Raw genomic sequence first — 71,356 nt, 5'->3', positions numbered from 1 at the left:
ACAGAATGCGGTTGGATCATCACGTAATTGGCATATACAGTGCCTTGCGAAAGTATTCGACCCCTTTGAACTTTGCGACCTTTTGCCACATTTCAGGTTTCAAACATAAAGATATAAAACTGTATTTTTTTGTGAAGAATCAACAACAAGTGGGACACAATCATGAAGTGGAACGACATTTATTGGATATTTCAAACTTTTTTAACAAATCAAAAACTGAAAAATTGGGCGTGCAAAATTATGATTCACCGAATGATATTTTGAAAGAGGTAGTAAATTACTTTAAGAAGATGTTTTCATTTCAGTCTCCTCCATCTCCACTAACTGAAATTAATTGTATGGATTTTTTTCCTAATAATAATGTAAAATTAACATCTGTACGGAAAGACTCATGTGAAGACAAAATTACAGAGGAGGGACTTCTTGATGCAATTGGGGCCTTTAAGGATGGGACAACTCCAGGGCTGGATGGCATACCAGTGGAAGTATACAAAACCTTTTTTATATACTCAGAGGACTATTATTAGCATGTTTTAACCACTCCTATATAAATGGTAGATTATCAGACACGCAACAAGGTCTGATATCATTATTACTGAAACAGGACCCAAATGAAATATATAAAGATCCAGTCCATTTAAAAAATTGGAGACCTCTTACACTTCAGTGTTGTGATGCAAAAATCCTAGCAAAATGCTTGGCGCATAGAATTAAAAAAGTATTGTCAGATATTATTAATCCTAATCAGACAGGTTTTTTACATGGACGATACATTGGAGATAATATAAGACAAGTACTGGAAACAATAGAATACTATGAAATATCGGGGACACCAGGCCTGGGGTACATAGCTGATTTTGAAAAGGCTTTTGATAAAGTATGACTGGAGTTTATATATAAATGCCTAGAATATTTTAATTATGGGGAATTGCTTATAAAATGGGTTAAAATTATGTATAGCAAACCTAGGTGTAAAACTGTAAATAATGGCTACATCTCAAGTTTTAAACTATCTAGAGGAGTATAACAAGGTTGTCCACTGTCGGCATATCTATTTATTATTGCCATCGAAATGTTAGCTGTTAAAATTAGATTCAAACTCAGTGCCTCTTTGCTTGATATCATGGGAAAATCAAAAGAAATCAGCCATGACCTCAGAAAAGAAACGTCGACCTCCGCAAGTCTGGTTCATCCTTGGGAGCAATTTCCAAACGCCTGAAGGTACCATGTTCATCTGTACAAACAATGGTACGCAAGTATAAACACCATGGACCACGCAGCCGTCATACCGCTCAGGAAGGAGACACATTCTGTCTCCTAGAGATGAACATACTTTTGTGCGAAAAGTGCAAATCAATCCCAGAACAACAGCAAAGGACCGGGTGAAGATGCTGGAGGAAACAGGTACAAAAGTATCTATATCCACAGTGAAACGAGTCCTATATCGACATAACCTGAAAGGCCGCTCAGCAAGGAAGAAGCCACTGCTCCAAAACCGCCATATAACAGCCAGACTACGGTTTGCAACTGCACATGGGGACAAAGATCATACTTTTTTGAGAAATGTCCTCTGGTCTGATCAAAGAAAAATGGAACCGTTTGGCCATAATGGCCATTGTTATGTTTGGAGGAAAAAGGGGGAGGCTTGCAAGCCGAAGAACACCATCCCATCCGTGAAGCACGGGGGTGGTAGCATCATGTTGTTGGGGTGCTTTGCTGCAGGATGGACTGGTGCACTTCACAAAATAGATGGCTTCATGAGGAAGGAAAAGGTTGTGGATATATTGAAGTAACATCTCAAGTCATCAGTCAGGAAGTTAAAGCTTGGTCGCAAATAGGTCTTCCAAATGGACAATGACCCCAAGCATACTTCCAAAGTTATAGCAAAATGGCTTAAGGACAACAAAGTCAGGGCATTGGAGTGGCCATTTTGGGAGAAATTAGGTACATATATGGATAAGCATAAATATACTGTAGCGCTATAAATGTATGTGCCATTTTGGTAAAATACATTGTCTATTGTATAGGAGAGGAGAACAGAGGAGGACATAGATGTATAGTCTCCTGATCCCAGATAACACACATACAAAGGAACACATTAAGCTAAGTGCAGGGACAAAGCAAGAGTCTTGTCATCATTATAATCTGACGGAAAGCAGATATGGGCGTTATTGGGCTGAACAAGCAGGATGCACGAATTGGGATGTAACTTCATTTGCATATGGGAGGGACTTATGTGGTATGTGTATAACTCAGAGCGAGTGCTCTGAAAAAGGGTGTGTGTTCCCGCGGACCACTCCGGCTTGAGATACCTTTTTATTAAAAGCCTATTGATTTTCACAAAGTTCTTGATCGCGTCATATTTGAACCGATTTTCCACGACACCATCAAAGCCCTGACCTCAATCCTATAGAACATTTGTGGGCAGAACTGAAAAAGCGTGCGAGAGGAAAGGAGGCCTACAACCTGACTCAATAATAATTAATAATTTCCATTAAAAACATAGTCGAAATGAGTTGCAAAATGAAAAGGAAATATAGTCAAGATGTTGACAAGGTTATAAATAATGATTTTCATTGAAATAATAATTGTGTCCTTAACTTTGCTTTCGTCAAAGAATCCTCCATTTGCAGCAATTACAGCCCTGCAGACCTTTGGCATTCTAGTTGTCAATTTGTTGAGGTAATCTAAAGAGATTTCACCCCATGCTTCCTGAAGCACCTCCCACAAATTGGATTGGCTTGATGGGCACTTCTTACGTAGCATACGGTCAAGCTGCTCCCACAACAGCTCAATAGGGTTGAGATCCGATGATTGTGCTGGCCACTCCATTATAGACAGAATACCAGCTGACTGCTTCTTCCCTAAATAGTTATTGCATAGTTTGGAGCTGTTCTTTGGGTCATTGTCCTGTTGTAGGAGTAAATTGGCTCCAATTAAGCGCCGTCCACAGGGTATGGCATTGCGTTGCAAAATGGAATGATAACCTTCCTTCCTCAAGATCCATTTTACCCTGTACAAATATCCCACCACCTTAGCACCCCCAGACCATCACATAGCCTCCACCATGCTTGACAGAATGTGTCAAGCACTCCTCCGGCATATTTTCATTTTTTCTGCGTCTCAAGAATGTTCTTCTTTGCGATCCGATCACCTCAAACTTAGATTTGTTTGTCCATAACACCTTTTTCCAATCTTTTTGTCATGTTGGCATGTTTTGTCATTTGGCACGTTTCCTTCCTTGGGAAGTGTTTGCCCAGAACTCTACGTCACTCCTCACTGAGTTGACCCCCTTCCAGTGTGTTTTGGGCCAGGCCGGGGTCCACAAAATAAAAATACCTTGTCTATTCAGAAATCCAATCAGTTTTGTACATTGATCTAACATCATCACATGGATTTGTTTTGTTGAAAATACGTGGACATTTTTTTATTTAACCAGTGGGAGGCTTGGTCCCCAGAAAAGTCGAAGAGGAACTCTTCATTGAGACAATGATGAAAAAGCAATCCGTGGGCGAGTTGTAGTGGATATTATAAAATAAGTATCTGCTGGAGTCCAAGTCAAAGTGGGAGGGGGGTGTACTGTCACATCTGCTCCTGCTCCTCCCCCCCGTGTACAACGTCGCCAAAGTACTAACCACCGGTCCTTGGATAAATCAGTACACACACCTGTTAATCATTATGATTCACACCTGGACTCCATTTCCTCCCCTTTTTTGTCACTCTCCCATGTTCACTCACCAGTTGGTATTGTTCTTGTGTATTGGCATTCTGCCTTATGTTAGTGTCGTGTTCTTAGTTATGTTTAATCAAAATGTTTCACCTGCACGTGCTTCCGACTCACCGCCCGCCCCATCATTACACTTCCTCTGTCCAGTGTCTGTTCTTTTGCCCATCTTAATAGTTTATTTTTATTGGCCAGTCTGAGATAGCTTTTTCTTTGCTACTCTGCCTAAAAGGCCAGCATCCCGGAGTCGCCTCTTCACTATTGAGACTGGTGTTTTGGGGGTACTATTTAATGAAGCTGCCAGTTAAGGACTTGTGAGGCATTCTCAAACTAGACATTCTAATGTACTTGTCCTCTTGCTCAGTTGTGCACCGGGGCCTCCCATTCTTTCTATTATTGTTAGAGCAAGTTTGCACTGTTCTGTGTAGTACACGGCTTTGTACGAGGTCTTCAATTTCTTGGCAATTTCTCGCATGGAATAGCCTTCATTTCTCAGAACAAGAATAGACTGATGAGTTTCAGAAGAAAGTTCTTTGCTTCTGGCTATTTTGAGCCTGTAATCGAACCTACAAATGCTGATGCTCCAGTTACTCAAGAAGGCGAGTTTAATTGCTTTAATCAGGCCAACAATTTAACTGTGCTAACATAATTGCAAAAGGGTATTCTAATGATAAATGTGCATTTTAAAATGATGAACTTGGATTAGCTAACAACGTACTATTGGAACACAGGAGTGATGGTTGCTGATGCCTCTGTACACCTATGTAGATATTCCATAAAAAATCTGCCATTTCCAGCTACAATATCCATTTACAACATACCAGTTCCCTTCCCCCTCCCACCTGCCTCCATTTTTGGGGTTGGTTGTAATCTTGGATTGAGCAGAGCTTCCCATACAATTCCAATAACTCCATGAAAGACAACTCTTCCATTCCAATATAATTTAAAAACAAAATATCATTTTCAAACATTTATCAACCAGCACATTTGAGTTCAACCATAGAACAAATATTATATTTTATTGTGGATGAAAATGTAACCAGCTCTGCAATGCTTGTTTGAAAAAGAGAGATACTTTGAACAAGGTTTAATTTTCAATGAATCAAAACTGAGACATGACAATCTGCACAAAAGGCAAAAAGGCCATATTGAGACAATGGATGAGCTTTTCTGCAGAACAATTTTGGGTTCAAGTAAAACTTTTGTATAAGTGAAGCTTTTAGAGAGGTTTAGTGCTTTTATATTTAATAATCTCAACCCACCCAGTTCATATTCATTATATAAATAGGCACACTTATCACAATTAGGTTTTGGTCTTGAGGCCAGAAACAAATTCTAGATCTTCAATGAGACATTGCAGGGATCTAGCTTGTGGACTTAATATAAAACTTCAGTCAACGGCATACATGGACACCTTAGTTTTTAAGCCTTGGATTTCTAATCCTCTAATGTTGTTATTTGATCTGATTTTAATACCAAGCATTTCGATGGCCATAACAAATAGATATGATTACAGCGGACACCCTTGTTTTACTCCTCTTCAGAGTTCAACTAAGAAGTAGCCGCTATTTACTATTTTTCACCTGGGGTTGCTATACATTACTTTTACCCATTGAAGAGACTCACTGAAATGTAAAATATCCAGGAATTTATACATGAGCTGCTATCATTTCATCCTCTTCCATTGTTGTTAGCTACCTACCTACAAATGCATTTGGAGTTTGTTTTTTACAATGATGAATACATCAAGATAGGTAGCTAATATGAAGTTAGGTAGCTGGTCATATTTAATTCACTTAGCTAGCTAGAGTGAGGGTGGGGCCCAATTGGCCCAGCGTCGTCTGGTAGGGGAAGGTTTGGCCTGGGTATGCCATCATTGTAAAATAAGAATTTGTTCTAAACTGACTTGACTAGTTAAATAAAGGTTAAATAAAAAATACAATAAAATATATACTGTATGTCAAATTGGCTGGATAGCTATGTTAGTCACTCGTTTGAGTTAGCCTGCACTGTAGCTAGTTAGCTAATAATACAGCGTTATTATTATAATTTTTAAAATTTTAAATACTTGAACAGGATCTCCCAGTGATGTGGACGATTGGAAAAGAGCAGCAAAATTGTCACCAGAGCAGTTTAGAGCATATTCTTATTTACCTGTGAATAAATTCCCGAAATAGAGAATGGATTAAACTATTTACCAATTTAACTTCACTAGGGTATGTGGGACGCTAGCGTCCCACCTCAACAACAGCCAGTGAAACTGCAGGGCGCCAAATTAAAAACAACAGAAATCCCATAATTAAAAATCAAACGTAACAAGTATTTTACACCATTTTAAAGATACACTTGTTGTAAATCCAGCCACAGTGTCCGATTTCAAAAAGGCTTTATGACGAAAGCACACCAAACGATTGTTAGATCAGAGCCAAGTCACAGAAAAACACAGCCATTTTTCCAGCCAAAGAGAGGAGCCACAAAAAGCAGAAATAGAGATAAAATGAATCACTAACCTTTGATGATCTTCATCAGATGACACTCATAAGACTTCATATTACACAATACATGTATGTTTTGTTCGGTAAAGTTCATATTTATATCCAAAAATCTGAGTTTACATTGGCGCGTTATGTTCAGTAGTTCCAAAACATCCGGTGATTTTGCAGAAATCAATTTACAGAAATACTCATAATAAACATTGCTAAAAGATACAAGTGTTATGCATGGAATTTTAGATCCACTTCTCCTTAATGCAACCGTTGTGTCAGATTTCAAAAAACTTTACGGAAAAAGCACACCATGCAATAGTCTGAGTACAGCGCTCAGAGACCAAAACAACTCAAACAGATATCCGCCATGTTGTGTAGTCAACAGAAGTCATAAATAGCATTATAAATATTCACTTACCTTTGATGATCTTCATCATAATGCACTCCCAGGAATCCCAGTTCCACAATAAATGTTTGATTTGTTCGACAAAGTCCACCTCCTTTTTGTTCGCGCGTTTAGCCCAGTAATCAAAATTTATGAGGCACGATCACTAGGTGCAGACGAAAAGTCAAAAAGTTCCGTTACAGTCCGTAGAAACATGTCATACCATGTATAGAATCAATCTTTAGGATGTTTTTAACATAAATCTTCAATAATGTTCCAACCGGAGAGCTCCGTTGTCTGTGGAACTGCAATGGAACGCAAGCTAACTATCACGTGAACGCACATGGTCAGCTCATGCCTCTCTAGCAGACCTCTGACTCCTTCCCCTCTCATTCGCCCCCACTTCACAGTAGAAGCCTCAAACAAGGTTCTAAAGACTGTTGACATCTAGTGGAAGCCTTAGGAAGTGTACTATGACCCCATAGACACCGTGGGGTCTATAGGAATAGGAAAAGAGTTGAAAAACTACAAACCTCAGATTTCCCACTTCCTGGTTGGATTTTTTGCCTGCCATATGAGTTCTGTTATACTCACAGACATCACTCAAACAGTTTTAGAAACTTCCGAGTATTTTCCATCCAAATATACTAATTATATGTATATTCTGGCTTTTATGGCTGAGTAGCAGGCAGTTTAATTTGGGCACGCTTTTCCTCCAAAATTCCCAATGCTGCCCCCTACCCTAGAGAAGTTAATAAAAATACCTTCATACAAACTTGCCATGCTGAATTCTTGATGCTTAATCGAACTGCTTCTATATGCTGGACATATTTTGCCAGCACGCTGGGTGGCCAAAGCGGCACATGGCAATTTACTGTGTGCTAGTGTACATAAGCCATAAGGTCCATTTCCACCCCCGTGAAAATCGAATTAGCATTAAAAAAATCCCCGTAAAAACCTGTCAGTTTAATCTTTTTTTTTTTTGCGTTAGATGCGTCTCAATCCACCGCATCTGCCAATGTCGCACTTGTTGCGTCCCCCTATGTCATATCAGCGGTGAAAGGTGACAGAGCTGGAGGAGTGTTTGTCAGACAATGAGATATCCCAATAATTGGTCTTCTGACAAAATCTGTAGCGTCCTAACAGTTTGGCTAACACACTATTATGACCTCTTTATGGAAAGATGAGACTCCATGAACACGATGTTGTTCTGTTTTGTTCTGCGACCCCTACAAGTGTCTTGATACAGACGATCTGCCAACATCTATCTGTAGCGTCCGAAGAGTTTTGGCTACACAATAATATAATGCCCACAGGCCTCGCAAGAATCGTCTGAATGTCCGCAGGTACCAGTTGAAAACTTTAAATGGCCATGTTGTATATATGGAGACTGTTTGATGACAAAACTAATGGGTTAAGTACTTTAAAAAAAACATGTTTCCTGATCTTTCTTATATCTCTAAGATATAGAACATACACTTCAGAACAAACAAACTTTTTTTTGGGGGGGGGGGGACTATTTGTTGTTCCATGAAGTGAATCTGTTATTCAATGTGTTTGTATGGGATAATAGCAATAAGGCCAAATACATTTTATCAAATTTTGTTTAGATAATTCTTTGGATACTTCAATGAGTCTTAAAATTAAAAATCAAATAGAAAAATGATCCTTGGTATGAAGTTCTTAAAACAATTCCATATAGCTTAGTAGAACCTCCCCCAAATATATATTTGTTTTATTTGATGACTTTATTATTTAATTCGAAGTCATCATCTCATCTCTATAGAGCTGCTGCCTATGCTGTGTAGCAAAAATCACAATTTTAGTAGTTCAAGGAATACTTTTATGACTGCTGAACCCCAATTATCAATCACTTAAGCCTTGTTCAAATTGAAGGTCGTAATGCTCAAATCCGTTTTTCATATCCATTTTGGACTACTGATTGTCCAAACAGTTACAAGTGACCAAATCTGATGTGTGTGTTCAGACAGCAGTCATTTGCTGACAAGGCTACACTAGTTGTCATAGTAACGCAGTGTGTGTGCGCAGTGGTGTAGGCTGATTGGTGGTGGCATAGCAACGGGAAGAAGGGGTGCTGCTGCATCCCCTGAAATATACATTTTTCCAGCATCCCTATGAAGGTGATTTGAATTATGTCTTGGAATATCCGGTTCCATGTGCTTTTTGGCTGTTCAGACTGCAGGAAAAATAACAGATTCTAATTGGATATGCAAATAAATAGGATGAGTCACTTCAAACTACCAATGTGAACACGGCATTACATCATGTATTTTTAGGTTTGTTAAGCAACATTGCGCCAAACAGACTAGACAGTACGACTAGACAGACGAGATCAGTGCGCCACACAGACTAGACAAGTTTAAACAGACACACAATGGATTATGTTCATTGTAGTCAATTTCCACATTTTCTGCGTTAAACTATGTTGTATTTTGGCATGTTGGAAACTAACTCCTATATTGCATAGTTCAGGCTTGATCTGATTTACAGTACCAGTCAAAAGTTTGGACACACCCAGTCATTCAAGGGGTTCTGTATTTGTACTATTTTCTACATAAGTAGTGAAGACATCAAAACTATGAAATAACACATATGGAATTATGTAGTAACCCCCAAAAAGTGTTAAACAAATCAAAATATATTTTATATTTGAGATTCTTCAAAGTAGCCACCCTTTGTCTTAACAGCTTTGCACACTCTTGGCAATCTCTCAACCAGCTTCACCTGGAATGGTTTTCCAACAGTCTTGAAGGAGTTCTCACATGTGAACCGATTCAGGAAACTAGCCGTATGTCGCAAGTCAAGACTTCACATTTATTTTTTGAGCTGCTTGTACTGCAGTTTTTTTCCCTAAAGGTTATTATAGCCATGGAGAAATGCAGCCACGTTGCTACTGCTCTCAATGGCATTGCTGCCCTGAATTTATCAGGCACTATCGACAAAGGACAGTGGGAAAAAGTTGTGATAGACTACATTCTGGACGACGACCGTGCTATGCAATGCTGAATCTCATTGCATAACACGTTTTGAAATCAGTGGAACAAGTCAGCTGGAGTTTGATCGCTGGCTTGCTAACTAACAATGAACCTAACATTATTTGGTTAACTTTAGCTAGCTATGACAATCGGTTTGTATTGCTAGTAACATTACTCTATGGATTGGGATTATAGTTCCTTTAGCTACCTAGCTAACGTTAACGTGACCTGTCTAAACAAAAGACCCCAAGTTAAAGCTTGCTGTTGGCTAGTTAACGTTAGCTGAGGTTAGATGGCTGGCTTGTGTGTAACGTTAGTGATGTTCTCTCAGAATGCCATTTTGCATTGCTAGTTATAGCCTAATGTTAGCTAGCTAACATTGAACCTATTTGGTTAACTTTAGCTAGCTATGACGATCGGTTTGTACTGCTAGTTAAAGCTTGCTGTTAGCTAGCCAGCTGACGTTAGATGGCTGGCTAGCTACAGTAGCTAACATTACCTGTATGAACTGTGTGTGGTGATATCTCAGAATGCCATTTCGCATCTATTGTATAATAATGCTAAAATATTTCTATCTGGAATTTGTCTTTCAGCATGAATCAGTAAAACAAGCCTGACTCTAATCCACCATCAAAAAGAGATCTGCCACAGATCAAGCACTTCAGGTGAAAAACATTTATTGCATTGCATGAGGTTCTTTTTTTAATCTAAACTTGGGAGATGAATTGATGTTATGCAGGTTTGTAATGTCTTCTGACTTTGTGTTGTTGTTCCCTGTTTTACAGCGTCGATGCTCTGGAGCCTGGTGTTGTCGCCAAGAAGCATTCGGTCTGTCGGGACCAGGTTTCAGCTGCTGCACAACGCTGACATCCTTCCTCTCTGCCTGTAAAAGCAGCACCTGGACTGGACACAGTTTGTCTAGCTATCTTTTTGTCCAAGATCAGGGAGTTTTGCGATGAAGAAGCTATGGATATCACATGCCCTGCACCAAAGTCAAGGGCAGGACAGAAACAGGCTCTCCGAATATAGATTTATTGTTCATGCGTGGCTATACGGACCAGTCATCAGCACTATCTGCAGTGCCCCGATTCACGACTCTCTCCTAACACACCATTTATTTTGTCCTGCTGCTCAGCCACTTTACCCCTGATTGTATGCATCTCACTACCTTGTCTATCACGGATATCATTATTGTACATACTGTATATTTTATTCATATTGACATTATCGGATATTGCTACTATCCAAGTAACCGTTTGGCTGGACCGTTTACACCTTATGTAGAGACCATCCACTTAGCAAGACATAGCAAAATATTGATTTATAAAATTAATATAGATATGTGTGGTCGTAACATGATATTGTGACATACCACAACAATATCATGTGACCGTGTCCACCACTTAAATATATGGCGCATGCATCTGTTTATGTACTGTACATGTGCACCTCACTTATGGAATACTATGTGATAAGTGCATGTGTAACAGTATATAAAGCATGGTAATGTACTGGTGTGAAGGCATTTGGGCAGTGATATAAAGTACTTAAGTAAAAATACTTTAAATGTACTACTTAAGTAGTATCTGTACATTACTATCTGTGGCAACCTTCACTTCACTCGTAAGAAAATAATGTACTTTTAACTCCATACATTTTCCTTGACACCCAAAAGTACTTGTTACAGTTTGACAGGAAAATTGTCCAATTCAAACACTTATCAAGAGAACATCCCTGGTCATCCATACTGCCTTTGATCTGGCAGACTCACTAAACACAATTGCTTCCTTTGTAAATTATGTCTGAGTGTTGGAGTGTGCACCTGGCTATCAATCAATAAAAATGAAAAATACAATTATGCTGTCTGGTTTGCTTAATATTAAAGGAAGTTGAAGTGGTTTATATTTTTACTTTTGATACTTAAGTACATTGTACCCCTGGCTATTTAAAAAAAAAAATACAATTGTGCCATCTGGTTTAATATAAGGAATTTGATATTATTTATACATAAACTCAAGTATTACATATATGAGTAATTGTTCCACCACTGATGTGGGTTAAAGCATTTATTGCACATGACCCATCAATTTAGACAAGTGTATCTGGGTAAGTGCCATTTATTTTAGAAATATTTTTATCTGGACACTTTCTGTTTACCTGGAATGTTTCCCTATTGTAGGCAACTACCACTTTAGTCTTAATCTTTACTACACTACTCACTGCTTAGCACATGACCTCACATGTGAATCCTTAAAGAGATGGGTGGGGCTGGCTTAAGAGGGTGTGAACAATGCTGAATGGGTGTAGACAAAGTAGAGCTCTCTAGTAGGTACCAAAACAATTAAAGGCCCTTTTCTGAAAAGTGCGTTTACAATTATCAACTTTTAAAGTAAAATCACTTTCCCACTGTTCCTCAAAAATGCAGTGTATGCTATACCATTTTGTAGCTATGAGTCTCCACTTTTCTCCAATGTAAAAAAAAATGATAATTCAAATGTTTCTACATAAGACCAAAGCCAGGTGGTGAGTCACATTTTCTGAGCACTTGTCTGCTTTTCCTTCACTCTGAGGCCCAACTCATCCCAAACCATCTCAATTGGGTTGAGGTCGGGTGATTGTGGAGCCCAGGTAATCTGATGCAGCACTCCATCACTCTCCTTCCTCGTCAAATAGCCCTTACACAGCCTGGTGGTGTGTTGGGTCATTGTCCCATTAAAAAACAAATGATAGTGGGACTAAGCGCAAACCAGATGGGATGACGTATTGCTGCAGAATTCTGTGGTAGCCATTCTGGTTAAGTGTGCCTTGAATTCTAAATAAATCACCAACAGTGTCACCAGCAAATCACTCCCACACCATCACACCTCTTCCATGCTTCACGGTGGGAACCACACATGCAGAGGTCATCCGTTCACCTATTCTGGGTCTCACAAAGACACGGCAGTTGGAAGTAAAAATCTCAAATTTGGACTTAGACCAAAGGACAGATTTCCACCGGTGTAATGTCCATTCCTCGTGTTTCTTGGCCCAAGCAAGTCTCTTCTTATTGGTTTCCTTTAGTAGTGTTTTTTTTGGAGCAGCAATTCGACCATGAATGACTGATTCACACAGTCTCCTCTGAACAGTTGATGTTGAGATGTGTCTGTTACTTGAACTCCGTGAAGCATTTGGGCTGCAATATCTGAGGCTGGCAACTCTAATGAACGTTTCCTCTGCAGCAGAGGTAACTCTATATTTTCCTTTCCTGTGGTGGTCCTCCTGACAGCCAGTTTCATCGTAGCGCTTGATGGTTTTTGTGACTGCACTTTGCGACTGAAACTCCAAATTTCTTGAAATTCTCCAGATTGACTGACCTTCATGTCTTAAAGTAATGATTTATTGTTGTTTCTCTTTGTTTATTTGAGCCTTTCTTGCCATAATATGGACTTGGTCTTTCACCAAATCGAGAGCTATCGTCTGTATACCACCCCTACCTTGTCACAACTCAACAAACACATCAAGGAGGAAAGAAATTCCACAAATTAACTTTTAACAAGGCACACCTGTTAAGTGAAATGCATTCCAGGTGACACTTTGTGAAGCTGGTTGAGATAATGGCAAAAATGTGCAAAGCTGTCAAGGCAAAGAGGGGCTACTTTGAATCATCTCAAATATATAATTTTAATTTGTTTAACAACTTTTTGGTTACTACATGATTCCATATGTGTCATTTCATAGTTTTGATGTCTTCACTATTATTCTATAATGTAGAAAATAGGCAAATTTCAAGAGAAACCCTTGAATGAGTAGGTGTGTCCAAACGTTTTGACTGGTACTGCACCCCTACAGAAACTGCACATCAAGCTCAGAGAAGAAAACCGAACAAAATGGAATTCAAAGAATTGAACCAATGTCGGTCAATTAGTGGTTTCAAGAGAAAAAAAAGAAAAAAAAGATTTTGGTTAACCACTCAGCACTACTTTTTGTCCTGAATACCAAGTGTTATGTTTGGGGCAAATACATTACAACACATCACTGAGTACCACTCTGCATATTTTCAAGCATAGTGGTGGCTGCATCAAGTTATGGGCATGCTTGAAATCGTTAAGGACTGGGAAGTTTTTCAGGATACAAAAAAAAGGGAGCTAAGCACCAGCCCTGGCAACTATTATTACAAAAACCTGCTCCCCATCATTAAGCACACCTGGTCATAATTTACTCTGTGATTACGCCCCCTTTATTTAGCCCTCAGTAGACATCAGTCATTAGGTAGTATTGTTTCCTCTTTCTGTATGCTTCTCATGTTTGTTCATCGGAATTGATTCTTTATTATGCTCACCTCCTGGACCTGCTTCCTGACTCCCAGCGTATGTTAAACCAACAGCCAACTATTTCATCATACTTTCCCTCACGTTTCACCCCACCTCCCCCCTATTTCTCACCATTCTCCACAGAGGCTAGATACCTGCAGTGTTGGCCTGACGACGCGAGGAGATGGGGAATTAATGTGTAAGTGAGGAATTGCTGGGGATGTTGTTGAATGTTTAATCTACCAAAGGAAATGGGTGAAACTTCATCACATTTGTTATTAGGAGCTGTCTGCACTCTGAAATAGGATGCTATGTGAGATAATGTAAATGGTGAAGTGATTATGTGTTTGACAGAAAAATCTGCACAGGAGACTTGTGTTAATGAGGGTATAATTGCCTCTGCTCATTATTTATGCAGCACGGGTAGTTTAGTGATTAACTGGCAGATATTAACCATAAGAATGAAAACTAAAACAGTCGGCTTATTTTCTCGTGAATTAAATATTGCACTAATAATTATATTTGAGAAGGGGATAAAATACTTTAACCTCTTAGAATCGATTGACACACTGGTGCGTCAGTTACATAAATAAATCCCCATCAAAATCCATCAATTTAAGGTAGAGAGGCATGGGCCCAAGGGATGAGGACCTACACATGAACTGATCAGTATATTGTCTGAACGTCATGAAAATGAAGTGAACATTCTGATTTGTGAGTAAGACAAAAACTCAGCAAAAAAAGAAACGTCCCTTTTTCAGGACCCTGTCATTCAAAGATAATTCGTAAAAATCCAAATAACTTCACAGATCTTCATTGTAAAGGGTTTAAACACTGTTTAACATGTTTGCTAAATGAACCATAAACAATGAATGTGCACCTGTGGAATGGTCGTTAAGACACTAACAGCTTACAGACGGTAGGCAATCAACGTCACAGTTCTGAAAACTTAGTAGAAAGTCCTCTTCAGTGTCCTGACTGAAAAACACTAAAAGAAAGATGCCCAGGGTCTCTGCTCATCTGCATGAATGTGCCTTATGCATGCTGCAAGGAGGCATGAGGACTGCAGATGTGGCCAGGGCAATAAATTGCAATGTCTGAACTGTGAGACGCCTAAGACGCGCTACAGGGAGACAGGACGGACAGCTGATCATCCTTGCAGTGGCAGACCACGTGTAACACCTGCACAGGATTGGTACATCCGAACATCACACCTGCGGGACAGGTACAGGATGGCAAGAACAACTGCCCGAGTTACACCAGGAACACACAATCCCTCCATCAGTTCTCACTCTGTCTGCAATAGGCTGAGAGAGGCTGGACTGAGGGCTTATCCTCACCAGACATCACCGGCAACAACGTCGCCGATGGGCACAAACCCACCATGCTGGACCAGACAGGACTGGCAAAAAGTGCCCCTCACTAACGATTCGCGGTTTTGTCTCACCAGGGGTGATGGTCGGATTCACGTTTATCGTCAACAGAATGAGCATTACACCGAGGCCTGTACTCTGGAGTGAGACCGATTTGGAGGTGGAGAGTCCGTCATGGTCTGGGGCAGTGTGTCACAGCTTCATCCGACTGAGCTTGTCATTGCAGGCAATCCCAACACTGCGGTTACAGGGAAGACATCCTCCTCCCTCATGTGGTACCCTTCCTGCAGGCTCATCCTTACATGACCCTCCAGCATGACAATGTCACCAGTCATACAGCTCTTTCTGTGTGTGATTTTCTGCAAGACAGGAATGTCAGTGTTCTGTCATGGCCAGCGAAGAGCCCGGATCTCAATCCCATTGAGCACGCCTGGGACCTGTTGGATCGGAGGGTGAGGGCTAGGGCCATTCCCCCCAGAAATGTCCGGGAACTTGCAGGTGCCTTGGTGGAAGAGGGGGTTAACATCTCACAGCAAGAACTGGTAAATCTGGTGCAGTCCATGAAGAGGAGATAAACTGCAGTACTTAATGCAGTTGGTGGCCACACCAGATACTGACTGTTACTTTTTTTTTGACCTCCCCTTTGTTCAGGGACACATTATTCCATTTCTGCTAGTCACATGTCTGTGGAACTTGTTCAGTTTATGTCTCAGTTGTTGAATCTTATGTTCATACAAATATTTACACATGTTAAGTTTGCTGAAAATAAACGCAGCTGACAGTGAGAGGACATTTTTTGCTGAGTTTTTGTTTTACTGTCACACAATGCCTTCGGAAAGTATTCAAGCCCCTTGACTTTTCCACGTTACAGCCTTATACTAAAATTGATTAAATGTTTTCCCTCAACAGTCTACACACAATACCCAATGATGAGAAAGTGAAAACAGGTTTAGAAATTCTCAAATGCATTAAAAATTAAAACAGAAATACCTTATTTACGTAAGTATTTAGACCCTTTGCTATGACACCCGAAATTGAGTTCAGGTGCACCCTGTTTCCATTGATCGTCATTGAGATGTTTCTAGAACTTGACTGGAGTCCACCTGAGGTAAATTCAATTGAATGGACATGATTTGGAAAGGCACACACCTGTCTATATAATGTCCCACAGGTAACAGTGTACATCAGTGCAAAAACCAAGCCATTAGATCGAAGGAATTGTCCGTAAAGCTCAGAGACAGGATTGTGTCAAGGCACAGATCTGGGGAAGGCACCATTGAGGGTCCCCAAGAACACAGTGGTCTCTTTTCTTAAATGGAATAAGTTTGGAACCACCAAGACTCTTCCTAGAGCTGGCCGCCCGGTCAAACTGAGCAATCGGGGAGAAGGGCATTGGTCAGGGAGGTGACCAAGAACCCGATGGTCACTCTGACAGAGCTCAAAGTTCCTCTATGGAGATAGGAGAACATTCCAGAAGGACAACAATCTCTGCAGCACTCCACCAATCAGGCCTTTATGGTAGAGTGGCCAGACAGAAGCCACTCAGTAAAAGGCACATGACAGCCCGCTTGGAGTTTGCCAAAAGGCTCCTAAAGGACTCTCAGCCCATGAGAAACCAAGATTGAACTCTTTGGCCTGAATGCCAAGCGTTGTGTCTGGAGGAAACCTGGCACCAACCCTACGGTGAAGCATGGGGGTTTGAGCATCATGTATTGGGGATGTTTCTCAGCGGCAGGGAGACTAGTCAGGATTGAGGGAAAGATGAGCCTAGTAAAGTAAAGAGAGATCCTTGATGAAAACCTGCTCCAGAGCGCTCATGACTGTCACCTTCCAACAGGACACCGATCCTAAGTACACAGCCAAGACAATGTATGAGTGGCTTCGGGGCAAGTCTCTGAATGTTCTTGAGTGGCCCAGCCAGAGCCTTGAATCCGATCGACTAATACCAGGCCGGTTAAACTTTGTACCCCATTGTTGTGTCATCAAAAGTCCAAAAATGTAATCTGGTGTTGTAATTAAAAGCCTATTACTCTGTGGCCATCCCATGTCATCACAGACACAGAGGGCCATCTGCACTATGTTCTGTTGCACAGGCCTTCCAGAACCTAAAGCCAGTGCCCACGGTCTCTCAGTGTTGATGGGTATAAACAGACTGGGGATGGATGGCGATTGGGCACAACCAGTATTTTACATCAGGGAGGGACGCTTACTATGGCAACAGAGACTGGGCAGATTGCTCCTCCATAAAAACACAGATAGTGAGAATCACACATACAGAGAGAGAGAGAGACAGTCGTACACAGACAAAGAGTCCCTCAAAAAAACAGGTGAGGCTGTGTTGGACATAACTGATCTCACACCTCAGTGAAGCTCTACTGTGAGAAAAGTGAGAGAGAGTATATGCAAACAAGTTTGCTTCTCCAGGCAGCTATTACACAGAAACATTCAAAAGTGAGCTATTCACTCAAACAACTTTACATTAAGACAGGCTGAAGCCCCTACTTTAGAATACTGTTTGTATCATGTAGAATGCACTCTTATTATTTGTATCTTTCTATCCAGTTATAATCAGGGTAGCCTAGTTGTTAGAGTATTGGGCTAATAACCGAAAGGTTGCAAGTTCAAATCCCTGACCTGAGAAGGTACAAATCTGTCGTTCTGCCCCTGAACAAGGCAGTTAACACACTGTTCCTAGTCTGTCATTGAAAATAAGAAGTTGTTCTTAACTGACTTTCCTAGTTAAATAAAGGTCAAATAAATAAAAAATATCCTTACAAGCTATGGAGTCCCTCTGGCATCACCTCTGCTATCTTGGAAGGACACACTGGGCTTTGAGATGCTACAAACACACACACGTCAAAGCAGAAACAACCTGCTCTAACCTTTCTCTTCACTTTTTCATCTCTCCTAGCTGTAAATGGAAAGTGGTTATTTCTCGAAGACCTTCATAAGCTTTTTAAAATGAACTTCATAGTCAAGTCAACAAATTTTCCCCAAACGCAGCAAAGTAGTCTGGTTTACATCCGACAGCTGATAAGGAAACTAGAGGAGGCAAAACTAGACCGTTTAAGAATTTTGTGTTGTGGAACAAACAGCTGACATAAGACGGCTGCAGCAGAAATGTCAATTTCCATGGTAACATGGACTTATATTGTATTTATTTTTTGGCCCATCCACCACCTTTGGAGAACAATAGTAACATTGTTATACATTTTTACAGCTTTTTTTGTTAAATATACATTTTACATATATTGTACTTTTATACACAGTAGTTACAAAACAAATATATACATTTTGGATAGACATTACTGAAAACACAACATAGATTTCTGAGAACTAAGTAGTACTGATCCTCATTTTTTTGCTACTCTTAGCACATCACACCCATCTCCATAGACCACGCTCTTTTGATTTCCATGTGCCATATATTTTAACTGTCCAGTGATGTCTTACATTAATTTTGAACCTTTCTAATCGCATAGTATTGTTGGGTTCTGATTTCTAGACTTATGAAATATACTTATTCCTTTCACTGAGGCAGAGAGGGTAATTTATATTATTTACATGATGTCAGGAGACGTTACAGTTAGCTATCAGGGATCCAATGGGAGGAGGAAATACACCGTCTGGTACAAGTCAACATGACAGCCTGTGAGTTGGGGAGGAGTGAGCACTTTGGGGCAGAGGTCAAGTCAGATGAAGTGAGGAAGAACAGATATCACTAAGGTTCTGTCTAGCAACAGAGATACATTGCCTGTTCAGATGTGTAGGGAGAGACTCAGCATAAGAGAAAGGGTTAAATATCAGTGCTTGTGTGAATATTTATTTTGTCTGTCCAGCTGTTCGATCCTGTGGTGTGAATAAACTTAGTTTAAGCTTTATTAGTGTCTGTCGAGTTCTTACTCTGATATTTAGAACCTAACAGTATCCAAAGATGATTAATCTTCAACGTACATTTTTCCTAGAGTATTATTATATTGTTAATTGATTGAATATGGCTTTCCAAATCACTCCAACACTGCTATTTGTAAGGTTCATTTTAAGGTATTGTTGTGATTTTTCAGCCATTCCTGAACCTGTGACCAGAAACAAGATGCATGGGGACAATAGCAGAATAAATGATTTTTCTCCTCAGAAAAAAATCTGCAGAGCTGAGATTGTTATATATACACACAGTATACAACATTCTGTTGGTAGCAAGAATTTGGTATAATCATTTAAAAGGTGCAATACATATTCAGAAATATTCGTCTCGGGCCGGCAAACCGTGCCAACATTTCCTCCTAACACCGGCTTTGAGGGAATTATCACTTTTATACAACGGGTTTCAAACATATTCAAATAAAGACGTATTTTCATTCAAATCTTTATTTTGATTAATGTTTTCATACTATTTCATCGTTCCACAAGATATAGTCCCGACACAAATCTAGGGTTGCTAGAGACACGACCCAGTCGTTCAGTATCTATGGACGCGACCCAGTCATTCGTTCTAAATGTTCTATTGCCATACTGGTTGTCAACATTCTTATCCCTTGCTAGCTAGCCAACTACGGATAACTTACAGTCACATCAATTAGTATAGCCAGAATAACTAAAGTAGCTGCATTTGCATAAGCTTGTAGAGACACTTATTTGGATACATCCATAACAGTGAGCTAATGAGGCATGATTTCGCCTGGCATAGAAAATGTGCTCTCTCGTCAGGACACTGTTATTCAGAGGAGCTAGCCAACGACACAGCTACAGTAACACAATCACTTCAAACTGAAGCTGGAAAGACTGCAAATTAGCTGTGTTTCTTTTTGCCCCTTTTATATTGACATGTGTGTGTATATACATCAATAAAAATGATGCCAGCTGATTCATGATTTCAACTGGCTGAGAAACGCTGCCTGCCTGTCTCATCCTGACACGTTCATTACTATGGGACAGCAGGAGATTGATTTTGAATATAGAAACAATGTAAATGTCGGAGAGACAGACAGCAAGTTTTATACGCTGTTGAAAATGAAGTGTTAGTCTAAAAGAAATTTGAGATAATGTCTAGATGCTTCTTTTTATAGTGGAGATCAAGTTTATAAATTGCCTGGCTGAGCTGATGAGACAGTGGATTGAGCAGATGGAACAGAGCAAATAGGCATTTTAACATCATAGATTTAGCCGGGGGCAACTTGTGGAATAGACAGTCTATCCCACTCAGCCCCTCTATATTCACATGGACGTTGGAGCACTGGACTGTTGCTCTATAGGCCGCCTCACCCACAACCCCCCCCCCCCCCCATCAACCTATGTGTGTCAGGGAACCACAACGAGACGATCCAGTTTCTTTACATTAAGTCTGACATTCTCAATTATCTGATATAAAGCACAATTAATGGTTCCTCTATTAAGGCAGGTATTCCCGGTGCTAAGGCATCAAGCATCCCCAAACCATCACACTACCACCATGCTTGACCGCTGGTATGAGGTTCTTACTGTGGTTTTTACCAGACATAATAGGACCCATCTTGTCCAAAAAGTTGACTCAAGTTGTAGAAAAAGTCAAGGGGTCTGAATACTTATTGAATGCACTGTATGTCACAATAGGTGTAAATATATGGGTCATGACAGCGTTATGACCATATTATGACACGTTATGCCAGCTGTTATGACATGACATGGGTGTCAAACAAAGTGCTACCCAACTAACTAAATTTGCTCTCATTCAGTGCTATATCAAAAATACATACAGTTACACGTCTTTAAATTGAGTCTATTGAAATCGTCTATTGGTGCGCTCATACATGGAAATTACATTTGAGGTCCAAGGTTCCTTGAAGGGTTTTGTATCTTTAGACCTTATTATTGCAATTTTATCTTTCTAATATGGCCTACCCCGTCCAAACCCAGATGACGCCTGGCCAGTTGTGCAGTGCCTTAGACCGCTGTGCTACTCGGGAGCCATGACACACATATATATATATATATATATATATATATATATATATATATATATATATATATAATATATATACACATATATTCAGAACATTAACCATGGTGTGTTCTCTTGTTTTGTACTGTAGTTTATAACAATTGGATGACTTTGGGTGTTCCAGTAAGCAACAATTTGTTACTTTCATGAGCCTACTTTATTCTGCATTGTAATTCGTTATGGATCCATAATGAAAAAAACATCTGCATTTTGAAAGTCTTTTTACCATCATTTTATTAACGAAAGCATAAAGATGTTGATGAAGAAATTCTGTACACTGCTTTATCTAACATTTTGCGGTTGCATGAGGTGGCCCACACGCACTTTAAACAAAGCTGGCAAGACATTCAATGACATCTTCAAGAGATATGCTGGACCCTACTTCAGGTGTTTTTGGGACAACATCGTGTCTATTGTCCTGCTAATAGCCCTTGTAAAAAATAAGTGTTTGAAAACATACTTTTTCCCCCTGCCACTTGCCTCTTCCACTTTTGCAGTAATGCTGCAATTAGTTGGTTGTACTTTTGGGTAGAGCAGACATTTCTAGTGATGCACCGATGTGACATTTCTGGCCGAATCCGATATCCGATATTTTCCTTGACAAAAAAAACTGATATCAATATTAAAATATTTTGCGGCCTTTTAGTACAGTTAAATAGTTGACACACACACACACACACACATACAGTGCCTTGCGAAAGTATTCGCCCCCCTTGAACTTTGCGACCTTTTGCCACATTTCAGGCTTCAAACATAAAGATATAAAACTGTATTTTTTTGTGAAGAATCAACAACAAGTGGGACACAATCATGAAGTGGAACGACATTTATTGGATATTTCAAACTTTTTTAACAAATCATAAACTGAAAAATTGGGCGTGCAAAATTATTCAGCCCCTTTACTTTCAGTGCAGCAAACTCTCTCCAGAAGTTCAGTGAGGATTTCTGAATGATCCAATGTTGACCTAAATGACTAATGATGATAAATACAATCCACCTGTGTGTAATCAAGTCTCCGTATAAAGGCACCTGCACTGTGATAGTCTCAGAGGTCCGTTAAAAGCGCAGAGAGCATCATGAAGAACAAGGAACACACCAGGCAGGTCCGAGATACTGTTGTGAAGAAGTGTAAAGCCGGATTTGGATACAAAAAAGATTTCCCAAGCTTTAAACATCCCAAGGAGCACTGTGCAAGCGATAATATTGAAATGGAAGGAGTATCAGACCACTGCAAATCTACCAGGACCTGGCCGTCACTCTAAACTTTCAGCTCATACAAGGAGAAGACTGATCAGAGATGCAGCCAAGAGGCCCATGATCACTCTGGATGAACTGCAGAGATCTACAGCTGAGGTGGGAGACTCTGTCCATAGGACAACAATCAGTCGTATATTGCACAAATCTGGCCTTTATGGAAGAGTGGCAAGAAGAAAGCCATTTCTTAAAGATATACATAAAAAGTGTCGGTTAAAGTTTGCCACAAGCCACCTGGGAGACACACCAAACATGTGGAAGAAGGTGCTCTGGTCAGATGAAACTTTTTGGCAACAATGCAAAACGATATGTTTGGCGTAAAAGCAACACAGCTCATCACACTGAACACACCATCCCCACTGTCAAACATGGTGGTGGCAGCATCATGGTTTGGGCCTGCTTTTCTTCAGCAGGGACAGGGAAGATGGTTCAAATTGATGGGAAGATGGATGGAGCCAAATACAGGACCATTCTGGAAGAAAACCTGATGGAGTCTGCAAAAGACCTGAGACTGGGACGGAGATTTGTCTTCCAACAAGACAATGATCCAAAACATAAAGCAAAATCTACAATGGAATGGTTCAAAAATAAACATATCCAGGTGTTAGAATGGCCAAGTCAAAGTCCAGACCTGAATCCAATCGAGAATCTGTGGAAAGAACTGAAAACTGCTGTTCACAAATGCTCTCCAACCAACCTCACTGAGCTCGAGCTGTTTTGCAAGGAGGAATGGGAAAAAATTTCAGTCTCTCGATGTACAAAACTGATAGAGACATACCCCAAGCGACTTACAGCTGTAATCGCAGCAAAAGGTGGCGCTACAAAGTATTAACTTAAGGGGGCTGAATAATTTTGCACACCCAATTTCAGTTTTTGATTTGTTAAAAAAGTTTGAAATATCCAATAAATGTCGTTCCACTTCATGATTGTGTCCCACTTGTTGTTGATTCTTCACAAAAAAATACAGTTTTATATCTTTATGTTTGAAGCCTGAAATGTGGCAAAAGGTCGCAAAGTTCAAGGGGCCGAAAACTTTCGCAAGGCACTGTATATGGACGCAGTGGTCTAAGGCACTGCATCTCAGTACAAGAGGCATCACTACAGTCCCTGATTTGAATCCAGGCTGTATCACATCCAGCCGTGATTGGGAGTCCAATATGGCGGCGCACAATTGGCCCAGTGTCGTCCAGCTTTGGCCGGGGTAGGCCGTCATTATAAATAAGAATTTGTTCTTAACTGACTTGCCTAGTTAAATTAAGGTTACACACACACACACCACATTGACCAAAAAGTTTTTTTAAATGTACCCCCCTTTTCATAGTATCCAATTGTTAGTAGTTACTGTCTTGTCTCATCGCTACAAATCACGTACGGGCTCGGGGGAGACAAAGCTCAAGAGTCACGCATCCTCCGAAACACAACCCAACCAAGCCGCACTGCTTCTTAACACAGCGCGCATCCAACCCGGAAGCCAGCCGCAACAATGTGTCAGAGGAAACACCGTACACACCTAGCGACCTGGTCAGCGTGCACTGCGCCCGGCCCGCCACAGGAGTCGCTAGTGCGCGATGAGACAAGGATATCCCTACCGGCCAAACCCTCCCTAACCCGTACGACACTAGGCCAATTGTGCGTCGCCCAATGGACCTCCCGGTCGCGGCCGGTTGCGACAGAGCCTGGGCTCGAACCCAGAGTTTCTGGTGGCACAGCTAGCCTTGCGATGCAGTGCTTTAGACCACTGTGCAACCCAGGAGGCCATTAATATACATTTTCCTTGGCATAATGTCTGGTGAGGGAAATGCTTGTATATTTTTCCATTGTTATGGACCCTCACAAAAATCTTACTAAAACATTAAGAAATACATCTTTAAGTGCTAATAAAACAAATATGGCAAGAGCAGATTACCATCCAACAAATGGATCGTAAATGGATTATAGATTTTCACATGGTTGAAGTGGTATGGCCTTATTTCCAAAAATTTTTTTTTGAAACACCACCAGTCTCTTCTGATCTAGTCTCAATTATCTAGGCTTTTGAACAAGACATCTAATCTAGAAGGCAAGGGATGAACTTCCACATCAGCTGCTGTCTGATAACTCCACTAATCAAATCACATTGTACTTGTCACCTGCGCCGAACACAACAGGTGTAGACCTTACCATGTAATGCTTACTTTACAAGCCCTTAACTATATTTCTTGAACTGCATCGTTGGTTAAGAAAATATACTACCTCTAGTTTCTACCAAAAGTAAATTAAAAGTTAGTCCAGCCATCCCAATGCCGGACACTTGGGAAGGGTGTGTTTTAGGCTGATTACATTGCAGACGCCTGCCATTGGTTGATGCAATACCACTTCTGCAATATAGTCTGCCTGGAATGAGACCTTGATCTTCCTGTGACCCGTCTGGGGTTAGAGGTCAGAGATGAAATTCTAGAAAGTGAAAGTCAAGTGCTAATTGGCTAGATTGGAAGATTGGCTCACATTCATCATATTATTGAATTATCTTTCACCCAAACCCAGTCTTCCCCAATATAGACTGGCTTATTATTATTTTACACAACAATGTTGCAGTACAATGTTTCAGTAGTGTAATGCACTCCAGAGTACAGTAGGTTATTAGCAGGTGCGCTGGAGCTTCTCTACTTAAAATATGCCATATAGCAGACAAGTTACCTGTAATGCAATTTAGGCTAACCTAATCAGGTGAAAGTTGAAAGAGATGTGGCCTTTTGTTCTATCAGCAGAGTCTAAAAGACATCTGACTACATGAGCAGTGTTTGTTGGCGGGGGTTACCGGCTGGTATACAAATACATGCTGACATTTACATAATTTATTCCCCTAATGCAAATATTAACTTGTCGAGTGCACTTTAATTATACAGCATTCAATCACTAATATGAAACCTCTCCATAACATGACAGAGATGGAGTTATGCAGATGATTTATAGTCATCTGACATCAATCCATAAACTCTTAGGAGAAGAAATACATTCAGTTAAACACATGCAACTGGCATAGGACAGCTGGGGCAGACAGAGGACTTGTCATTTCCTGATATTCTCACATAGATTGTTTGAAAATCTGTTTAATCAGTCTCTCATGCCAAGGCAACCAATTCCACTCCTATACCTATTGTTTAGACCGAGGACAAGTTGGTTTTATATTCACACATTCAGATATTCAACAGACATTCGCCAAAAGCCATTTACAAATGTAAAAATCATACAGCAAAGCCGTGCGACAAAGCAACAACACAGAGTTACTCTGTCTTGTTGTTTAGTCGCACTGCTTTGCTTTATCTTGGCCAGTTCGCAGCTGTAAATGAGAACTTGTTCTCAACTGGCCTACCTGGTTAAATAAAGGTGAAATAAAATTCCTGATGTTATTTTAATGGGCAAACACATTGCTTTTCTTTCAAAAACAAGGACATTTCTAAGTCCTGTGTTCCAATGGCACGTTGTGTTAGCTAGTCCGAGTTTATCATTTAATAAAAGCTAATTGATCATTAGAAAACCCTTTGCAATTATGTTAGCATAGCTGAAAACTGTTGTACTGCTAAAAGAAGCAATAAAACTGGCCTTCTTTTGTCTAGTTGAGTATCTGGAGCATCAGCATGTGGGTTCAATACAGGCTCAAAATTGCCAGAAAAAAAAGTACTTTCTTCTGAAACCTGTCAGTCTATTTTTGTTCTGAGAAATGAAGGCTATTCAATGCGAGAAATTGACAATAAACTGAAGACCTCGAACAATGCTGTGTACTACTCCCTTCACAGAACAGCGCAAACTGGCTCTAACCAGAATATAATGACGAGTACATTAGTGTCTAGTTTGAGAAACAGACGCCTCACAAGTCCTCAACTGGCAGCTTCATTAAATAGTACCTGCAAAATACCAGTCTCAACGTCAACAGTGAAGAGGCGACTCCGGGATGCTGGCCTTCCCGGAGTCACCCCCATGGACAGCAGCACAAATCCCATGGACAGCAGCACGTCCAGACTGGCCCCAAAGTTTCACAGTGCCCGGTCGGTTCTGGCACTGCCTCTGTGGGGTGACTTTGGTGTAAAGATGTTCTTTAGCTGCCATCTTAACCCTCTTACCATTACATTGGTATTTCAGCCCTCAGTTCCACTTAGGCTACACCTTCCTAATCAGCCCTACAAAACATAACAGTGAATACAATGCACTTGTATTGTTTACAGTGTGCCTTTCAATAATCAAGATCTAGGACAAACCGATGATTGTGAATGACAGATAATCATCTGGTGTGTGTGTGTGTGTGTGTGTGTGTGTGTGTGTGTGTGTACGGATGCTACAAGAAGAATGTAAGATGAAAATGTTAACATCAACAAATAACATTTTATTATTAAATAATATTATGCACAGTCAATATATGGAAAGCGCAATTTTATTACAAAATGAGTCCTTCAGAGACAATTTCCTCCATGTAAGCATTATGCTAATCTACAAATTAAGTAATGTGTCAATCTTAAAATTCTCAAAAATATACAGTACCAGTCAAAAGTTGACAACTATTCATTCCAAGGTTTTTCTTTATTTTTTTTACTATTTTCTACATTGTAGAATAATAGTGAAGAAAACTATCAAATAACACATATGGAATCATGTAGTAACGAAATAAGTGATATATTTCAAATTCTTCAAAGTACCCTTTGCACACTATTGGCATTCTCTCAACCAGATTCATGAGTTGGTCACCTGGAAGACATTTCACTTAATTTTTAACCATGTTAAAAATTAATTTGTGGAATTTCTTTCCTTAATTAATGCATTAGAGCCAATCAGTTGTGTTGTGACAAGGTAGGGGTGGTATACAGACGATAGCCCTATTTGGTAAAAGACCAAGTCCATATTATGGCAAGAACAGCTCAAATAAGCAGCGAAACAACAGTCTATCATTCCTTTAAGACATGAAAGTAATTCAATGCGGAATAAGAAAGTTACTTCAAGTGCAGTCGCAAAAAACCATCACTATGATGAAACTGTCTCTCATGAAGGGTCCTCAGGAAAGGAAGACCCTAAGTTACCTCTGCTGCAGAGAATAAGTTAAGAGTTACCAGCCTCAGAAATTGCAGTCCAAATAAATGCTTCAAAGTTCAAGTAACAAACAAACATCTCATCAGAGGAGAATCAGGCCTTCATGGTTGAATTGCTGCAAAGAAACCACTACTAAAAAGTCACCCGACTTTAACCCAATTGAGATGGTTTGGGATGAGTTGGACCACAGAGTGAAGGAAAAGCCGCCAACAAGTACTCAGTATATGTGGGAACTCCTTCAAGACTGTTGGAAAAGCACTCCAGGTGAAGCTGGTTGAGAGAATGCCAAGCGTGTGCAAGGCTGTCATCAAGGCAAAGGGTGGCTACTTTGAAGAATCTCAATTATAATATATATTTTGATTTGTTTAAACATTTTTGGGTTACTACATGATTCCATGTGTTATTTCATAGTTTTGATGTCATCACTATTACTCTACAATGTAGAAAACAGTAAAAATAAAGAAAAACCCTTGAATGAGTGGTGTTCAAACTTTTGACGGGTACTGTATATTGCTTAAACCTGACTCGAATTCATCACCTTGTGTGATTTTTCTGTGAGCACAATATAATTTCTTTGGAATGCTCAACCTGATCAAACTTACAAAGAAAGAGACCATGTACAGCTCAACAAGCCTGGTTGCCAGTCTGTTCCTGGTGTCTTGACAACTCCTCATGAGTTGTCATGACAGCACAAACAGATCTGGGACCAGCAACATCGCAACAAGCAGATGCAATAACAACACAATGGAGTTTGATTCTAATACTAACACAATGCCAAACAAATGTCTGTATCTATCGTAAACAAAACATTTCACATTACAACTCACTGAAAGCATGGATTTAGAGTAGACGCAACACACAAGGTATGTGTACCACAACTGCACCAAATACCCTACACAATGCACTACTGTATGAGCCCTGGTCCAAAGTAGCGCACTCTGTAGGGAATATTTTTGCAATTTGGAAAATACCATAAAAGAAAGCAAGGCATGTAGTAATAGGATTAGAAAATGAATGGCCAGTGTTCTTTAAGATTTCATAAATTAATTTCCAGTTTTTTTCCCCCCCTTACATTTCCTTGAATGCGAGATTTCTTTCACAGAACGGAGGCACTTGAAAAATATGAAGTATAAGCGGAAGTATTTTTTCAGATCTATACAGTCACCACAAAACAGTAGAGTTGTAGGTAACTGCCAGTTAGAGAAATATTCAAAAATTAATGTAGTTTTTAGAAACATATGGAATAAAAATGTTAAAAATCCAACCACACCAATTCACACCTATCCACAGTGAGCAGGTATAAGGGGCAGTGGTATTGTCATATATAGGCTATGTCCCAATTATCTCTTCTAGGCCCAAAGTGTGCACTTGTTCACTTCCCTTCGCTGATTTGAAAGAAAATGACTGGTATAAGAAATACGGTGGAAACACCCACTAACCCATGCCTCCAACAACCCAATGCTTTGAGATGTGTAGGAAGGAGTGAACGACAGCACACTTCAGGAGAAAGGGGAGATGTTATTGGGACGCACCTATAGTCACTAGTTGCTGTAGACTCCTGGGTATATCCGGGACATGTGTTGCACGCCCTGGCTATACCACGAAAGACGACTTCTGTCTGAATTCCCCCTGAAACAGACACAGAAGATTGCGGTTACGAAACGAGGCTACACCTTTTTCACTGAAATACAAAAGATCTAAAGGACAGCAACAATGAACTCTTTAGAGATGGTACTGCATGTGGTCCTCTGTAACTCAGTTGATAGATCATGAAAAGGACAGCAACCATTAACTCTTTAGAGATGGTACTGATAGATCATGGAGCTTGCAACGGCAGGATAATGGGTTCCATTGATGAAAAGCACCCATAAGTAAAATTTCTGCACTCATGATTAAGTCACTTTGGATAAAATAATCTGCTGAATGCCATATATTACACATTACAGGAAAGGGAACTCAGTAAAAATCATTTCCCTGACAACCAAACCATATAATACACTACGATCACAATAATGATCTAGGGATGCAAAGGGCTTTGTTTATCGAAAATGGAATTTCCCTACGAGAGCAAACCGAGAGGAGAACTAAGCATACACAAATGATTTTCAGCAGCCGAGAGTTCCTCCTAGATAGACAATTGCTATTGTCTGTTCTTTTCAATAACATTTTCTGTTTGCGAAAACTATACAAACATAAGATGGAAGAAATACTCCTTAAATGAAAAGGCCAAAAAAACAAAAAGCCTCAGACTTGTAATAAGTGGAAAAATACAGATGAAACTAACATCTTCTTCATCGCCGGACTCCGATGTTGGCTGGTAGACCACTGAGGGTTTGGGTTTGCTGTAAGAGAAACAACATATGAAGCCAGCAGAAACATCTGTATATCAATCAACTTCTTTATTAGTGTACCATACTGTTGTATTATCAACTGTTTGTAAGATGTGCAAGGAAATGTTATCACAAAACGTGGATGTAAACTGTACACATATCACAATTGAAAAACCTCCAAACTAGTGTAAGCCCTCAACTCTGGCACTGTAAAACCAATCTGCTAAGTCATGCATTAACAAGAAGATATCGCAGATAGAAAGTAATCAGTTACCTTTCACTCTTTTCTGTAAGGGCAAAAGAAAAAAAATGTATAAATAGTGAGTCAAATGTGATATTTGAAGGTTAGAGACATTATGAACTGCAAGTTATCAGTCACCGATCTGGCCCTGCATTTATAGTGTCTTAAAGTAGGAGTATAGATCACGGATCAGGTTCCCTCTGTCCATGTCATATTTTTTATTTAACTAGGCAAGTCAGTTCTTATTTACGATGACGGCCTGCCAAAAGGCAAAAAAGGCCTCCTGCGGGGACGGGGCCTGGGATAAAAAAAACAAACAATATAAATATAAGACAAAAACACACATCACAACGAGACAACACTACATAAAGAGACCAAAGACAACAACATAGCAAGGCAGCAACACATGACAACACAGCATGGTAGCAAGACAACATAACAACATGGTAGCAACACAACATGACAACATGGTAGCAACACAACATGGTAGGAGCACAAAACATGGTACAAACACTATTGGACACAGTGAACAGCACAAAGGTCAAGAAGGTAGATACAAGAATACATCACACAAAGCAGCTACAACTGTCAGTAAGAGTGTCCATGATTGAGTCTTTGAATGAAGAGACAGCGATAAAACTGTCCAGTTTGAGTGTTTGTTGCAGCTCGCTCCAGTCGTTAGCTGCACCGAACTGAAAAGAGGAGCAACCCAGGGATGTGTGTGCTTTGGGGACCTTTAACAGAATGTGACTGGTAGAACGGGTGTTGTATGTGGAGGATGAGGGCTGCAGTAGATATCTCAAATAGGGGGGAGTGAGGCCTAAGAGTGTTTTAAATAGGCATCAACCAGTGGGTCTTGTGACGGGTATACAGAGAGGACCAGTTTACAGAGGAGTATAGAGTGCAGTGATGTGTCCTATAAGGAGCATTGGTGACAAATCTGATGGCCGAATGGTAAAGAACGTCTAGCCGCTCGAGAGCACCCTTACCTGCCGATCTATAAATTATGTCTCAGTAATCTAGCATGAGTAGGACTGTCATCTGAATCAGGGTTAGTTTGGCAGCTGGGGTGAAAGAGAAGCGATTACAATAGAGGAAATCAAGTCTGGATTTAACTTTAGCCTGTAGCTTTGATATGTGCTGAGAGGAGGACTCCCAAGTACTTGTATTAGGTGACTACCTCAAGCTCTAAACCCTCAGCGGTAGTAATAACACGTGTGGGAAGAGGGGCATTCTTCTTACCAAACCACATCACCTTTGTTTTGGAGGTCTTCAGAACAAGGTTAAGGGTAGAGAACGCTTGGACACTAAGAAATCTTCGTTGTAGAGCATTCAACACAAAATCCGGAGAGGGGCCAGCTGAGTATAAGACTGTATCATCTGCATATAAATGGATGACAGAGCTTCCTACTGCCTGAGCTATGCTGTTGATGTAAATTGAGAAGAGCTTGGGGCCTAGAAATGAGTCTTGGGGTACTCCCTTGGTGACAAGCAGTGGCTGAGACAGCAGATTGTCTGACTTTGTCTGACTTTATTCACTGCACTCTTTGAGAGAGGTATTTAGCAAACCAGGCCAAAGACCCCTCAGAGACACCAATACTCCTTAGCCGACCCACAGGAATGGAATGGTCTACCGTATCAAAAGCTTTGGCCAAGTCAATAAAAATAGCAGCACAGTATTGCTTAGAATCAAGGGCAATGGTGACATCATTGAGGACCTATAAGGTCGCAGTGACACATCCATAACCTGAGCGGAAACCAGATTGCATACCAGAGAGAATACTATAGACATCAAGAAAGTCAGTCAGTTGATTATTGACATGTTTTTCAAACACTTGATAAACAGGGCAAAATAGAAATAAGCCTATAACCGTTAGGATCAGCTTGATCTAATTCATTATCATCTAAAAGGCCAATTGGATTCTAGATCAGCATTCCTACAAGACACTTTCTTAATACAGGATGAGGAGTCCTTAGGGTGAATAGGGGATATCAACTCACTGGGCATGTATCCTTTGCGGTGGGCGTACCACAGTCCGAAGCACAGCAGGGCCAGGGCCAGGAGAGCCACGATCACCCCAGCAACAATACCTCCAGTGTTGATGTTGCCTAGAGAGAGAGACAGAGAGAGAGAGAGAGAGAGAGAGAGAGCATTATAGAAAGTGGGAGGGAAATGAGATGTGCACCAACTAGCACCAACTAGCACTGTTTATGATTTCAAAAGGTTGTTTGGCAACATCACTACCAGCCCAACCAGCATGGCAACATTTGAGGTTTACAGGTCACATGTGAATCTGCTGCAACAGCAGGGCTCCACACTAACATTTCCCCCACTATCCTGGCAGTCCTGGGAATAGACCCCACTGTCCCGGGAATAGAACCCACTATCCTGGCAGCCCCGGGAATAAACCCCACTGTCCCGGGAATAGAACCCACTGTCCTGGCAGTCCCGGAAATAGACCCCACTGTCCCAGGAATAGAACGCGCTGTCCTGGGAATTGAACCCACTATCCTGGCAGTCCCGGGAATAGACCCCACTGTCCCGGGAATAGAACCCACTGTCCTGGCAGTCCCGGAAATAGACCCCACTGTCCCAGGAATAGAACGCACTGTCCTGGGAATTGAACCCACTATCCTGGCAGTCCCGGGAATAGACCCCACTGTCCCGGGAATAGAGACCACTGTTTTGGTGCGACTAAATTATGAGCATGTGGCACCAACTGAAAAACTTAGTGGCACGAGGGCAACCAACAAATGATTTGGTCACACCCCCAAAAAATGGTGGGGTTGCGAGCATGGCTCTGTTGGTAGAGCATGGCTCTTGTAATACAAGGATAGTGGGTTCGATTCCCGGGACCATCCATATGTAAAATGTATGCACGCATGACTAAGTCGCTTTGAATAAGAGCATCTGCTAAATGACATTTAACATCATCCTCATATCAAGTCATACAGAGTTCTTAATTAAAAAGTGTAATAGACTACTGAAATGGTATTCAAGAAATAAGTTATTTTTTCATATTTGAATGTGCAACCTAATCCAGTGATGGGGGGTAAAAAAAAAAAATCTGTATCTTGTGTGGCCACCAGCATCAACAAGTACTGCAGTGCATCTCCACTTCATGGACTGCATCATATTTGCCAGTTCTTGCTGTGAGATGTTACCCCACTCTTCCACCAAGGCACCTGCAAGTTCCCGGACATTTCTGAGGGGAATGGCCCTATCCCTCACCCTCCGATTCAACAGGTCCCAGGCGTGCTCAATGGGAATGAGATGCGGGCTCTTCGCTGGCTATAGCAGAACTGACATTCCTGTCTTGCAGAAAATCACGCACAGAACGAGCTGTACGGCTGGTGGCATTGACATGCTGGAGGGTCATGTCAGAATGAGACTGCAGGAAGGGTACCACATGAGGGCGGAGGATGTCTTCTCTTGAGATTGCCTGCAATGACAACAAGCTCAGTCCGATGATGCTGTGACACACCGCCCCAGACCATTTCGGACCCTCCACCACCAAATCGATCCCGCTCCAGTGTACAGGCCTCGATGTAACACTCATTCCATTGACAATAAACGCAACTCCGACCATCACCCCTGGTGAGACAAAACTGCAACTCGTCAGTGAAGAGCACTTTTTGCCAGTCCTGTCTGGTCCAGCGACAGTGGGTTTGTGCCTATAGGCGACGTTGTTGCCAGTGATGTCTGGTGAGGACCTGCCTTACAACAGGCCTACAAGCCCTCAGTCCAGCCTCTCTCAGCTTATTGCGGACAGTCTGAGCACTGATGGAGGGATTGTGCTTCCTGATGTAACTCGGGCAGTTGTTTCCATCCTGTACCTGTCCCACAGGTGTGATGTTCGGATGTACCGATCCTGTGCAGGTGTTGTTACACGTAGTTTGCCACTGCGAGGATGATCAACTGCCTGTCCTGTCTCCCTGTAGCTCTGTCTTAATTTATTGACCTGCCTACATCTGCAGTCCTCATGCCTCCTTGCAGCATGTCGAAGGCACATTCACACAGTTGAGCAGGGACCCTGGGCATCTTTCTTTGTTTTTTTCAGTCAGTAGAAGGGCCTCTTTAGTTTTCTAAGTTTTCATAACTGTGACCTTAATTGCCTACCGTCTGTAAGCTGTTAGTGTCTTAACGACCGTTCCACAGGTGCATGTTCATTAATTGTTTATGGTTTATTGAACAAGCATGGGAAACAGTGTTTAAACCCTTTACAATGAAGATCTGTGAAGTTATTTGGATTTTTACAAATTACCTTTGAAAGACATGGTCCTGAAAAAGGGACGGGCCACTGCTAGTAGCCATGTATTAATCTAACAGTAAAATGTAATGTCCCAAAAAACCTTGCAGTTGTAGCCTACCGTCCCAATGAGGCCTATGCACTCCCAATGGCATATTTGCATCCGTATCGCAAAGGCATATCAAATATCTTGTTTGCAAAATAGTTGTTATTGAGCTCAAAATTGAGAGTTAAGAAATAAACAAAAGTATACCTACAGAAACCGGAGAACCTCCTCACGCCAACCATGACAGCTGTGTTTTCCAAGCAACTGGATATTAAAATGTTATTCAAATCAGGACACTTTTTTCACACAGGAAAGGGGAGAGAGTGGCTCACGTGACACACCATGCCTCAGCAAAACAGGTACAGGGTCATGGAGGCTTTTATTACAGGAATCACGAGGATAATGTACTATACTGTTTGACCAAATCATGGTTTTAGAAAAAGGACGTTTTGAGTGAAGTGACCATGTAGAATGTGCAGCTCGCACCGATGTGACCAATAAAAAGATTCCCTCGCACAGCCAAGTCAAAGGGTGTCAAAATGCGACTAAATGGTCGCAGTCTGGAGACCTGAACAGGCCGGAGGATTACATTTCAGTGTGCAGGAAACACTTTCCTTTATCGCCTTCCTATATATTTTTTTTATTTGTCAGTGAGCTTTCAACCAAACCATAGTGTTTTACATCGAGTTGATGGCCCAGTAAATAAGTTAGTTGAACAATTCTATATTTCTTTTAATTTTGGTAAAATGTTTATTCTTATCCCCGGTTTAGCCCAGGCTAGTCTGCAATGGGCTTTTCCCCATAGAAAGCAAAGGGCACTTACGGACTTCCATCCTCACAGCTTGACAGCGTTGAACAGGGCCGGCATCGTTCATAGCTTCACAGCTGTAGTTTCCTGTATCTATCACCAAAGCAGAGGGAAACTCCTGCAGCAGAGATATGGAGATGTTTACAAATCACTGATTTAAAATACAAGGTGAACAACTGAAATGAGAGAAAGACAGAGAGAGAGAGAGATGTGAAGTTGCCAAACAGTACTGTTGTGTTAAGGGCATTCGCATGCTTCCCAGCCAAAACAGTTCGTAACAGTTTGTGCATATGACAACATTTTGGTCTTCGCCAAGTTTTTTTTTTTTCTTGGTTGTTTGTCCGCACAACATTTTTTCTCTAGGCAAGCCAAAGTCCTCAGCCAAAGTCCTCAGCCAAAGTCCTCAGCCAAAGTCCTCAGCCAAAGTCAACAGCCAAATGTCATTCAAAGAAATAATAAATACATTTATCCACATTTCTTCACTACTGCACCAAAAATATTAGCAAGATGTAAAATTGCACGACTAAGATCTCCTCGCCAAAAACGTCCAAATTAATGACAGATGTCTTGAGTTATCAGATTAAATTTGACTATTTTGAGGCGTCTCAAGATGGAAAAAGTACTATTGCCGCTTTTTTAAATGTTTTTCAAGCAAAGGTTTTTTAAGGGAGTATGCAAGCACACTTGTTAGTTTTGCCTAGCTGAGTTTGGCTAGGCGCTAGCCGAACTGAAGCATGATGACTCCTTTAGCCTGCCGAGTTGACCATTCAGCACAAACACATCTGGGACCTGGGTTGTACTACTTAGGCTCCTCCCCCAAAATATATTGTTTTTGTTGTCCATTGCAAAATGGTTTGCTACAGTGTGCCCTAATGAATATGATCCAGGTGAGGTGTATTTGGCACCACTGACCAGGTTGCCATTGAGAGGATTGATCTTGTAGGTGTAGTTCTTGAAGGCAGGGAACTGGCTGGGGTTCTCAGGAAGAGGGGTCTTGTCCTTATACCACTTGTAGGTGGGGGAAGGAGACCCCTCTGCATCATGACAGGACAGTAGCACGCGATGCCCCGTCGTCACAGAGGTAGGGATCCTACACATGGGCACGGATGGAGGTACTGCAGGAGGATGTAAGAGAGGTAGTGAAAGGCAGCAGAGAGTGAGAGCAGAGAGGCACTAACCTGTTTTAGTGACTCAGCAACCAGATAATTACTGTTCTTATGGTCTGTGTGTTTTTATTGTGTATTTATATTGGCTGGTGCAATCATAAATTAATAAAGTACTCTTTTATTTGATAAAATAATATTTACATCTTATGGCCGTGGTATCACGAATCAATTCACTCATATTGTCATAGCATCGTGGCAACATGAAATGGTTTCTCAGTTTCTCACACTGGGATGAATGCAGTCCTACAAATAATCCTTCAAAAGCAGTGTTTAGCTCTGTTCTATAACAATAATAATTATAAACTGGGTGGTTCTAGCCCTGAATGCTAATTGGCTGAAAGCCATGGTATATCAGACCGTTTACCATTGGTATGACAAAACATTTATTTACTGCTCTAATTATGTTGGTAACTAGTTTATAATAGCAATAAGGCACCTCGGCGGTTTGTGATATATGGCCAATATAACACAGCTAAGGGCTGTGTCCAGGCACTCCGCCTTGCATCGTATGTAAGAACAGCCCATAGCCGTGGTATATTGGCCATATACCACACCCCCTCAAGCCTTATTGGTTAATTAACCCGGAAATTATAGATATGTTGCGCAACAGTTAGATGATACGACTCTCCTTACCTAAAACAGTGAGATTCACGTTGACATCCCCAACATACTGTTTGTTAGACACCTCACATTGATACTGCCCGTTATCTTTGCGCGTCACCTTGCTGAACCTCAGCATCCCATCAAACTTGGTGACACGGCCCTCATAAAGTGCTGAGAGAGAGCAAGAAAATCAGTGATTATAAAAAAAAATGTCATTATTATGGCAGGTAACTCATTTGTGAGAAGTATATCTAGCCCTAATTGTAGAAAAACGCAGAAGCAATCACGACACAAATACAAGAAGTCATAGGTCATGCATTTCTTTGGAATCAAGTCTGAACAGTTTGTGTACTTACTGGTGGGTTTCCCATCGAAAATGACATAGGTCGTAGAACCCTTCATGTCCTTAAACTTCCACTCAACTCTGGCATCTGCACCAAAGTCAGCCGAGGGAGTACAGTAAAGATCAGCCCCTGTAGAGATGAGATCGATCATTATAACGACATTGCTTGGGGATAAACATGCAAAATAACATATAATAAATACAATAGATTTTCTAAAATACATTATTCCTTGCTTGTAACACACACACACACACACACACACACACACACACAAATGGCAGGTGAAAGCTCTTGTTTATTTTAGAAACTGCCCATTTAGAGCTAATTTCCATTCTCCAGGACTTACCCTCATTCTCTTTAGCCCTCACGTTTGGATTTTTGGTTGTAACCATGAAGGCCTCTACACCTGGGGAAAGGGAGAGAAAAGTAAAGCGAGCAGTCAGGGAAATATGAGGGAGATGACATTGCATCTTTGGAATTCAAAACACCAAGTGCTCCAGTCTTACCACCACAACAGAAACACACACCTTCAGAGATGACCGGTTTAGTTTCTGCTGAACTTAGGAAGAACCTTTTAATGACCCGCCCCTATCGCATTTTAAAGCCCTAAGAGCATGTCTGGTGCTCTGCCAACCAATGGCCTGAAGCGTGTGGACTGACTGCTGACAAATTCTGGTAAATGTGACTCACTCCTCTGTAGTGAGCCAGAAACCTCCATGTGGAACTGGGCCAAAACAGTCTGAAGGGCCCTTTCAGAGTTGGAAACCAACAACACTAGATTATTTCCCGCTTAATAGAAATTTGATGGACATTTGGACAATAAAGCCTCTTTCTAAATTTGAATTTGAATAGACTGGACTGTCAGTATGTCCACTCCAGACATTTAGAGTCTATGGTCCAGCCAGAGACCCACTGAGCAGTCACGCCATTCACCACCAAAAGTATGTCCCCGCAACAGACAGGCACCAGAGGCAGGTGGCACACATGACATTAGTAACAGTCACAACCTGGGTAGTAATACTGTACATTCCTTCTTCAGGTACATGCAGGATAGGACAGCCTAGCTCATTTCTACACACTAGTGTTGTATTAGAGGATATTATATATCCAGCCAGTGGTGTAAAGTAACTATGTAAAAATACTTGGTAGCATCTGTATTTTACTATTTATTATTTTTTGAAAACTTTTACTCCGAGACATTTTCACTGACACCCAAAAGTACTCGTTGCATTTCGAGTGCTCATGCAGGACAGCAATATAATCAAATTCAAGCACCTATCAATATAACATAGTATCATCCCTACTGTCTCTGATCTGGCGGATTCACTAAACACAAATACAGCGTTTGTAAATTATACCCAAGTGTTGGAGTGTGTAAATTATACCCAAGTGTTGGAGTGTGTAAATTATATCCAAGTGTTGGAGTGTGTAAATTATACCCAAGTGTTGGAGTGAGTAAATTATATCCAAGTGTTGGAGTGAGTAAATTATATCCAAGTGTTGGAGTGAGTAAATTATATCCAAGTGTTGGAGTGAGTAAATTATATCCAAGTGTTGGAGTGAGTAAATTATATCCAAGTGTTGGAGTGAGTAAATTATATCCAAGTGTTGGAGTGAGTAAATTATATCCAAGTGTTGGAGTGAGTAAATTATACATAAGTGTTGGAGTGAGTAAATTATACATAAGTGTTGGAGTGAGTAAATTATATCCAAGTGTTGGAGTGAGTAAATTATATTCAAGTGTTGGAGTGAGTAAATTATATCCAAGTGTTGGAGTGAGTAAATTATATCCAAGTGTTGGAGTGAGTAAATTATATCCAAGTGTTGGAGTGAGTAAATTATATCCAAGTGTTGGAGTGAGTAAATTATATCCAAGTGTTGGAGTGAGTAAATTATATCCAAGTGTTGGAGTGTGTAAATTATATCCAAGTGTTGGAGTGTGTAAATTATATCCAAGTGTTGGAGTGAGTAAATTATATCCAAGTGTTGGAGTGAGTAAATTTTATCCAAGTGTTGGAGTGTGCCCCTGGCTGTTTGTATTTTTTATTTATTTTTACAATAATTGTTCCTTATGGTTTGCGTAATATAAAAGAATTTGATGTATAGCATTTGCTTACCTTTACTCAAGTATAACAACTGTGTAGTTGTTCTACCACTGTACTTAAATACATTTAAAACCAGATACCAAGTAGTATTTAGCTGGGTGAGTTTCCACCAGAATAGAAAGTGCCTTTACTTTTACTCAACAGATGTTATTTGAGGGGAGTTGGTGACTGAACAACAAAGAGATAAGAGAGTTTAGTTTGCCCATTTAGAGAAATGGTTTAAGTCAGATAAACCCCATTGATCGATTTCCTTGTTACGTGAGTATCGGGGGTGGGAAGGCAGAGCTTCCAAGGTGAGACATTAACCACACAGATAACAGGTGGAAAGTAGTGGCCCTTGTGTTGATGTCTGGAAGGTGTCTGAAGGCCTTCTACACCAGTCAAATGTTTAGCTCAACTCTTGAAACTAAGATCATAAATCACAGTGTTTTTGTACAGCACAAAGGCTGCCCAATAGTTCAGTGTGGCTCATAAGTGTATTGTTAAAGGACCATATCACTAGGCCGACTTGACTCACAGCGGACTACAGCTTGAAAGTAGCTACACATTCTAACCGAGATGTAAATGCTTCCATACAGCGTTACACTGTCGCTAGTGGAAAACCCGTTACGCTTAGTTCTCAATTCGGAAGAATCTTGTCTCTTATAAATTATTGTGTCCAGTTACAGGTGGTACTCGAAAAAACAGAGAATATTTAGAAAGATAAATGGCGATTCCACACCAGCGGAGGAAGAAACTATTTTTGGCATCTCAGATTGCCAGAACAATTTTCACCTAGAGACTTAAATTGGGGGTAAGGCTGTTTGACGTGCTTTTTACATTTGTATCACAATCATGATGAAAGTGGCCATTTTAGGCCTTTTTTAGACCTACACCTGCCTACTGTAAGACTTGATGATCTGTGAATCCGTACGTGATACAGACAACATCATGGTGTCATTATATTCCTTATAGTGTGTTCTAACATATGGAATATGCATTCGATTCTGAAATACAAACACGGACATTCATTTACTCAACATAAAAAAATATTAACATGAATCTCAAAAGTATCCTTTTTTGATTTGGTTTATTTTAAGACCTATACTTGTCCAAACAATATAAGTAGATAACATTCTGCTAATTCGGAAGTTTGAATCAATATCAGGAGCACCACCAACAGAATGAATGGTAAATGGATTCAAGGCAAACTCCCATTGCTGGTGATTTGCTGTATGTGCAATCCTAAAGGAGGGCTGTGATTGATTAATTACCTATAATGTCAATTTCTATGTACAAAACGGGTAATATCATTAAAAAGTACCAGAGCCTACTCTGGAAATTGTACGCGTTTGAAAAGTATATTGTTCCCTGTCAACTCTGCTTTCAAGTTAGCTACACATTGCAATGGTGCAATGAAAATGCTTCCATACAGCCGTTACAACTGCTAGGGGAAAGCCCCGGCAGCAAGATTATATTGGACAAATTCAGGTAGGGTCCCTCCCCATTTTGTTTAGTTTGCTTCTATTTGGTTCTTAAAAATGGGAAAAGGGTTGCAAGACATAATGAATGAACGGGCACACACACACAGTACCTGGTGATTACTGGAAGTGATTAGGAAGCGCATGTTGTGCAATCTATATATATATATAGTTTGATGTTGTTTTTAAGTGAATTTCAAGGACATTCTAAACTACCTACATTGCCAACATGTTCATATCGCCGAGGTCCTACTGTGAAATCAGGCAATTTCTCAACTCTATTCTCCTCCCCTTCCATCCCCCCACAGGCCCAGGAGGAGGTCCAGTCTCGTCCCACCCCTGGTATCTCTCTGACCCAGAGCCACTCCTCCCAGACCAAACAGTCCTCCTACCAGCAGGTCAGCGGTTGAGAATAACACACAGTTATTCTGCTAGGATATGACAGTGATTCAGCATAGAGAGAGGGGAAGAATTACGGTCAGTTTCAACTCAGATGAATGGGTTGTTTCCTATACCGATATAATCAACAAATTAGTTTAAAAAATGTATGAAGCCCTATTACGGCTCTGACATTGACTTCAAGCAGGTCAACGTGTTTATTCAATGATAACACTGAAATGTGGCAGAGAGGAGTGGCCGAGACGCACAGCAGTGTAGGCACAAATTGAGGTTACAAGACGTGTCCGCCTAAGGAATGACAATCACGAATGTCATTCATAACACTGATGTTTTGTAAGTGATGTCTCTTTGCATTTATCAAATGGCACTGTTATGGATGATGGAATTATTTTAGAGTGGAGTAGTCTAATAGTTGGAATACTAACTGAAGTCTGGACACTGACTGGACACCTCACATGTAGCCTATTAGAATATTAACTCCTGCAGAATTAAGTAGTCCTCGCAGTAAAATGATAGATCAAATGGTAATTTTGTCACTGGAACATGAAATGTGATTCATTTCTTTCAGCAGCTTTGAGAATAAGGACGCGCACTTAGGGACTGTGTCGTGTAGCATAGACGTGCAATTTCTTTCAGTGACAAAAGCTGACAGTATTTCATTTTTAACCACATAAAATATGTATCCAAGACAAAACATGTTGCATCATTTTCACAGCTTTTAATTTCCTTGAAACCGGTCCCCAAACATCCTCGCTCTGTGAGAGAAGGAGACATTTTGTCAACTAGACTGTTGATGCATTGATCACTTTTTTTATACCCATTTTCTCCCCAATTTCCTGGTATCCAATTGATAGTTACAGTCTCATCGCTGCAACTCCCAGACGGACTCGGGAGAGGCGAAGGTTGAGAGCCGTGCGTCCTCTGAAACACGACCCAACCAAGCCGCACTGCTTCTTGACACATTGCCCACTTAAATCGGAAGCCAGCCATATCAATGCGTCGGGAGGAAACACCGTGCACCTGGCAACAGTGTCAGCGTGCACTGTGCCCGGCCCGCCACAGGAGTCGGTAGTGTTCGATGGGACAAGGACATCCCTGCCGGCCAAACCCTCCCCTAACCCGGACGACGCTGAGCCAATTGTGCGCCGCCCCATGGGTCTCCCGGTCGTGGCCGGCTGCGACAGAGCCTGGACTCCAACCAAGAATCTCTAGTGGCACAGCTAGCACTGCCTTAGACCACTGTGCCACTCTGGAGGCCCTGCATTGATCATTCTATTGGTTTATTACATTCTGGTGAGCAAGGCTTTATTTAGTATTCTATAAGAGCATCAAGTACTGACAGAAGAGAAGCTGCATGCATTCTAATTATAGACAAGTTGACGAACAAAGCCTACCAAATGTCAAAGTATAAGCAGATTTATTTATTTTTTTTAAGTCTGAAAATAATTTGTTCCCCCTACACCGTGTCAATAAAATCTTTCTGCTGTCCCTGAGTAATGTGCCTACATGAGCCTTTTGAAGTAATTGTTTTACAATCAGATGAAAACATCATGACTGGTTGTGTTTATGCCACATTAAAAAAGAAAGATAGGCACATACATTTTAAAAGTTAGATGACATCTGTATTATTATGCCCACAGAGATCACATTCAATTATTAGGGATTCTATATGTAATTCTATGCTTAGGCCCCCAAAAAGTATTTTAAAAAGCATGTGCATGTCCCTGTATCTAGAAGAAATTAAATCTACTTTCATCCCCGAGTACTGTTTGGCGTAGCACAGAGAATTTGTAACCAACCTTAACTAGTCGATACTTCCTCAATTTCCGACTTGGAAGACAACCAATGTCTTCTAAATGTCCATGTCTAGTTGCAGGGGGTTTGTTTGAACTTAGAAAATGCTCAGTTAATAAATGTAAATGTTTTGCTCCCTGATGTAATCCAACAATGTGTACGCCGACACCTTGTCCATTTCAGATCTTCTCTCATTGATTGAGACAGGTTAGGGTCATGACATGCAGCACTTTGGGGTGGGCACCCACCGGTCTCAATCAATGAGGGGATTCAAATCATCTAAGCGTGTTTTGCACAGGGTGAAAATTGATTGCATTCGTTTTGGAACAGGGCTGCCTCCCGGGCGTGAGCCAAGTGCCCCGTTCAAATCCCACGGTAAAGCTGGTTCAAAACAAAAGGGAAATAATAAACATGAGGAGTAATGAGTAGGATACTGTGTTTTCACGTGAAAAGGTGATTGCTTTTGATAAACACTTCATCTGCCTTCCCAGTGAAAACTAGCTTGACAATTCCAACATACAGTGCCTTCAGAAAGTATTCAGGCCGCTTGACTTATTACAATTATTTTTTGAGGTTATAGCCTTATTCAAAAGTTGATAGTCCCCCCCCCATCAAACGACACACACACAATAAAAAAAAAAACTGAAATATCACATTCACATAAGTATTCAGACCTTTTACTCAGTACCTTTTGGCAAACTCCAAGCGGGCTTTTATGTGCTTTTTACTGAGGAGTGGCTCCCATCTGGCCACTACCATAAAGGCCTGATTGGTGGAGTGCTGCAGAGATGGTTGTCCTTCTGGAAGGTTATCCCATCTCCACAGAGGGACTCTAGAGCTCTGTCAGAGTGACCATCAGGGTCTTGGTCATCTCCCTGACCAAGGCCCTTCTCCCCCGATTTCTCAGTTTGGCCAGGCAGCCAGCTCTAGGAAGAGTCTTGGTGGTTCAAAACTTCTTCCATTTAAGAATGATGGAGGCCACTGGGTTCTTGGGGACCTTCAATGCTGCATAAATGCCTTGGTACCCTTCACCAGATCTGGGACTGGACACAATCCCGTTTCGGAGCTCTACGGACAATTCCTTTGACCTCATGGCTTGGTTTTTGCTCTGACATGTACTGTCAACTGAGGGACCTTATATAGACAGGTGTGTGCCTTTACAAATCATGTTCGATCAATAGAATTTACCACAGGTGGACTCCAATCAAGTTGTAGAAACATCTCAAGGATGATCAATGGAAACAGGGTGCACCTGAGCTCAATTTCATGTCTCATAGGAAAGGTTCTAAATAATTACATAAATAATATTTTTTTGTTTTTAATACATTTGCAAAAAATTCTAAAAACCTGTTTCGCTTTTTCATTATAGGGTATCGTGTGTGGATTGCTGGGTATTTTTTTTTTTTTTATTCGTTTTAGAATAAGGCTGTAACGTAACAAAATGTGGAACAAGTCAAGGTCTGAATACTTTCCGAAAGCACTGTATTTTACAGAAAAGAGATGTTTCCGGAGGATGCATCATGTTAACAACATGACCGATCGTCGCAGGTTACTGTTCGATTTGAGAAGGGCGCTCCTCTCTCACCACTTTTGGCCGATCACATCACGGGGCATGGACCGGTGCCCAGCAAAATCAAAGATTTGAAATAGTCAAGATGGCGTACACATTGTCAGATTACTTCATGGAGCGAAAAAAATACTAACTTTAATTTTCTAAATTCAAATTAACCACCTGCAACTAGACATGGACGTTTAGAAGAGATTAGTTGTCTTTCAAGTCAGGAAGTATTGGCAAAATAAGGTTTGGTTGGAAATTCTCTGTGCTATGCCAAACCTATCTAATAACGCCCGTCAGCCAGCTGCAACAGAGTAATTTTTTACGTTCATTTATTTAACTAGGCAAGTCAGTTAAGAACAAATTCTTATTTACAATGACGGCCTACCCGGACTAAACACTAACCCGGAGGACCCTGGGCCAATTGTGCAACGCCCTATGGGACTCTCAATCACAGACAGTTGTGATACAGCTTGGAATCAAACCAGGGTCTGTAGTGACACCTCTAGCACTGGGTTGCAGTGCCTTCGACCACTGTGATACAGCCTGGTATCAATTCAGGGTCTGTAGTGACACCTGTAGTGACGAGATGCAGCGCCTTAAGACTTCACTTGAGAGCCCACCTAGTAATGGTCTGACTAGGTTATATTTTTAATAGCTAGTCAGATGTATGTGAATCATTGTAGATCTATTGTTTCCTAGTTTTTAAGAACTGTGTACAAAGACTTAGCCAAGGCAAGCCCCTACTGATCCCAGGTCTGTTAATTGTGTTGTTTTCGTATTTTGGGTTGGGTAAACTGATCTATGACCTGTGCCTACCTGTGGGCCTAAAGTGCAAGTTTAGAAAATATACAGCAATCAAGTGCATATCTTACTAATACAATAAACACTACATTGAAACGTAGAATAGTATAAACGCAGGGCTAGTTTAAAGTAATGTGGAGTTTAGATCGACAGAAGGAGCACTCACCTGTTGCATGAAAGAATAGTAACACCGAAACCAAGCCGCTGACAAACATGTCGGCCCCAACACCTGAAGCCTTTGTTTTAAAAGCCAGCGATGTGTCTGATTTCGGTAATAAAAAAACGATTAGTTTATTTCAGCAATCAAAATGCAATTCAGTAATTGTTGACACGTTGGCCCACTCGGTTTGAAATATATTCTTTCGACGAAAAAGAACCCTACGCCCTTCCGCACCGACCGACTGCTCCTGTAGAAAAGTATGATAGGTATTCCGTCGAAACTGTGACGCAACCCATTACCTACGTGACGTATGTCAATATAAAGCAGTCTATTGGTTTATTTCAATAACCGGTTTCACTTGATTAGTATTTTACAGTATTTTCTTTATAGTGACATACAGTATTTTAAGTATTAGCCTATGTAAACGCCTATGTGGTATTTAAAACGAAAATATCAATCATCACAGCTGAATACAAGGTACATAGTCCACTCATGATAGTGAGATTGTAAATAATGTTAGTTGTTTTCATTTTCAGTGTAGAATATTTACAGTGTCCCTGTGTAAATAAGCACATATCTCTTTCATATGAATTTAATAGAAATGACAACAAATTAACCTATAACACAAAATAATATTAGATGCTGAGGGTGATATTAACTTCATAGAAAAGTTAGTCAACTTTTGGAAATATGATGTAATCAAAAATAAAACAAACTTAGAATACACAAAGAACCATCAAATTCATTATTTGCTCAGTGACTCCAATAACAACTGATACAGAACACCAATGACAGTCAGCTGTTAGCAGAGGTGAAAAAGTCAACCAACAGACATGGTGTTCGGCTTAGTTTGGCATTTAAATAAGCCTTTCCATAATAGTTTTTATTTCTAAGATAAAAGGCACCATTATTATTCAAAATAATATGTCTGCAGCAAATGAGTGTACCTACACTCAGTGGTCAGTTTATTAGGTACACCCTCTAGTATCGTGTCTGACCCCCCTTTGCCTCCAGAAAAGCCTGAATTCTTATCAAGAGACCTAACGTGTGCCAGGAAAACATTCCCCACAATAATTGTCTAACAATAACGAGGCTATATACAGGGGATACCGATACCGAGTCAATGTGCAGGGTACAGGTTAGTCGAGGTAATTTGTAAAGTGACTATGCATAGATAATAAACAGAGAGTAGCAGCAGTATAAAAAAAGAAAGAAAACAGCCGGTAATTATTTAGGCAGGTTACCTTCGCTTCGTTTGATACAGATCTGCATTACAAACTCGGTCAGTGAAAGGTTGAAAATGTCAGTGATGACACTTGCCAGTTGGTCCATGCATGCTTTGAGTACACGTCATGGTAATCCGTCTGGCCCCGCAGCTTTATGAATGTTGACCTGTTTAAAGTTCTTGCTCACATCGGCTACGGAGAGCGTGATCACACAGTCGTCCGGAACAGCTGGTGCTCTCATGCATGCTTCAGTGTTTCTTGCCTTGAAGCCAGCATAAAAGGCATTTAGCTCGTCTGTAATGCTCGTGTCACTGGTCAGCTCGCAGCTGGGTTTCCCTTTGTTGTCTGTAATAGTTTTCAAGCCCTGTCACATCTGACGAGCGTCGGAGCCGGTGTAGTATGATTTCAATCTTCGCCCTGTATTGACACTTTGCCTGTTTGATGGTTCGTCTGAGGAAGTAGCGGGATTTCTTATACGCGTCCAGATTAGTGTCCCGCTCCTTGAAAGCGGCAGCTCTAGCCTTTAGCTCTTTGAAGATGTTTCCTGTAATCCATGGCTTCTGGTTGGGATATGTACCTACGGTCACTGTCGGGACGACGTCGTCAATGCACTTATCAATGAAGCTGATGACTGAGGTGGCATACTCCTCAATGCCATTGGATGAATCACAGAACATATTCCAGTCTGTGCTAGCATAACAGTCCTGTAGCTTAGCATCCGCGTCATCTGACCACTTCCGTATTGAGCGTGTCACTGGTAATACCTGCTTTAGGTTTTGATTGAAAGCTGGAATCAGGAGGATATAATTATGTTCAGATTTTCCAAATGGAGGTAAGGAAGGGCTTTGTATGCTTCTCTGAGTGTGGACTAAAGGGGGTCAAGAGTTGTTTTCCTTCAGGTTGAACATGTGACATGCTGGTAGAAATTTGGTCAAATGGATTTCAGTTTGCCTGCATTAAAGTCCCCGGCCACTAGGAGAGCGCTTCTGGATGAGCATTTTCTTGTTCGCTTATGGCCTTATAGTTGTAATGGTAAATAAAAGGCTACGAATAATATACAGTGGGGCAAAAAAGTATTTAGTCAGCCACCAATTGTGCAAGTTCTCCCACTTAAAAATATGAGAGAGCCCTGTAATTTTCATCATAGGTACACATCAACTATGACAAACAACATGAGAAAAAAAATCCAGAAAATCACATTGTAGGATTTTTAATGAATTTATTTGCAAATTATGGTGGAAATTAAGTATTTGGTCACCTACAAACAAGCAAGATTTCTGGCTCTCACAGACCTGTAACTTCTTCTTTAAGAGGCTCCTCTGTCCTCCACTCGTTACCTGTATTAATGGCACCTGTTTGAACTTGTTATCAGTATAAAAGACACCTGTCTACAACCTCAAACAGTCACACTCCAAACTCCACTATGGCCAAGACCAAAGAGCTGTCAAAGGACACCAGAAACAAAATTGTAGACCTGCACCAGGCTGGGAAGACTGAATCTGCAATAGGTAAGCAGCTTGGTTTGAAGAAATCAACTGTGGGAGCAATTATTAGGAAATGGAAGACATACAAGACCACTGATAATCTCCCTCGATCTGGGGCTCCACGCAAGATCTCACCCCGTGGGGTCAAAATGATCACAAGAACGGTGAGCAAAAATCCCAGAACCACACGGGGGGACCTAGTGAATGACCTGCAGAGAGCTGTGACCAAAGTAACAAAGCCTACCATCAGTAACACACTACGCCAGCAGGGACTCAAATCCTGCAGTGCTAGACGTGTCCCCCTGCTTAAGCCAGTACATGTCCAGGCCCGTCTGAAGTTTGCTAGAGAGCATGTGGATGATCCAGAAGAAGATTGGGAGAATGTCATATGGTCAGATGAAACCAAAATATGACTTTTTGGTAAAAACTCAACTCGTTGTGTTTGGAGGACAAAGAATGCTGAGTTGCATCCAAAGAACACCATACCTACTGTGAAGCATGGGGGTGGAAACATCATGCTTTGGGGCTGTTTTTCTGCAAAGGGACCAGGACGACTGATCCGTAAAAAGGAAAGAATGAATGGGGCCATGTATCGTGAGATTTTGAGTGAAAACCTCCTTCCATCAGCAAGGGCATTGAAGATGAAACGTGGCTGGGTCTTTCAGCATGACAATGATCCCAAACACACCGCCCGAGCAACGAAGGAGTGGCTTCGTAAGAAGCATTTCAAGGTCCTGGAGTGGCCTAGCCAGTCTCCAGATCTCAACCCCATAGAAAATCTTTGGAGGGAGTTGAAAGTCCGTGTTGCCCAGCAACAGCCCCAAAACATCACTGCTCTAGAGGAGATCTGCATGGAGGAATGGGCCAACATACCAGCAACAGTGTGTGAAAACCTTGTGAAGACTTAAAGAAAACGTTTGACCTCTATTATTGCCAACAAAGGGTATATAACAAAGTATTGAGATAAACTTTTGTTATTGACCAAATACTTATTTTCCACCATAATTTGCAAATAAATTCATTAAAAATCTTACAATGTGATTTTCTGGATTTTTTTCTTCTCATTTTGTCTGTCATAGTTGAAGTGTACCTATGATTAAAATTACAAGCCTCTCTCATCTTTTTAAGTGGGAGAACTTGCACAATTGGTGGCTGACTAAATACTTTTTTGCCCCACTGTAGATGAGAACTCTGTTGGTATATAGTGTCGTCTACAGCTTATCATCAGGTACTCTACCTCAGGCGAGCAAAAACTTGAGACGTCTTTAATATTAGAAATAGCGCACCAGCTGTTATTGACAAATACACACACATCTTGCCAGATGTAGCTTCTCTGTCCTGCCGATGCACGGAATACCCAGCCAGCTCTATAGTATCCGTGTCGTCGTTCAGCCACTACTCGGTGAAACACAAGATATGACCGTTTTTAATGTCCCGTTGGTAGGATAGTCTTAATAATCATAGATCATTAATTTTATATTCCAGTGGTTGCACGTAGGCCAATAGTACGGATGGTAGTGGAAGTTTCCTCACTCACCTACACATTCTCAGATGGCAGCCCCTCTGTCCCCTTTTTCTCTGACTTTTCTTCATGCAAATGATGGTGTTTGGGTCTGGTCTCGAGAAAGCAGTAAATCCTTGGCGTCGGACTTGTTAAAGAACAGATCTCCATCCAGTTGGTGAGTAATCGCTGTTCTGATGTCCAGAATCTATTTTCGGTCATAGGACACAGTAGCAGCAACATTATGCACAAAATAAGTGAAAATATAAGTTACAAACAATGCGAAAAAACAAACTAAATAGCACAGTTGGTTAGGAGCCTGTAAAATGGCAGCCATCCCCTCCAGCGCCAGTTACTGGGATATCAACCTGTGAGGGGCAGAGAGTGAATGTCAGTGTGGTGTGAATGTGAATTGTCATAGTAACCCACATCACCAGCTCTTGACCAACACTGCTCATGACTATTAAGAGTCATGAAAAGCTGCCTCAGGGTTTCTTTGGCTACAATAAGATCTTAATCGTTTTTGAGAAGATCAGCCTGAGCAGCTGCATGATATACCGAAACGTCTGTACTTTGTCGATACTAGAACATGACATTACTTTTGGTACTTCTGTCAAACGTGTCTCATGGAACAAGTCTGTCTATCAGCGATAACTGCACACACAATTGTATACACCCACTATTGAATATGCATTCACCTGTATTGTGAATAGGCATAGTTTATCAATAGAGATGTACCATTCAAATAAATGATTACCTTTGTATTATGTAGTTAGATAAGCAAAAAACGATCAAATTGATTGTATGACTGTATAATTGATTCATTAATGCATACATGGCTATGTCTAAAAAATGTTTACAATGTAGTGATATTGAACAAAACATTTGCCCAAAGATTGAACAGAGCAGTAACTATCTGTTTGGATCAAGTGCCATTCTGTGGCTTTGGCTAATATGCCTTGTTTTTTGATGTGGTATCGTTTTGGTATCGAGTATCATGATGGTATCGTGATACTAAACCTGGTATCAAAGAAAAAACTTCTGATATCGTGACAACACTAGAGCCAGGCGCTGCAGAATAATTACAGTTCTATCATCATATTGCATCCCAAAATAACTAGTCATTATGTGATCAAGGTTAGCAAATCCATGCAGCGCCTTGCTCAGACCGATCCCCTTGAACGTGCCGATTGCTTACTAAAAGTTTAGACTAATTTACCAATTTAAAAAAATATACTGACCTGGGCTAATTGACTGCTGATGCACAACCAAATGTTGAAATTGCACCTTACGTATTCTATTATTCTAACTTACAACAGTAAATTCAGACCCTGACTGAGTTCTTTAAAAAATGATATACAGTACCAGTCAAAGTTTGGACACACCTACTCATTCCAGGTTTTTTCTTTATTTTGTATTATTTTCTACATTGTAGAATAATAGTGACGACATCAACACAATGAAATAACACATATGGGATCATTTAGTAACCAAAAACATGCTAAACCAATCAAAAAATATTTTATATTTGAGAATCTTCAAAGTAGCCACCCTTTGCCTTGATGACAGCTTTGCACACTCTTGGCATTCTCTCAACCAGCTTCATGAAGTAGTCACTTGGAATGCATTTCAATTAACATGTCTGCCTTGTTAAAAGATCATTTGTGGAATTTCTTTCCTTCTTAATGCGTTTCAGCAAATCAGTTGTGTTGTGACGAGGTAGGAGTGGTATACAGAAGATAGACCTATTTGGTAAAAGACCAAGTCCATATTATGGGAAGAACAGCTCAAATAAGCAAAGAGAAACGACAGTCCATCATTACTTTAACAAACCATAGTTTTGGCAAGTCGTTTAGGACATCTACTTTGTGCATGACACAAGTAATATTTCCAACAATTGTTTACAGACAGATTATTTCACTTATAATTCACAGCATCACATTTCCAGTGGGTCAGAAGTTTACATACACTAAGTTGACTGTGCCTTTAAACAGCTTGGAAAATTCCAGAAAATTATGTAATGGCTTTAGAAGCTTCTGATAGGCCAATTGACATCATTTGTGTCAATTGGAGGTGTACCTGTGGATGTATTTCAAGGCCTACCTTCAAACGTCAGTACTTTTTGCTAGATATCATGGGAAAATCAAAAGAAATCAGCCAAGACCTCAGAAAAAAACTATTGTAGACCTCCACAAGTCTGGTTAATCCTTAGGAGGAATTTCCAAATGCCTGAAGATACCATGTTCATCTGTACAAACAATCGTATGCAAGTATAAACACCATGGGACCACACAGCCGTCATACCGCTCAGGAAGGAGACGCGTTCTGTCTCCTAGAGATGAACGTACTTTGGTGCGAAAAGTGCAAATCAATCCCAGAACAACAGCAAAGGACCTTGTGAAGATGTTGGAGGAAACAGGTACAAAAGTATCTATATCCACAGTAAAAATAGTCCTATATCGACATAACCTGAAAGGCCGCTCAGCAAGAAAGAAGCCACTGCTCCAAAACTGCCATATAAAAGCCAGACTACGGTTTGCAACTGCACATGGGGACAAAGATCGTACTTTTTGGAGAAATGTCCTCTGGTCTGATGAAACAAAAATAGAACTGTTTGGCCATAATGACCATCGTTATGTTAGGATGAAAAGGGGGGAGGCTTGCAAGCTAAAGAACACCATCCCAACCGTGAAGCACAAGGGTGGCAGCATCATATTGTGGGGGTGCTTTGCTGCAGGAGCGACTGGTGCACTTCACAAAATAGATGGCATCATAGACATTTCATTTCTTTCCTTTTTTTCATCTCTTTTCCCCACCAACCTGAAAAACCGAAGAGGGGACAATAGACAACAGCCTTGTGCTGTTTGCCCTGATCAATAATCTGTTCCCTAATCAAGTCGCCTATTTGGTGAGCTATTATTATTTTAAAAAATTACAATCTAGCTAACTTTAATAATGTTATACTATGTCCCCTCTGTTAGTAAGTGTAATTAAATGTTTTTTTTACTAGAACTCAATTAAAGAGACCAGACTAAACTAGATTAGATTAGATTAATTGGTTGGATTGATTGATTGATTGGGTTGATTGATTTATTGACTCATTGATTTAATTTTTTGGCTTTCCCAGTACTACACCCAAACCACCACACAGAGAGAGTCAGCCCCAGTATAGTGCTCCTCGAGCAGTTTAGGGGTTCAATGTGGACAACAGCAGGTGGCACCATCTAGCAGCAAACCTGGTGAGCAGATCACATTTCATTAGATATCTTTTCTATCCAGTTGCTCAAATGGAAAGAGGGCTGGAGGAGAGAAATGGAGAGGGAGATAGTGTGAATAAAAGAGTTTGAATACAGAAATGCATGAAAACACAGTGAATGTTCTCCTTAAACAGCATGAGGAAGAGAACGTGAAAATAAAATGGATGAAGGACTGAAGAAGACGGCAAGAATAAAAAAAAAAAAGTTTTATTTAAGTGAATCTGGCAAGTCAGTTATTTACCATGATGGGATAATTGCCTTGCTCAGGGGCAGAAGGACAGATTTTTACCTTGTCAGCTCGGGGATTCGATCTAGCAACCTTTCGGTTACCAGCCCAACGCTCAGGAAAGATGATTAAAAAGGAAGAGAATGAAATGGACATGATGTGGAAGAGAAGGCAAAGGATGAGGTAGAGTGAAAGAATAGTTGGGGGACTTGAAGGAGAAGATGAATTGGAGAAAAGAGGGAGAAGAGGAGGAAGAAGTGGAGAGAAAGAGGGAGGAGTTTGAGAAGAGGAAGGAGGGGGATGTCAGACATGGAGAAACAGAAAGAGGAGGCGGTGAAGTTGAATATGGAGGAGTAGAAAATGGAGGTAAAGAGAGTGATGACAGAGATGGAGGAGAAAAAAAAGGAGGTGGATCAGTTGAAGGAGGCAATAGAGGAGAAATAGGAGAAGATGGAGAGTGTGAGCGAGTAAGAGATAAACAACAGAAACGTAATTGGAGGATGTGGAGAGAGTCCGAGAGGATTTGGAAGAAGGGATGAAACAGTTGAAAGAGAGAGAGGAAATGTTTAAGAAGAAGGTGGCGTAAGTGAAGCTGGAGAAGAAGGAGGAGGTCGAGATAGGAGGGTGAAATGAGGAGATGAGATAAGGCGGTAAGTGGAAACAGAGATGAAGCGAGTGAGAGAGTGGATTAAGAGAGCGAATGAGATGATGACAGAGAGAGGAGATCAAGAGGAAGAGGGAGGAGTTGGATCGAGTGAGGGGGGGAGGAGTTGGAAGGTTTGAAGAAGAAAATGAAGGAGAGAGTCAATGATGTAGCTAGGGTAATGGAGGAAATGGAAAAGAAAGAGAAGGAGAGGTGGAGAGGGAGAAGAGGGTCAAGAAGGAAATGGAAAAGAAAGAGAAGGAGAGGCGGAGAGGGTCAAGAAGGAAATGGAAAAGAAAGAGAAGGAGAAATCAAATCAAATCAAATCAAATTTTATTTGTCACATACACATGGTTAGCAGATGTTAATGCGAGTGTAGCGAAATGCTTGTGCTTCTAGTTCCGACAATGCAGTAATAACAAGTAATCTAACTAACAATTCCAAAACTACTGTCTTGTACACAGTGTAAGGGGATAAAGAATATGTACATAAGGATATATGAATGAGTGATGATACAGAGCAGCATAGGCAAGATACAGTAGATGGTATCGGGTACAGTATGTACAAATGAGATGAGTATGTAAACCAAGTGGCATAGTATAGTATAAAGTGGCTAGTGATACATGTATTACATAAGGATACCGTCGATGATATAGAGTACAGTATATACGTATGCGTATGAGATGAATAATGTAGGGTAAGTAACATTTATATAAGGTAGCATTGTTTAAAGTGGCTAGTGATATATTTACATCATTTCCCATCAATTCCCATTATTAAAGTGGCTGGAGTTGAGTCAGTGTCAGTGTGTTGGCAGCAGCCACTCAGTGTTAGTGGTGGCTGTTTAACAGTCTGATGGCCTTGAGATAGAAGCTGTTTTTCAGTCTCTCGGTCCCAGCTTTGATGCACCTGTACTGACCTCGCCTTCTGGATGATAGCGGGGTGAACAGGCAGTGGCTCGGGTGGTTGATGTCCTTGATGATCTTTATGGCCTTCCTGTGACATCGGGTGGTGTAGGTGTCCTGGAGGGCAGGTAGTTTGCCCCCGGTGATGCGTTGTGCAGACCTCACTACCCTCTGGAGAGCCTTACGGTTGAGGGCGGTGCAGTTGCCATACCAGGCGGTGATACAGCCCGCCAGGATGCTCTCGATTGTGCATCTGTAGAAGTTTGTGAGTGCTTTTGGTGACAAGCCGAATTTCTTCAGCCTCCTGAGGTTGAAGAGGCGCTGCTGCGCCTTCTTCACGATGCTGTCTGTGTGAGTGGACCAATTCAGTTTGTCTGTGATGTGTATGCCGAGGAACTTAAAACTTGCTACCCTCTCCACTACTGTTCCATCGATGTGGATAGGGGGGTGTTCCCTCTGCTGTTTCCTGAAGTCCACAATCATCTCCTTAGTTTTGTTGACGTTGAGTGTGAGGAAGCGGAGAGGGTCAAGAAGGAAATGGAAAAGAAAGAGAAGGAGAGGCGGAGAGGGAGAGAGGGTCAAGAAGGAAATGGAAAAGAAAGAGAAGGAGAAGCGGAGAGGGAGAGAGGGTCAAGAAGGAAATAGAAAAGAAAGAGAAGGAGAAGCGGAGAGGGTCAAGAAGGAAATGGAAAAGAAAGAGAAGGAGAAGGAGAGGCAGAGAGGGAGAAGAGGGTCAAGAAGGAAATGGAAAAGAAAGAGAAGGCGGAGAGGGAGAGAGGGTCAAGAAGGAAATGGAAAAGAAAGAGAAGGAGAGGCGGAGAGGGTCAAGAAGGAAATGGAAAAGAAAAAGAAGGAGAGGCGGAGAGGGAGAAGAGGGTCAAGAAGGAAATGGAAAAGAAAGAGAAGGAGAGGCGGAGAGGGTCAAGAAGGAAATGGAAAAGAAAGAGAAGGAGAGGCGGAGAGGTTCAAGAAGGAAATGGAAAAGAAAGAGAAGGAGAAGGAGAGGCAGAGAGGGAGAAGAGGGTCAAGAAGGAAATGGAAAAGAAAGAGAAGGAGAGGCGGAGAGGGTCAAGAAGGAAATGGAAAAGAAAGAGAAGGAGAAGCGGAGAGGGAGAGAGGGTCAAGAAGGAAATGGAAAAGAAAGAGAAGGAGAGGCGGAGAGGGTCAAGAAGGAAATGGAAAAGAAAAAGAAGGAGAGGCGGAGAGGGAGAAGAGGGTCAAGAAGGAAATGGAAAAGAAAGAGAAGGAGAAGGAGAGGCAGAGAGGGAGAAGAGGGTCAAGAAGGAAATGGAAAAGAAAGAGAAGGAGAGGAGAGGCAGAGAGGGAGAAGAGGGTCAAGAAGGAAATGGAAAAGAAAGAGAAGCAGAGGCGGAGAGGGTCAAGAAGGAAGAGGAAAAGAAAGAGAAGGAGAGGCGGAGAGGGTCAAGAAGGAAATGGAAAAGAAAGAGGAGAAGGAGAAGGAGAGGGAGAAGAGGGTCAAGAAGGAAATGGAAAAGAAAGAGAAGGAGAGGGAGAAGAGGGTCAAGAAGGAAATGGAAAAGAAGGAGAAGCTGAGAGGGAGAGGGAGTAGAGGGTCAAGAAGGAAATGTAAAAGAAAGAGAATGAGAGGCGTGGAGGGAGAAGAGGGTCAAGAAGGAAATGGAAAAGAAAGAGAAGGAGAGGGAGAAGAGGGTCAAGAAGGAAATGGAAAAGAAAGAGAAGGAGAGGGAGAAGAGGGTCAAGAAGGAAATGGAAAAGAAGGAGAAGCTGAGAGGGAGAGGGAGTAGAGGGTCAAGAAGGAAATGGAAAAGAAAGAGAAGGAGAGGAAGAAGAGGGTAACGGAGGAAATGGAAAAGAAAGAGAAGGAGAGGGAGAAGAGGGTCAAGAAGGAAATGTAAAAGAAGGAGAGGCTGAGAGGGAGAGGGAGTAGAGGGTCAAGAAGGAAATGGAAAAGAAAGAGAAGGAGAGGGAGAAGAGGGTCAAGAAGGAAATGGAAAAGAAAGAGAAGGAGAGGGAGAAGAGGGTCAAGAAGGAAATGGAAAAGAAGGAGAAGCTGAGAGGGAGAGGGAGTAGAGGGTCAAGAAGGAAATGGAAAAGAAAGAGAAGGAGAGGAAGAAGAGGGTAACGGAGGAAATGGAAAAGAAAGAGAAGGAGAGGGAGAAGAGGGTCAAGAAGGAAATGGAAAAGAAAGAGAATGAGAGGCGTGGAGGGAGAAGATGGTCAAGAAGGAAATGGAAAAGGAAGAGAAGGAGAGGCGGAGAGGGAGAAGAGGGTCAAGAAGGAAATGGAAAAGAAAGAGAAGGATAGGCGGAGAGGGAGAGGGAGAAGAGGGTCAAGAAGGAAATGGAAAAGAAAGAGAAGGAGAGGGAGAAGAGGGTAACGGAGGAAATGGAGCAGGTGAGAGATTGACGGCGCGAGCAAAGAGTGAGAGAGAACATGGAAGGTGAGAAGGAAAGGATGAAGGAGGGGAAAGATAAAGAAAAGTCAATATTGGAAAGTAAATCGATGGAGAAGGAGATGGACACCTGTTGAATGTGAGACTGAACACAGAAAGGACAAGAGATGCCTTCATAAAGAGCCAGTAGTCTGAGACTGAGATCCACACCCTGGTTTGCATACGCCATAGAAATATAATACACTGTACTGCACATAGCCACAGCCATAGGAATAGCATAAGAATATCATATATCATATCATATAATAATAATATCATATACCTCTATTACCACAGCCACTACTCACTAACATTAGCTTGTATAAATAGCGAGAGACAGTATTCAGTTGAGATTTTATGAAAACCAGGTAGCATGCTCTTGTTTGTATGCATATACTAGCTAAAATGATGCTATAACTGTAGAAACAAATTTTCTTTCACTTTCAGATTCCCAGATGGGACAGCTACCATAATTACATCGTTGACCTCATCAAAAGGGAGTAGGATAAAGAGAGGAACACACCCCCAAATTATAAATACAGGCATGCAAAGACAAATTGGTTATTGGTCCATGGCATGTGATGGAATGGTGACTGACTAGAGAAAATTGTTTATTTGGCATTTTATATGACCTATCCTACCTTTCTAAGTGTGACATTGATTTATAAGTATATCCTACTTATGAACAATACATTTACTATTGTAATCGTGCAGATCTGATGACATCGCTATTGTCCTATTCATGACCATGCACACCTGTGCCAAGTGCTTGCCACGGTTTCTGCATTGATTGACAAACGTAACATTCTGTTCACCATGGCGGGTATACATACAGTAAGCCTACTTGTCAGAACCTGCAATAGCCTATTCTCTTATCTATAAAACAAAAGCAATTTAGATCAAAAGAGTCCATATTAACAAAGGAAAGTGTATTTACAAAGTTCCTAACTAAAACATTTCTCGTTTTGCAATGTCATTATACATTTGTTCAATTCGGCCTATACCTTCTCTGACTATGCCGAGATAGTCATTCAACCAGAGATATATGGTATTTGACATCAACTTGTGAAACTGTGCTGACTCAACTGGAATACGAAATCAGAGAGTACCACCTAGTGGCATTTGTTAGTAGTAGCATCTCTTTTACAATCGCACATATCAAATTACAATCAATTTACAATCGCACATATCAATGCAGAGAAAACATTTATTTGCAAAAAGAATGTATACATTTCTTAAGCAGTACATGATCCTAATAATCTTCAGAATCATTATAATTGCATAGGCAGTTTTGAAACAAAATATACATAATACGCAATCTTCTGGAACACTGTAATGCATAAATCTTCAAAACAATCATTTAAATACATAAAAGCAATTTAACATTATTTTGTTTCATGTATAGTTTGTACTTCAAGTAAAGAGATTACATTGAATAAGTGAGCTTGTTGTATTTCCCGCTTTTTGCACGCAGTGCACTTGTGGAAGTATGAGAGCATTTGAACTCAACGCAGAGAGCAGAGGAGGTGGTTATTATTCATATTTCCTCAAATTTGTTTCTTTTAAAGGACAACAAAAACTAAAGACATAAAAGACATGCTCTGGAACTTTGGCAACTACAATTTTTTTAAATTAAATCTCGCGCTCTTTGGGCTGGATGTGTCAACGTGTAGTTCATACATGCATAATCTAGGAGCAATTAGCAACTGTCCTCAATTAGCCACGAAATTCCGAGTTTGAAAAGCAACTGTTTTTCTGGAAGCTGTGCTGTGCCATTTTCCCTGCATTTTCCCCCACATGGGCCAACCCCCAAGAAATTTGAGTTTTAGTCAATGAGTTTCAACCCGTCACCAAAAAAAGAGTAAAAAAAATAAATCACAAGGAATAAGGTTTTTGAAGTGTCTGTCCTATATCTAGGAGATAGAGAGGAAAATTACAATACCAGTCAAAGGTTTGGACACAACTACTCATTCAAGGGTTTTTCTTTATTTGAACTATTACTAGTTACTATTTTACTTCAAGTGAAGACATCAAAACTATGAAATACAACATATGGAATCATGTAGTAACCAAACAAGTGTTAAACAAATCAAAACATATATTATATTTTAGATTCTTCAAGTAGCCACCCTTTGCCTTGATGACAGCCTTGCACGCTGTTGGCATCCTCTCGACCAGCTTCACCTGGAATGCTTTTCCAAAAGTCTTGAAGGAGTTCCCACATATGCTAAAAACGTGTTGGCTGCTTTTCCTTCGCTCTGTGTTTACAACTCATCCCAAACCATCTCAATTGGGTTGAGGTCGGGTGATAGTGGAGGCCAGGTCATCTGATGCAGCACTCCATCACACTCCTTCTTGGTGAAATAGCCCTTACATAGCCTGGAGGTATGTTGGGTCATTGTCCTGCTGAAAAACAAATTATAGTCCCACTAAGTGCAAACCAGATGGGATGGCGTATCGCTGCAGAATACTGTGGTAGCCATGCTGGTTAAGTGTGCCTTGAATTCTAAATAAATCACTGACAGTGTCACCAGCAAAGCACCCCAACACCATCACACCACCTCCTCCATGCTTCATGTTGGGAAACACACATGCTGAGATAATCTGTTCACCAACTCTGCGTCTCACAAAGTCATGGCAGTTGGACCAAAAATCTCAAATTTGGACTAATCAGAACAAAGGACAGATTTCCACCGGTCTAATGTCCATTGCTCGTGTTTCTTGGCCCAAACAAGTCTCTTCTTCGTATTGGTGTCCTTTAGCAGTGGTTTCTTTGCAGCAACTCGACCATGAAGGCCTGATTCACACAGTCCCCTCTGAACAGTTGATGTTGAGCTGTGTCTGTTACTTGAACTCTGTTAAGCAATTATTTGGGCTGCAATTTCTGATGCTGGTGACTCAAATGAACTTATTCTCTGCAGCAGAGGTAACTCTGGGTCCTTTCCTATGGTGGTCCTATTGAGAGCCAGTTTCATCATTGTGCTTGATGGTTTCAAAGTTCTTCAAATTTTCCACATTGACTGACCTTCATGTCTTAACAAGAAATGTTTGAAGTGGTTGAAAAACTAGTTTTAATGACTCCAACCTAAGTGTATGTACTTCCGACTTCACACCTGTTAATTGAAATGCATTCCAGGTGACTACGTCATGAAGCTTGTTTTCAAATCAAATCAAATCAAAGTTAATTTGTCATGTGCGCCGAATACAACAGACCTTGCAGTGAAATGCTTCCTTACAGGCTCTAACCAATACTGCAAAAAAGGTATTGGGTGAACAATAGGTAAGTAAAGAAATAAAAACAACAGTAAAAAGACAGTGAAAAATAACAGTAGCGCTGCTATATACAGTAGCGAGGCTATAAAAGTAGCGAGGCTACATACAGACACAGGTTAGTCGCTCTGTTTGAGGTAGTATGACATCCAAGATGGCGTAGCAGTCAGACGTCCTTTGTCCTCGTCTTATCGTGTCCCGTGTATATATATTTTTATATATTTTTCTTTGCATATCTTTTTTTAATATTTTCTAAAACTCAACTTCAAAACACTCTCCTGCAACCCGCCTCACCCAAGGTGGTGCGGATCTGTTTTTTTCTAAAGTATTATTGCCCCCGAATAAGGAATCCCACAACAGAAGCTAGCCAGCTCACTAGCCAGCTCACTAGCTACTAGCTAGCAGTCAGCTAATCACTGCTAGCGGTCATCAGCTAACCTTTAGCTCAGAAAGCTCTAGCCAGTTTGTACAACGCGTCTCAAACCAGAGCATTTCCCGGACTTTCTCTCCATATCCCTTGATTCCTACCACATGCTCTGGACATTTTCACGTGGATCTTCGCAGCTAGCTAGCTGTTATCCGAGTACTGGCTAACGTCGGTCCCGGAGCAAGCACCAATTAGCCTGGAGCTCATGCTAGGCCCTTTCTCCCGGCTTGCTAGAGGCCCATCAGCCACTCCTGGGCTACAATACCCGGACCCCTTCTACTGCCGGTACAGGGCACGAAGCCCCTCCAATCCTTCACGACTGGCCTACGACTTAATCTGCTCGAAGGGGTACTCAACTGGCCTCTACATCGCGACCACCCCTGAATGACTCGGAACCCTACTAATCCATCACGACTGGTCTATCGACGTCATCAACTCGGAAACCAAAACAGACTTTGCTCCATCGAGACATCCCTCTAGCTTGCTAGCCCCGGTCTGCTAGCTCGTAGCCCCGACCTGCTAGCTGTCTGAATCGCCGTGTCTCCAACCCGGTTACGCATGCCTCGCCGTAATATCAATATGCGTTGTCCACTACTGTCCTGGTTAGTGATTATTGTCTTAATTCACTGTAGAGCCCTGCTCAATATGCCTTAACCTGCAATTTAGATCCATGTCCCACATATGCAGTGACATCACCTGGTTTAAACATCTCTAGAGACAATATCTCTCTCATCATTACTCAATGCCTAGGTTTACCGCCAATGTACTCACATCCTACCATACCGACAAGATAGAACTGCGGTGTTGCAATCTACTGCAGATATCCATCTTTCCAGAAACAAGTCTCTCACTGTTGCCGTTTGCTATAGACCACCCTCTGCCCCCAGCTGTGCTCTGAACACCATATGTGAATTGATTGCCCCCCATCTAGATTCAGAGGTCATGCTGCTAGGTGACCTAAACTATGACATGCTTAATACCCAGGCCATCCTACAATCTAAGATTGATGCCCTCAATCTCTGGTCTTGTGTCTTGTGGGTAAAAACTGTTGAGAAGCCTTTTTGTCCTAGACTTGGCACTCCCATACCGTTTGCCATGCGGTAGCAGAGAGAACAGTCTATGGCTGGGGTGGCTGGGGTCTTTGACAATTTTTAGGGTCTTCCTCTGACACCATCTGGTGTAGATGTCCTGGATGGCAGGCAGCTTAGCCCCAGTGATGCCCGTACGCATTACCCTCTGTAGTGCCTTGCGGTCTGAGGCCGAGCAATTGCCGTACCAGGCAGTGATGCAACCAGCCAGGATGCTCTCGATGTTGCAGCTGTAGAACCTTTTGTGGATCTCACAACCCATTCCAAATCTTTTTAGTTTCCTGAGGGGGAATAGGCTTTGTCGTGCCCTCTTCACAATTGTCTTGGTGTGTTTGGACCATTGTAGTTTGTTGGTGATGTGGACACCAAGGAACTTGAAATTCTCAACCTTCTCCACTACAGCCCTGTCGATGAGAATGGGGGCGTGCTCGGTCCTCCTTTTCCTGTAGTCCACAATCATCTCCTGAGAGAATGCCAAGAGTGTGCAAAGCTGTCATCAAGGCAAAGGAATCTTGAAGAATCTCAAATATAAAATATTTTTTGATATGTTTAACACTTTTTTTTATTACTAAATGATCCCATATGTGTTATTTCATAGTTTTGATGTTTTTATTTTACCTTTACCTAGGCAAGTCAGTTAAGAACAAATTCTTATTTTCAATGACGGCCTAGGAAAAATGGGTTAACTGCCTGTTCAGGGGCAGAACGACAGATACCTTGTCAGCTCAGGGATTTGAACTTGCAACCTTCCGGTTACTAGTCCAACACTCTAACCACTAGGCTACCCTGCCGCCCCATGTCTTCACTATTATTCACCAATGTAGAAAATAGTAAAAATACAGAAAACCCTTGAATGAGTAGGCGTGAACAAACTTTTGACTGGTGTTGTATATACCTATTATGACACAGTTATTATGCTGGACCCACAAACATCACATCAAGTTATTCATTTTCACATCTCTTCCTATAGTAGGAGACTGGCTCTAAGCCACCACATATTTGGGTAGTATTCAATATGTGGTTCAGGTCCTGTAGTGACGTTGGCATGAGAATAAGGCATAATATATGAATGAATACTGGGCCGCATAAGTTAATGAGTTCATCAGCTGGGTTGAGCCGAGGTGGGAGGAGAGGAGACGGAAAGAAGAGCTGAGGAGAGGGAGAGGATGCTAGAGGAGATGGGGAGTACAAGAGAATGGAGAGAGGAGAGGAGAGGAGGAGAGGATAGGTGGGTGGGTGGCTGGCTGTGTTTTGATGGCTATGAAACATAAAAGCTGTCTGAGAATGTGCATGAAAAAGACAGAACATTCTGTCTGTACACTGGATTACAGACAGCTATTTCTAGCACTGGTGTTTAGGGAGACATGATGCCATCAGGGGCAGCTGTGGCTGACTGGGCCGGGCCGGGTGGATAGGGCCATGTCTGGCTCTAACCCAGTACACAGACAGATAGGGAGAGAGAGGGGGGAGTGGGAGAGAGGGGGAGCAAAGGAAAAGGAGAGAGGAAGAGAGAAAGAGAGAGAGAGAGAGAGAGAGAGAGAGAGAGAGAGAGAGCTAAAGGGAGGGAGAGATGTGGAGATATAGAAAGAGCGATAGACAGAGAAAGAGAGAGGGAGGGGTCTCTCAGAGTTCTGCTCTGATAAGTCCTGACGGTTGTGTATTAAGAGAAAGAGACATGGTGACTGAGTTTAGTAGAAATTAGGTCAGGTGAGTTGGGCCCTGTCTGTCTATGCCCAGAACAAACTCAGCGCACTATGGTATCGTCTGAAATGGCACCCTATTCCCTATGCAGTGCACTACTTTTGAGTGAATAGGGTGGGTTGCAATTTCTCCCGCAGACAGAGCACTGAGACTGCTCACTAGTGCATGGCCCTTTCAAAAGTAGGGAATATGGTGTCATTTTAGACCCAGCCTGTGTGTCCTCAGGTCTGTCTGTCTGTCTGAGGGAGGAACAGGAACAGTGACAGCGGGTCGTGTTCTGAGTGAGGAGGCAGAGGCAGGCAAACTGGGTCACCACAGACACAGCCAGAGGAAAAAATAAGATTACACAGGCAGACAACGAACAGCACTGTGAGCAGAATTAGATGGTAGGGTTTTTAGGACAGCCTTTTATGTAACAGCCGGAACACGACAGAGCAGACAGCTGAAACACTGGGAATATTTTCTCTCTCTTGCTGTTTGAGAACCACAATTTGGTTAAACACTGTCCGTTGATCACCAGTTAAAATATATTTACTTATATCTTCTGTACTTTCTTTCAATGGTCGTAGTATATCATGACATGATGCATGCATCCCAAGAACACTTTTCTAAATGTCTCTGAACGTCTTAGTTAGCTTCTACATGTTGAACAGTGGAGGAGGTGGTTTACGGAGCCTCAAATGCAAAAAGCTGAAATGCACAAAACAATTTGTTTTTCCATTATTGCTTTATTCGGTTCCTGGTTAGAATGTATAACCCATAGACAATGAGGTACAAACTCAGTGATATACCAAAGCATCCTCTTTTCAGTGCTGTTGCCTATGAGGGAAGAGTGACGTACCATATATTGTTAGTGCTTATGACGCAGAATAGATAGGGAGTTATTCTGCTGTGAGGCAGCCTTTTCTCAGCACTGCCTTTAGTGGTAATAGTGTGAGGTAGACATCGCCAAGGTTGGGGTCAATTCAATTTGAATTCCAGTATATTCAGGAAGTACATTATAATTTAACCCGCTTTTCAATTAGGAACATTTGGAGTTGGAATATTGTTTGCTGTCTCAATTGACTTGATTTCAAATGGAATTGACCCCAACCCTGCTCTTCTGAGTGCAGCCTTTAGGGGGAACAGTGTGGTATAGACTGTGAGGTAGACTCTTCTGAGTGCAGCCTTTAGGGGGAACAGTGTGGTATAGACTGTGAGGTAGACTCTTCTCAGTGCCGCCTTTAGATGGAATAGTGCAACCTGGTCTCAGAGCATTTCATATTATTCTGTACGTAATTCCTAGACACTCCTTTTGGAATGATATATTACGTTTCAGATATGTATGTATTAATTTGTGGATGTCCATCACCCATGTTGTATGATATGCTACCAATTACAATTCGTATTATATGTTCCGAATTTGCAAAATGTGCAATGGTTCCGAAATAACGAAACATGCAATATGTTACAAATTTCACCCAACATATGATATGTTACGAATTCTCGCTTGGTGGCTAATGTTAGCTAGCTGGCTAACTTTAGCTAGGCTATGCTAGGGGTTAGGGTTATGGGGTTATGGGGTTAGGGTTAAGTTTAGGAGTTAGGTAAAAGGTTAAGTTCAGGGTTAGGGGAAGGATTAGCTAAATGGGTTAGGATTAGGGGAAAGGTTAGCTAACATGCTAAGTAGTTCCAAAGTATACTGAACAGAAATATAAATGCAACATACAACAATTTCACGTAAGGAAATCATTCATTTGCAATGAATTCATTAGGCCCTAATATTGCCTGTGTCATTACACAGTTCTATGGTTAGTGCAGGTAATAGACGAGGGTATAGCATACTATTGTACACTATTCTCCCTATTATAATTATATGCACTCTACACTAATCGTCCAACGTTACCATGGGTTAAAGAAATTAATGTGGCAATTTTCAGAATTAATCAAACCACCGTTTTCTTTCTTTCATGCATAAAGACTCTACAAACATGTTTTTTATGATTCGTAAATACTTTTCTAACCCTGAATAATCGACAAGAGCATTTTAAATCTACCAATTGGTGCTGAAACGGAGATGAATATGCATGTATTTAGATGGCTTTCTTTCATTGATCTCTAATATTGTGAACCTGTTCTCTCCATATATTCTATTGAGTCTGTCAACAGAATTCTAACAAAAAGATACACCGTATTTAAAGGTATGACTTAAGATAAATGTGCTGAAAACCCTATTGAATGAAAACTCAATTAGAAAATCTGTTGGCCAGCAAGTTGGAGGGTTTTCAGTGGTTGAACTATATTTATTCATCCCGCGCAAGGGAACCACGCCTGCAAAGCCCGTTATGCACCTTCATAGGGTAAGTCTGAATACCAACTACTGAGAAGTGTGTAGGAAAGGGTTACATTTCCTGAGTCAAAATTGGGCCCTTGGTGCATTAATAGCCGTTGATGTTGTTTCTAGAATACTGATAAATGCACAGTATGTGTGGAATAGAAAATAGTAGAATTGAACTTTATTGATAATACATTATCTGTATTGGTTCTTCTCGCAAACAACTTGAGGGAATGAGTTTGACTTTTCAGGATCAAAACGTGTGTTAGCGACATTGCATACCGCTTTGAGTCTGGAATACTCTGAAGGTCGTTTATGAAAGGAGGTTAAAAAGGCGACACAGCAGCCTACCTTCTGTGTGCTTTACCTATCTCTTGTTGGACTGAAGATCACAATAATATTATCGACCACAAATGTTGTCCCTGCACTTTTGGTGCAGCTATTATGCTTTATGGCCATACGTGCACACGGACATATGACAGTCAATGCAGCAGCGGGGGACAGAGCAGGGGAACTGACAAATATAGGGGAGGTTATTAACAGGTGATAAGTGAGTCCAGGTGAGTCCAATATCGCTGAAGCACGTGACGAGGGAAGGAAGGTGTGCGTAAATGATGGTGGCAGGAGTGCGTAATGCAGGGCAGCCTGGCGGGGGAAGAGCGGGAGCAGGCGTGACAATGTCACTCCCTTTTGTTCCTTCCCTATATATGTCCCTCCCTTTGGTTCCTTCCTTATATATGTCACTCCCGTTGGTTCCTTCCCTATATATGACTCTCCCTTGGTTACTTCCCTATATATGTCACTCCCTTTGGTTCCTTCCCTATATATGTCTCTCCCTTTGGTTCCTTCCCTATATATGTCACTCCCTTTGGTTCCTTCCCTATATATGTCACTCCCTTTGGTTCCTTCCCTATATATGTCACTCCCTTTGGTTCCTTCCCTATATATGTCACTCCCTTTGGTTCCTTCCCTATATATGTCACTCCCTTTGGTTCCTTCCCTATATATGTCACTCCCTTTGGTTCCTTCCCTATATATGTCACTCCCTTTGGTTCATTCCCTATATATGTCACTCCCTGTGGTTCCTTCCCCAGGCGTTATTGTTTCTGTTTCATGTCTGTGCGATGTTTCGTGTTTTGTATTGTTGGGTTTATTTATTAAATGATTCACTCCCTGAACCTGCTTCCCGACTCCCAGTGAACACATTATATTTACAGAGGTACCTTATTGTTTTATTGGTTTTATTGGAGACATCTAATCAAACAGGAAAAGAGAATTGAGAAATATACTATTTCGTAATTAGGGAGAGGCCTTTTTTTATGACAAAGCTTTTAGATTTAAAAACTCAGTGCCCCCATACAAAAAAAAAACTTTGAAGCACTTTGAAGGGCAGTAAGACGCTGCACCAATAATGCATAGTCACTAGTCTTGCGCTTCTAGGTCTTCTAGGTTGCATCCCAAATGGCACCCTATTCCCTGTATTGTGCACTACTTTCGACAAGAGCCTTATGGACCCGGGTCAAAAGCAGTACACTGTACTGGGAATAGGGTGCCATTAGGGAGGAAAACCCAGACATCACACCATATTCTCCTTTGAGAAATGCAGAACGAGTATTACACACATATCTTCAGTGCATATTATTAAGACGACTACAGCAGACATTTCATGGTAAAAAAAATCGAAGAACATGTATAAAACACATACATGTATGCATCCTGTGCAGTGCAGTGCGCATATACAGTACATGCTCATAAACACAGAGTATGTTCACAAGCAGACAAACACACATGCTGGACTTAAGTCTGACTGCACTCTCACTGGTGGCTGCTCTGTCGAGAGAGTCGCTGGTTGGAGCTGGAGCGGCTGGGATGGGAGGGGGAGGATATCAGAGGAGGACGAACAGCCAGGATTGGAGTCCCACACAGGGGAGCTAGCCAGTGGGAAAAATGCTGTGTTCATTTCAGTGTGCCTCTCTGTTAGGAGGGCGCTCTGCTCTCTGTGGCTGGCTCTGTTTTCAGATGACTTCCAGAGTGTGTGCAGGCTCAGGCCTTTATGTGCTCTCTGCTCTCTCTGTGTTCGCTCTTTCTTTTTTCAGTCTCTGTTTATCAGGACTGTTTTTTTAGGAGCTGGTTGAGGAGTAGACCTGGCAGGAGAACGGCAGAACTGGATTTGAACTAAAGAATAAGAAAGAAGGGGAAGAAGAGAAGAGAACAAACAGCGAAAAGAGAAGTGCAGAGAGAAGAGAGGAGAATGGAACACGCATGTCTTCCATCTTAAGAGGAGAGAAATCTGAGGAACCAACGTCGTTGGAAAGACAGAGAGCGACTGAAAGGTAGAACCTGCAAACAACAAGGTAGGAAGTGCATTGGAACTGTGGAGACTTCGACTATTTTCATTTCATTCAGAATATTCATTTATCTGAGAAAAGTTTAAAATTATGTTCAAATGTGTTCCTCGTATTCACGTGTATACAGTCTCTAAGGTTACTTGTGAATGGACATTTCTATGTTAAAGTGTGTGTGTGTGTGTGTATGTGTGTGTGTGCTCAGCTGCATTGCTCTCTTTCTCCCAGGGCATGTCTGTTTCTCTTTGTGGTCAGACGTTCAGACGTCTCACACATCCAGAAATAGAAACACGCACACACACACACACACACACATACACACACACACACACACACACACACACACACACACACACACACACACACACACACACACACACACACACACACACACACACACACACACACACACACACACACACACACACACACACACGGGAGAAGCAGCAGGCAGAAGACACAGCACCACTGTCTCTCGTGTCAGTCCACACTGTACTGAGTGAAATCCAGGGAAGAAACCCTCAGGGAAGAGTTTGGTTGGACAACATAATTGTCTGCCGGGTGAGAGAACACCGGCGTTGTCTCCAATACACAGTTTTTCACAGACACACAAATACATTCAATTAGATGACTATCAGATATAAATAACATTCTGCAGTCCATAAGGCTATTGTTGATATATTCAAATGTTCTTAATATTTTATGATATTGTGTTGACATAGTTTTTTCATATTATTATTGTGGTGCCTTGGTATTTCACTGAGGTTCAGGGGGTTTATGAACTCCTTGGTCTTGGTTTTCAGTCAGCACCAGCCATAAATTATGGTGCAATGATGTGAGATGACGTAAGCATGAATACATTCCTTAGCTCTACGCTTTTTGGTGGCTGAGAATTCACCAATCTCTAAACAAATGTTTTTTATTATGATACTATTTGATTGTTATAATAACTAATAATTATGATACACTACATGACAAAAAGTATGTGGACACCTGCTCCTCAAACATCTAATTCCAAAATGATGAAATCATGTGTATTAATATGGAGTTGGACCACCTTAGCTGCTATAACAGCCTCCACTCTTCTGAAGGATTTCCATTAGATGTTGGAACATTGCTGCGGGGACTTGCTTCTATTTAGCCACAAGAGCATTAGTGAGGTTAGGCACTGATGTTGGGCGATTAGGCCTGGCTCGCAGTCAGCGTTCCAATTCATCCCAAAGGTGTTGGATGGGATTGAGGTTAGGGCACGACAAACCATTTCTATATGGACCTCGTTTTGTGCACGGGGCAGTGTCATGCTGAAACAAAAAAAGTTGCCACAAAGTTTGAAGCACAGAATCGTATAGAATCTCATTGTATGCTGTAGAATTAAGATTTCCCTTCACTGGAACTAAGAGGCCTAGGCCCGAAACATGAAAAAGAGGCCCAGACCATTATTCCTCCTCCACCGAACTTTACAGTTGGCCTCTATGCATTCGGGTAGGTAGCGTTCCTCTGGCATCCGCCAAACCCAGATTTGTGGTGAAGCATGATTCATCACTCTAGAGAATGTGTTTCCACTGCTCCAGAGTCCAATGGTGGCCAGCTTTATACCTCACCAACTGACGCTTGGCATAGCGCATGGTGATCTTAGGCTTGTGAGCGGCTGTTTGGCCATAGAAACCCATTTCATGAAGCTACCAACGAACAGTTAGTGTGCTGATGTTGCTTCCAAAGGCAGTTTGGAAGCAACATGCTATGTGCTTTGCTATGTGCTTCAGAACTCGGCGGTCCTGTTCTGTGAACTTGCGTGGTCTACCACTTTGCGGCTGAGCCGTTGTTGCTCCTAGACGTTTCCACTTCACAATAACAGCACTTACAGTTGACCGGGGCAGTAGTAGGGATGAAATTTGACGAACTGCCTTGTTGGAAAGGTGGCATCCTATGACGGTGCCACATAGAAAGTCTCTGAGCTCCTCAGTAAGGCCATTCTTCTGCCAATGTTTGTCTATGGAGATGGCATTGCTGTGTGCTAGATTTTATATACCGGTCAGCAATGGGTGTGTCTGAAATAGCCAAATCCACACATTGAAGCACAGTGCACATACTTTTGCATATACAGTGTATGACGTATAATCTGTAACTGGAATGTTGGGCTAGCTAGTGTCACTGGAAGATACCTGTAAAGGTAGTGTATATACACTGAGTGTACAAAATATTAGGAACACATTCCTGATATTGAGTTGCTCCCCCTTTTGCCCTCGGAACAGCCTCAATTCTTCGGGGCATGGACTCTACAAGGTGGCGAAGGTGTTCCACAGGGTTGCTTGCCCATGTTGACTCCAATGCTTCCCATGTCTGACACCTACTAGCATACTCAGTTCAAAGGCACTTAAATATTTGTCTTGCCCATTCACCCTGTGACTGGTACATACAAATTCTTCTTTAACCTTTAACCTTCTTTAACCACTTAATCGACACTGATTTGAAGTGGATTTAACAGGTGACATCAATGATGGATCATAGCTTTCATATGATTACATTTGAAGATACTGATCTGATTAGTAGTTGTGTTTGTTTTTAAACATCTTTCACTGAAACATGCTGTCCCACTTTTTGCTGTCACTACCAAAACACACATATTAAAAGACTATGGAATGAATCTGCCTTAAGCCACACCCCTAAAAATATCACCAGGTGATGGGATGCACCCTGTAGCAACTGATAATGTAATTATTAAGTGATAATGCCCTTCGAAGCTGGTGTTAGGAGGATATATTGGTATGGCAAACTATGCCAGTATATCCTCCAAACAACGGCTTCGAAGGGCATTATCACTTTTATACAACGGGTTACCAACATATTCAAATAATGATTGACATATTTGAATTAAAAAACATTATTTTGATGAATTTATTCATACTATTTCATCCTTTCACGAGATATAGTCCTGACACAAATCTAGGT

At 41.3% G+C, this 71,356-nt stretch overlaps 2 protein-coding genes across 2 annotated transcripts; one reads left to right on the top strand and one right to left on the bottom strand.

Annotated features, from left to right (window-relative positions):
* Positions 1-26,823: 26,823 nt before the first annotated feature.
* Positions 26,824-45,868, bottom strand: LOC139368113 (junctional adhesion molecule A-like). The gene is made up of 10 exons (XM_071106692.1): positions 45,614-45,868; positions 37,677-37,736; positions 37,343-37,459; positions 37,017-37,157; positions 36,130-36,332; positions 35,233-35,335; positions 32,115-32,222; positions 30,147-30,159; positions 29,827-29,884; positions 26,824-29,171 (listed from the first exon to the last, which is right to left on the bottom strand). The coding sequence occupies exons 1-10, from the start codon at positions 45,660-45,662 to the stop codon at positions 29,136-29,138; spliced, it is 888 nt and encodes a 295-aa protein (XP_070962793.1). The 5' UTR covers positions 45,663-45,868; the 3' UTR covers positions 26,824-29,135.
* A 9,772-nt stretch (positions 45,869-55,640) lies between these two features.
* LOC139377392 (octapeptide-repeat protein T2-like) lies at positions 55,641-56,615 on the top strand. Its single transcript, XM_071120423.1, has one exon. The coding sequence runs from the start codon at positions 55,641-55,643 to the stop codon at positions 56,613-56,615; it is 975 nt and encodes a 324-aa protein (XP_070976524.1).
* Positions 56,616-71,356: the final 14,741 nt, after the last annotated feature.

Source organism: Oncorhynchus clarkii, chromosome 2 (assembly GCF_045791955.1).
Source record: "Oncorhynchus clarkii lewisi isolate Uvic-CL-2024 chromosome 2, UVic_Ocla_1.0, whole genome shotgun sequence".
Classification (NCBI taxonomy): Eukaryota; Metazoa; Chordata; class Actinopteri; order Salmoniformes; family Salmonidae; genus Oncorhynchus; species Oncorhynchus clarkii.
The sequence above is the reverse complement of the archived record's forward strand: the minus strand, read 5'-3'. Positions and strand labels throughout refer to the sequence as shown.

Coding starts and splice junctions, on each gene's coding strand:
- LOC139368113 (XM_071106692.1), bottom strand. CDS start 45,662: ATGTTTGTCAGCGGCTTGGTTTCGGTGTTACTATTCTTTCATGCAACA. Junction 37,460..37,676: donor GAGGGCTAAAGAGAATGAGG/GTAAGTCCTGGA, acceptor TCATCTCTACAG/GGGCTGATCTTTACTGTACT. Junction 37,158..37,342: donor TTTCGATGGGAAACCCACCA/GTAAGTACACAA, acceptor GCTCTCTCTCAG/CACTTTATGAGGGCCGTGTC.
- LOC139377392 (XM_071120423.1), top strand. CDS start 55,641: ATGGAAAAGAAAGAGAAGGAGAGGCGGAGAGGGTCAAGAAGGAAATGG.